Source organism: Hesperophylax consimilis, chromosome 11 (genome assembly GCF_061612785.1).
Source record: "Hesperophylax consimilis isolate HC1 chromosome 11, BYU_Hcon_1.0, whole genome shotgun sequence".
In the NCBI taxonomy this organism is placed as follows: domain Eukaryota; kingdom Metazoa; phylum Arthropoda; class Insecta; order Trichoptera; family Limnephilidae; genus Hesperophylax; species Hesperophylax consimilis.
The window spans coordinates 6742300-6814388 of record NC_142846.1 but is presented as its reverse complement, the minus strand read 5'-3'; the positions used below and the strand labels follow the sequence as shown (position 1 = coordinate 6814388).

The 72089-nt window shown below is 34.6% G+C and overlaps 1 protein-coding gene across 1 annotated transcript; it reads right to left on the bottom strand.

The window, feature by feature from the left end:
* Positions 1-31889: 31889 nt before the first annotated feature.
* On the bottom strand, positions 31890-67305 carry LOC149419718 (cathepsin L-like peptidase). Its single transcript, XM_089637531.1, has 6 exons — positions 67225-67305; positions 65041-65246; positions 62900-63038; positions 62114-62319; positions 37731-37932; positions 31890-32054 (listed from the first exon to the last, which is right to left on the bottom strand). Exons 1-6 carry the CDS (start codon positions 67303-67305, stop codon positions 31890-31892), a joined length of 999 nt encoding a protein of 332 aa, XP_089493657.1.
* Between the last annotated feature and the right edge of the window lie 4784 nt (positions 67306-72089).

Below are 72089 nucleotides of genomic sequence, written 5' to 3'. Positions count from 1 at the left end.
TGCCATTCCGAAGGTCGCGGGTTCGAACCCGGCGTGCGCAAATAAGTTTTATTTGATTAATTTGTGTTATTTCACAATTAATTAATTAAAATAATATATAGTATATTTGCGGCACGTTCCAGAGTGGAAGATACTACCAGTATCGCCCTGGTGTAAGACCACCATTCAGAATTGAAACGTTGCTCCAAATGGCTTTAGCCGTGTTTAGTGACTAGATCTGAATAGCCAGGTACTTCCCCACCTTCCTCTTTCCTTTCCCCACTTACCTTCAGCCTCACAACATCCCCCAATTGGGGATGCCATAGTCTCACTGGCTCCAGACGGGAGCAGTTGGGACTCTTGTGAGGTATTCACTATAAAAATAAAAAAAAATAACAAGACAAAGTCTCCAGCAACGGCTCTCTGCTCAATCAATGGATGAACATGGAGTCTTCGTCGTCGCCGGTTTTTATTTTTTTGGGATAGGTAGTACAAAGCAGCAATAACTAATACACTCCGCATGTTGGTCTTCGACTGTACAGTAAGGCGGTCAGTACGATACTGAAACGAGCCACGCTGAGCCTCAGCGCTGACGAACTACGCGCTGATCTATGAGCGCTGACGGTGAGCGTGACACTAAAATCAGCCTAACTGAATGTATAAAGGGGATATATTGATCCCGTAACAGAAAATACAAGGTGGGGCAAAAGTAATGTCATAATGTTTATTGGCTGTCATTTTGTTAGAAATGAAAAAAATAAGCTCTGTTAAGATGAAAAATGATATCGATCGTATGACCACCTCCTGAGCTGATTAACATTTGTGCTGGCTTAACGGCGTTTTGAATTGGTGCTAGCAAAACATCTGGCTCAAATTGGTGATTGCTTCTTCAATGTTAGCTTTAAAGACTTGCAAGGTTTGTGGTTTGTTGTGGTAATGCGAGATTTCAAGAAGCCCCTAAGGAATAAGTCTGGACCCAGGTTGGAAGCTCAAACGCTTAATTGTTGGCGCACATGGTACAGGACGACGAGGAAAACGACAACAAAATTCATGCTGCATTAAAACACCAGACCGGAAATTGGTCAAATAAGCAGTTACAATAAATAATTCTGCGTTCTTCAGGCTTGCTTTTTTCAAGTAATTTTCTATCTATCAAAGCACAAATTATCTATATTGGACATGTAGATGATTTAATAAAAATTACCTAAAAGTTTAAAATTAGGGCTCCCAAACAAAATTGTTCTTTCTAGTTAAAATGATTACTGCACTTAATATTGATACAGAAACACTAAACAACACAGAGCACATTTTTGACAAAGCGACTGAATGCAAAGTTCTCTTCTCAGAAAAACACAATTTAAACATAATATCCCAAAATTTTAGAAGTATTCAAAAGAACTTTGATAATTTCTTTGTCCTATTAAACGAAATAGACATAAGTTTCGATATTATTATCTTGAACGAATGCTGGTTAGATGATTCCTACACAAACTTCAACTTAAAAAACTAAACAACATTCCATACCACAAGACATCTTAATCAAAATGACGGTATAGTGATCTTTGCCAAAGATTCACTAAACTCCTCCATAACAGAAATCTACATAACAGAAGCAAACTGTATCCAAATCTCCATTGGACCAGACCTCTCCATTTTTGCCATTTACAGACCTCCATGTTATTACAATCTCTCCCCTTTCTTTACCTCCTTAAATAAACTTCTTGAAAAAAATAAAAAAACACAACAACTAATTATTGCAGGTGATATGAATATAAACACACTAAACCTACAACCAAAAACCACGGAATACTTAAATCTATTTACTCACTACGGACTTAAATCGACAATTAACTCACCAACAAGAATTACGTCATACACTGAATCCTGCATAGATCATATATTTGTTAAAACAAAAAAAAAAAAAAACTTCATCCATTATTCGCTCAACAGTCACAGATCATTTCTCAACTACACTAAGCATACATCACAACAAGAAACAAAAAGAAGAAAAAAACAACACCGTGCAAGACAAAACAAATTTTAAGTCTCTAATAGCGGACATACAAAATGAATCTTGGTCAAATGTTATAAATGAACTAGACCCAAACAATGCCTTGAACACATTTATGAATACGCTTGAAAACCTTCATAACTAAACACACAACAAAAATCCCCCCAAAAACTACACACACAAAGAAATAAAGATAACCCCATGGATCACGAAAGGATTAGTCAACAGTATTCATAAAAGAGACACGATGCACATACAAGTGCGCAAATACCCAAATGATAACAAACTAAAAAATGACTACCTATTATATAGAAACCTATGTAATACTTTAATTAAACAAGCCAAATACAAATATTACAAAAAAGAAATAAAATCCGCCAAAAATGATCCCAAAAAATCTGGAAAATCGTAAAAGATATTACTTACTCCAATCCGAAAAAAGACTCAAACATCAAAGAACTGTCAATAAATGGGAAAAAAAACCCTAGCAAAGAATGAACCTAGTAAAATAGCAAATTTCATTAACTCACAATTTGCAAAAGTTGGTTCCACCCTGGCTGAAAAAATTCTTCTAAAAAACGGCACAACAGAAGACTCTCTAGTCAAACTATGCTCTACCATGCAACCAAATCATACGTTTAATGTCCATAAAGTAAGTACTAAGGAAATCTCGGATTTCATTATTTCTCTCAAACCAAATTGCGCGGTGGGACCAGATAACCTTTACAATCATATACTGATTAATCTGCGAGAATACATACTTATACCTCTTCAACATATTTTCAAACAAAGTTTTAGCCTCGGTATTTTCCCCGATCACCTAAAAATAGGTTGTATTACTCCAATACATAAATCGGGAGACAAAACTATGATTTTAAATTACAGACCTATCACTTTGCTAAATTCACTATCCAAACTAATAGAAAAAACTATGAAAAAAAGATTGCTCGCATACCTTGATAAACACAAACTGATCTCAAACAGCCAATTCGGGTTTCGAGCGAAAATGGGAACAGAAGACGCCTTATCGGAACTAACTACTTACATAGTCAAAAACTTAGATGGCGGGTCAAAGGTGGTAGGGGCCTTTTTAGACCTAGCAAAAGCTTTCGACACCATCTCACATAAATTACTACAACAAAAACTCAAAAATATCGGCATAACCGGTCCACCACTAAAATGGTTCATCAACTACATTGAAAATAGACAACAAATAGTAAAAATCAATAAACACGAAAGTGACAAGGTAGGTAACAGGTATGGAGTACCGCAAGGCAGCGTCTTGGGTCCCATACTTTTTCTCATCTACATAAATAGTCTAAATGAGATAAACCTTGGAAAAATAGAGTACAAAGTAATCAGTTACGCAGATGACACTGTAATTTTATTCAAAGCACAATCATGGGAAAAGGTCTACAAAAACACAGAAGCAGGGATGACTGAAATAAATAAATGGCTAATGAATAATCTTCTTACACTCAACATTTCTAAAACAAAATACTTGACTTTTAGTAAAACAAAAGCTGGTCTACCAGATAGTCGCCCACAATTACATCTTCACCCCTGCACCAATACTACCACAAACAACACACGCTGTACTTGTGACAAAATAGATTATGCGGATAATATCAAATATCTCGGCTTAACTGTTGACCATAATCTAAAATGGGATCTCCAAATTATGATAATAACAAAAAAATCCGGAAACTATCGTACATCTTCAAAACAATACGAAATATTATGTCATTAAATCAGCAAAAAAATATATACTTTGCACTTTGTCAAAGTATTCTAATGTATGGTATTTCAGTATGGGGAGTAGCAGCAGACACTCATCTCAAATCCCTTAAAATTAATCATAAATCAATCATTCGAATTATGTTTAGAAAGCCTTATCAACATCCGACAGAACAGCTAATGATTGAAAATAACTTATTAGACATAAATAAACTGTTCATAAAGAAGATCATCTACAAAAACTGCATAAAAAAATTACCACATCCCATAACTCACTCGCAAAACACGAGAGCAATCACACACAAACAATTACAAGTACCGTATATCATTTATTTATTGTTATTAAGTTTAATTTGTACAACTCCATTTTAATTTTTATTTTGTATATATTCAATAATATTGTTATTGGGTTTATAAAAACAGTTTATTTTTAAACAAGTTCTGCTGTGTAATTATTATTACGCGTGACAGCTGTTTCGCCCTCTGAAGGCATTATCAGTTTGATAGTTTGATAATGCCTTCAGAGGGCGAAACAGCTGTCACGCGTAATAATAATTACACAGCAGAACTTGTTTAAAAATAAACTGTTTTTATATACCGTATATCAAATCAAATTTCGCTAAAAGACATGAATCTTACCTGGCTCCTCACATATTCAACATGTTCCTAACCCAAACTAAAACTTACGTCTTACCAAATAATTTGAATTGGGTGTTCAAAAGATTTGTAAACTGGTTGATTGTAAAAGAAAGAACAGATATTAAAAATATTCTAAACATCTAATGCATTTTACAAACCATACTGCACACAAATTCTAACAACATTACAAAATTTTACAATTAATTATAATACGAAATACTCATTTCATATTTTTATACATAATTTTTATTACACTTATTTTTATATTACTCATTTTTTTACTACTATTTTTCTTATTATTTTATTTTCCTATTTTTTACTAAACATTTGGTTTATATATAAATTGTTAATTACCAGCCTCAGAACAGACTTTGTCTAGTGAGGAGGGTAATGAAAAAAAATATCTGTACAGAACCAACCTTAAATAAACGCCCGGGTTGCCGGCACTGAAACTGAAACTGACAATGACATTTAACATTATTTGCAAAAAAGATAAGACTTTACTTTTACCCCATCTTGTACAAACTAGAATTAAATAAAATGATGATCGGATGAATTTTTGAATCTGAAATTTAAGCAAAGAATGATCAGATTTGTAGATCGCAAAACACATCCACATATAATTTTTTGTGTTCGTCTTCTAAAGATCCTGGAGTTTTTTTTATGTATGAGAGATTGGATTTTTAAGTACGAGAGATGGGAAATTTTTAGTAAATTCCGAATATATTAAGACGATGTCGGAACATGTGTTCACGAAAATCCCAATAATTTCGCATTTCGACATGATATTTTATCAAGCCAAATGCACGTGATAATATATTCGTAATTTAAAAAAAGTTTACCAAGCAACCTGTTATTTCATTCCTAAGGCCTGCAATCATGTTTAGACGGATTTACTAAACTATAATTTAGGAGATATTTTTAATGGATTAGCAATACTCATTTTTATCAGTTGAGGTACGTGATTTAAAAAGTCAAAAATACATCATTATTTTTTTTTCAGTTCATTCAATAAATTAATCTGCCGTTCTTACAATATTTGGTGGTGTGAGGTCGGCATATTTAATTTATTTTTTTGTTTTTCTGTTTAATTCGTATAACTCCATTTTCTTAAATTTATTAAAATCATATTTAATAATATAATTATTGAGATCTGCAAGTATTTTTTGGTTTTTGTTATTGTTACACCTGTTTCGGCTTTCAAGGCCATTTAAAACTGTGGTTTTAACCACGTTTAGACCACTTATTTATATGATTCTATTTTACTCCCTCCCAAATTAAAATGATTTATTACCGGTTAAACTGATTTACTAATAAAATAATTGTGACAATAGATTTCATATTCTGTGGGGGTATTTTGAAGTCTGTTTTCCCCACATTAACATTATCTTAATTGTTTAATAATGATTTGGCTCCTTTTAATTTATTTAAATGTGTTATATTGTTTAAGTTTTGTGAACCTACTTAGAAACGGGGAAATATAATTTTCCTTTAATTAATGTAATATAAGGGTTCATTTTAATATAATGGTTCTTTTATCGATTACTTATTGTGCAAGTAAATTTAATCTAAGGCCCTTTCTTTCTATATGTTAGGGTTTAAGTTTATTGTTGTCAAGCAGGACGTGAATATTCACTAAGAGATATCCAGCAAATTTTGAAAAAGTGGTTTTATTATTATAACATCTTATTTATGTTCTTTGAATCTAATTGTGAAAACCCTTCCCGTCTGTCCCATATAAGTAGCGTTGCAGTCAGCGTGGTCACATTTTAATTCATATATCCCGTTATAAGTTTAGGATTTCTGCTTTTAGAGTTTTTAAGGTTTGTTCTTATGTTATTATTGGTTTTGAAAGCTGTATTTAGACCACATTTTTTAATTTCTTTTGCTATTTTTTATAGATATTGGACCGATGAATTCGAGACATGAACATTTTTCTAATTTTTCATTATTTGCAGGATATATTAAATTAATTTTATTTTTATATTTTTTGAATTTTATAATTTTTTCAATGTTATTTATGTTGGAGCCATTATTAACCGCGATGGTTTATATAGTATTTACAAAAAAATAACTTTAAAGCAATTGATTGCGGTTCGACTCTCAGCCGTGGTATTTTATTTTTATTTTGTACATATAGGGTTTTCCAATAAGAGGTGTTATTTTGAATAGCCCGTTATTTCGGTAGATATTACTTTTAAAGCTCTCATTTTTAGACATTTGACAAGTAAAAACTACGTTATTAATAAAAATGGAACGATACACGCTTCAACAACGCATTAAAATTATAAAAGTTCACTTGAGTGAATCAAATGCAAATCATCTTGAGTGAAGAGGCCCATTTCCACCTCGGTGGCTTCGTCAACAAGCAAAATTGTTGCATCTGGGTCTCGGAAAACCCAAGAGTTATTGTTGAAAAGCCTCTTTATTCTAAACGTGTGACTGTTTAGTGTGGTTTATGGTCCGGCGGAGTCATTGGACTTTACTTTTTCTAAAATGAAGCTGGAGCAACAGTTATGGTGAATGGATTGCGCTATCGAGAGATGATTAATGAATTTTTATGGCCGAAATTGGATGGTATTGATCTAGACAACGTTTGCTTTCAATAAAACGGCGCTTTGTGCCACACAAGCAACGAAACCATTGTTGTTTTACGATTGAATATCAAAAAAACAGCTCTTATTGGAAAACCCTGTATGTTTATTTAAAAAAATAAGTTTCTTGACTTTTCATGGGTCTGCGCTAGTATTACTTTCACGTTGTCCGAAGAAAAGTGCAGTAACTTTGGGAGGTGATTGGATCTGAAAATCTTTAAGATAAGGTCTAACTTTTTTTCTAAATTTTGTAGCTTTCACCCTTCAATGATTTTCTAGGCCATTATTTCAAATTAACGAGGGAAGGTAAATTTATATATTTAATAGTTTTTTTTAAATTGGCAAATTACAAAATTAAAATTGAAAATTGAAAATTGGAGTCGAGTTCTGACTTTCTGAGAGATGAGATTCTGAAAGTAGGGAAGGCAGTTTGATATAAGAGAGGATATTTATATTTGTTTAAAGAGGGACATTAAAAAATATGAACTTTACCCGAAAAACATGCCGAGAGTGAAAAGTGGCAACGCCGCACACTACGTCGGATCTGTATCCATGGATACCGTATATACAAAGGTAACTTAAGAGCCGTAAGAAAGTAAAGTTCATTCGCATTATATCAGTCACGTGCCGGATCCGAGCTTAAGTATCAGTGAAATTAAATATGCTTCTTTGTGGAAATAGATCCGTCTGTCTGACAATTTAATAACTAGAAATAGAATTTTTTAACACTAGAAATGCCTTCCATACAAATTTCTCACCTACACTCGCCTGAAATCGTACACTGAAAATACACTTTTGTGCAGAGGTATATTTATATATAACAAGCCCATAAAGTACTTCTTGTGTTATTATTTATTGAAAATATCTAGAAAATTAAATATATTATATGACAGTTGGGTATCATTGCTACCAACACCTCTGCCATTGGTCACCCGAAGTGGTTCGCTGCGTTTGGTGACTTAGCAGTGGTGCACGGATTCATGGGGTGAGGATTGTTTTGGTCTTTGAGGTGAATGCGACTGGGTCGAATTTCGAGAGAACGGTTGAGGGAGATGTTTTTTACGTCTGTAACAGGACTCTCTCGACCCATCGCCATTTCTTCATTTCCATCCTCTTCTTCTTTTCTTTAATAAACCCCTCAACACATCATCCCCAAAGATGACCTTGACGAAAAGTATTTTCCTCAAGGCCTCCTTTGTGGATCTCGCGTAAAAAAGCTTTCTTAAACACTCGCGATTCAAAATTCTCAGAAAAGTAAATAGCAACATACGTATATGAAAATTCTATTTAATATCCTCCAAATTGGATGAAATAATTCCGTCATGTATTATAAATACTCCAGGCCCAGGGCGCTCGACCCTCTAACCCAGCCGCCCGCCGCCCGGGCCGTCCGGGATTCTGTAGCGCCACTGGAAATAGGATTTGCGATCTCGCAAACTAAATATTTTCCCGGGAAATTCGCAAGTCTCGCGGGATTCATACAATATTAAAATTTCCCTATGAAATCTCGGAAAGCCGCGAGAGTCTTACAGCTTTAGTTCTGAGCAGGCAGATGCTTAAAACTAGAAGTCCGCGATCGATTCTATATTTTTTATTTAGTAGATTGAGTTCCAACTATGTCTATCTGCTTAGATTAATAAAAATCAGGAAAATTTCATATCTGGGTCATGTACTTCGAGGGGAGAAGTATCACTTGCTCCAGTTAATATTGAAAGGCAAGATAGAGGGTTGCAGAGGGCCTGGTGGGAGACAAATGTCTTGGCTGCGAAATATACGAGAGCGGACCGGCATTAGAAGTGTGGAGGAGCTATTCCGGGCAGCGCAAGACAAAGAGGCATTTTCTAGAGTGATCGCCAACGTCGGGGGGACCTGATACGGCACATAAAGAAGAAGTCCCAACTGTTCGCCAATGTCCGGTTCTAACTGGACTGCGGCATGATTTTACTAGCTGAAGTCCCCGGCGTTGTTCGGGCTTTCTTATGCAGAAATTTAAAAAATACGAAAAAAAATACGAAAGAAGTACGAAATTTCATCAAGAAGTATCATAGATAAATGAGATAAGACCATTAAACACGTATTTTTAAAGAGACCTTGAGGTTATTTTTCACCAAAACAGCTCTACACAAAACGTCCATGTATTACTGATTATCAAAAAATGCACCCCAACGTGTAACATTTGGAATTAGGCTTCTAACAATAACAATTCCTATGTAGATGGCGATAGTGTTTAAATTCCCGCTGAATGCACCGTAGTGAGCGTTCAAAGATGGCTTGGAAGGGAGTAAATACGAATGTTAGAGGGAGCGCGCTAATATAAAAAAACGATAAAAATTAGCAAAAATGGTGAAAATATTTAATAAAACACGACTAGTTTGAAAGAGACACTAAATCTCTCGAAAAATGCTTTTGTTCAATTTAAAGATACGCTGTGATTTTTTTCATGCCTATGACATATTATATTACAGAACAAAACGTGTTTTTAATAACTTTTTCTATCGAGGAAATTTCACATAATTTACGTTTTGGCACCATAACTGAAAATGAGTTCATATATAGGAGATTTTATTTGATCTTTAAAGCAGTTTTTAGGTGTCTGAACTATAATGTTATGTCCTTATAAAAAGACGCATTTGAAAATCTCTAGATTATTGTTTCAACACTCGAAGTGTTTTAAATTAAAGCATCTTAAATGTTTCACAGGGATCAAATTTGCAAGCCAACTACACATGATTTTTTGTTAGTCCTCGTACAAGCCAAAAATGTGTATATTCTTGGTATGCCTTATATCGTCGCGAATATAGGTAATAGCCATTAAAATCGCAAAGAAAACGGAGTCTAGAAATGCTCGATTTCAGGCAAAAAAGTGTTTTTTATTTATTTTATAAGAAAGAAAAAAAGTTAATCAAGGGAAACTGTCACAGATAATCAAAGCTATAATATTGTATTTTTTAGTTGTTTTTTTATGTTTTCATACATAATCTATTAAAATTTTTATTTTTGTAATTTACATTTAATTTTTTTATTTTTTTTTATTTATTTTTTTTTTTTTTTTTTCCATTATTTCTGGCTTTCACCCTTCAAGGGTGTTCTTGGCCATCATTTAAAATTATTGAGAAAGGTGTATTGAAAGTTGAATTTAAATATTAATTTTATTTAAATAGGCAAATTTCAAAATTATAATGAAAATTGGAGTCGAGTTCAGACTTAAAAGAGATGAAATGTTGAATGGAGGGGAGGCAATTTTAGTTAAGGCTTGATAGAAGAGAGGATATTTGTTTAGAGAGGGACAACCAAAAAATATGTGATCTAAAGTTCCCACTTCTAGACCACAGAATGTACAATCTGGGGAGTCAAGGACGTGAATTTTAAAAAGATGGGAAGGAACGGAACAATGACCGATCCTCATTCGAATGAGTGAAGAAATTTCTTTTTTGGAAAAATGAGGGAATTGCTGAAACCACGGTTTTGATGGAATAGTCCTTTGTATTGAGGCATAGCAGGCTCCCTTGGATTGACTAGCAATGTGCCAATACTCTGACCAAACATTGCGGGATCTTTCTTTGATGATGGAAAAAATGTCAGATAAGGGAATGTGGTTTACGAGGGTAACAACAGGGTTGGACGCTCCTTGTTTTGCCAAGGCATCCGCAATATCATTACCCATGATACCAACATGTCCAGGAATCCAAATCAGAGTTACAGATTTACCAGAGCTTTGAATGGATGCTATCATCTCTCGAATAAGGCATACAAAATGATCATCAGGATGAAGAAGAGGACTGGATTTAAGTTTTTGGAGGGAACTGAGAGAGTCAGAGAGAACGAGGGAATGTTCAAAATTATTTTTGATTATATATTTGAGAGATTCTATTATTGCAATGCACTCAGCTGAAAATATTGAAAATTGATTTGAAATTGAATGAAATATTCTATCATTAGAATTATTGTGGTAAACGTTAATACCTAACCACAGTTAGGAGAGTCGGGAGATTTGGATCCATCAGTAAATAAAAGAGAAAAGTTGGGCCATTTAGATAAAATAATGTCATTGAACATATTATTGACAGTTCGGGCCGGGAGATTGGAATGACTTTTAAAGATTCCGATCCCTTCTAATATTGTTGGGGATAGGGTGACGTGACTATATTTTAGTTTGTATAAGGGAAGTAGATCATTTTGGATGATGTGGAGCTCTGAGAGAGACTTAAAATTTTTACAGATGTCAGGAATAGGTTTAGTTGAAGCTCTGATTGTAGATGAATGGTTTGAGTCAATGAACAACGAGACGCTGGGGATAACCTGATGACATTTAGAATTTAAACATTTAAGAACAAATTTGTCAGCAAATAGTTGACGCCTTAAATAAAGAGGAGGATCAGAACATTCTACTTGAAGGGAATTGATGGGTGACGATTGCATCGCTCCAGTTATTATTCGCAAAGATTTAGATTGAATTTTGTCTAATTTATTAAGTACATTTTTTGAGGCGGTACTAAAAAGTGGGCAGGCATAGTCGAGATGGCTTCGAATAAGTGCATTGTAAAGCAACTTAATGCAAGTAGGATGAGCTCCCCACCAAACGCCAGATAATGATCTGATGATATTTAATTTTTTTTCGCATTTAGTAACTAAATTATTAATATGGGAAGACCATTTAAGTTTTCTATCAAATGTTACTCCCAAAAATTTTACTTCAGAAGCGTTGGAGATTGGAGAATTTTTAAATAAAATTTGAACGGGGGGGTTTTTATGGCGGTTTGAGAAGGTGACACACTGAGTCTTTTGGATTGAAAGTTCAAGACCATGTAACGTGAGCCATGTGCAAAGGGCATTCATGGCTTCGTTAAGATATTTGACGGCGAGAGGGATGATTTTGGATGATAAGAAGAAAGCTATGTCATCTGCGAACTCGATAATTTTTATTTGTGGGGGAATAGTGACATGCATATCATATGTGTATATATTATACAGTAAGGGGGACAATACATCGCCTTGTGGTAAACCCTTCCAAATAGACCTACTTTGAGGAGAAATATCTGGAAGTTCAATAAAAATTTTTCTATCTAGAAATAGATTAATAATTGATTGGACAAACATGGGGGGAAGGCCAAGGCCTAGAATTTTTTTTTTCAGGATTGGGATGGAAACATTGTCAAAGGCGCCTTCTATATCTATAAAGACGGCAAGACAAACTTCCTGTTTAGAAATTGATAAATTAATATCAGTGCTGATGATGGCAAGGTTATCCTGAGTGGATTTTTTTTTCCTAAATCCAAATTGAGATGGAGAGAGAAGCTGTTTACTCTCGACAAAAAATTCTAATCGGTTTTTAATTAATTTTTCATAAAGTTTACTGAGGGTGGATGAAAGAGCGATTGGCCTGTAGTTGGATCCAAAATTTGGAGATTTGTTTGTTTTTAAAATAGGGATAATTATTTGAGAACTCCAGTCATCAGGCATTATACCAGTCTGGAAGATTTTATTTAAGATGCTTAAGAAGTGGTTTAGAACATTATCATTACTATTTTTGATTATGCTGTAAGGTATACCATCTCTGCCTGGAGATGAGTCCATGACTGTTGATAAACAATTTTTTAGCTCAATTAAGGTGAATGGAGAGTCTAGCCAATGATTAGACATGGGAGTATTATAGATGGGCGTTATTTCATCTAAGTTAGGAACAGAAGGGGGGGCAATTTTGTCCAAGAATTCATCTATCCATTTAGAATGGGACGCTCGAGGAGATGGTGAACTGAAGGAGGATCGAAATCTTCGGATCATAGACCAAACTTCCGAAATTGGAGTGTTCGGAGATACTGAACTGCAAAAGTTGTACCACCCGGATCTTTTTTTTGACCTCAATACCCTTTTGGCATTGGATTCAGCGTTTTTGTATATAAGATAGTTCTCCATAGTCATATTGTAACGATAGGAAAGAGATTTAGCTTTCCGAATTCTTACTACTTTGGAACATTCCTCATCCCACCAGGGAGTTGGAGGGAGTTTTTTGAGAGATTTAGTTTTAGGGGGAGGATTTGATTTATTTATTGCAGTTATGAGCATTGATTTGAAGTTATTATAATCATCTTTGACGGAAAATATATCGGTGGCGGGTGAATTTAGTAGGAACTTGTCCATATGAGAGTTAAATTCATCCCATTTGGTGTGTTTCGTTTTAATCTTTGTCGAAATATGAGACTTGTCCGATTGGAAAGAAGTTTGATAAGTAATGATGATCGGGAAATGATCACTGGAGCAAGGGTCGGGAGACACCACCCACGAGGAGAGAGAAGCCAGACTAGTAGAACATATCGAGAGATCCACTGCACTGGGGTTTGTGCTGGGGCGTGAGATCCTAGTAGGAGATCCGTCATTCAAAAGGAAAAGGTTGGATTGATCTAGGAAATCCATCACACTTCGACCATCTCGGTCGGAGAAAGCAGAACCCCAGACGGGGGAATGGGCATTAAAATCTCCTAATATAAAGAAAGGAGGGCTTAGTTGACTTACAATTTGCAACCAAGTTTGTTTATTGAAGTGGGCTGTTGGGGGAAGATAGACTGAAATAAAGGATGTGTCCTTTATTTTAGCTGCAACCATTTGGAAGTCAGCATTGGGGGGTTTGATATTATTTATTGGGGAAAATGATATGGATTTTTTAATAAAAAGGGCAGCACCGCCGCCCGAACCTTCCGGGCGATCGTCGCGGAGACAGGAATACCCTCCCACATTAAAGTGGGTGGATGGAGTAAACCAAGTCTCCGAGATAGCAGCCAAAGAAATAAAGTTGGAATTTAATAGGTTAAGGAGATCAGATTTGTTAGAAATAGCACTTCGGCTATTCCACTGAAGTATTCTGACATCCTGAAGAGCCATTTTGAATAAATGATTTTAATGTGGAAATAATAGTAGCAGCGTTGGACGGTAGATTAGTTTGAGAAGAAATAAGGTCAATTAGAAGCATAATAAGAGTTTGGATAAATGAAGAATTGTCTTGGGAGAGTTTTTCAGAAAGTTTAAGAGAGTTCATTGAGGACGGATTATAATTATTTGCACACCCATTTGTGGCATTTGAAAGAGGTGAACCATTGGGATTTAAGAGCAGTGAGTTGTGTTGTTGCTGATCGTATCCAGGAGCCGGTTTAGAGATAGCGTTTTTGTATGTGAATTTAGTTGAACGAGAAGAAGTTGTTGTAGTGGAGGGAAGAGGGTTGGATGAGGAGTTGCTGGATAAAGCCTCAGCAAATGATTTTTTGACAGGCGGGAATAATTTAGAAGCCTGCAGAAAAGACAAGTTCTGAGAGGCCATTGAAATTTTAATATTTTTTTGGCGAGATTGTTCTGGGCAAGATGTGTTGATAGCTGTATGTGAGCCTGAGCAGTTAAAACATTTAGGTGAGGAGGAAGAAGGACATTGGTCAGCTGCGTGGTTTTCTCCACATTTAAAACATCTGGGTTGAGATCTGCATGCAGCTTTGGTATGACCAAAACGGCAGCAATTGAAACATTGAGTGGTGGGATATGTATACATTTCAACTGGTAATGAGTTGAAGAATAAATATATATGGGAGGGAAGAGATTGACCTTCAAAGGTGATAACAACAGATTGGGAGGGCTTCCAGGTAATTATACCCTCAGAGGAGTCCTTGTAATTTAGCTTCCTGGCTTTTATGGGATTGCCAATATGTTGGGGGGTTGAAAGTGAAGACAGAATTTCTTCGATGGACAGATCGGTCGAGATACCTCTGACCAGGCCCATGCGAGTGACATTAAAAGTAGGGATATATGCCTTGAACTTTGAATTAGATGAAATGAAGATATTTTTGATGAAACTGTTGGCAGCTGGCCCTGAGAGGAATTCGACGGAGATTCGGAAGCGACCCTCGGCTTTTACACCTCCAGGTTTGATTGAAAGATTCTTGCTATTTGATAGGAATTTGCCAAATTCAAGAGGGTGGATGGTTTTTCCTTGCTCAGTTTTTTGGGCGTATGCTATGAATGGGCCACGGGAATGAGGAGAATAAAAGTTTGTTGGAGGAAGTTGAGAAAGTGCTGGTGGGGACAGTGAAGTCGAAGGCAAGTCAAGTTTTATTGGGGAAGAAGGAGTAAATTTCCTTTTTTTGGTAGAAGTCAAGATGACAGAATCACTGTCAGAAATTTCTACATTTTCCCCGTCTGGGGGGTCTGGAGAGGGATCTGGGGGCTTTGTAGGGGCTCCAGGGGGGAAATCTTCCTCCATTATTCACAACAGTAAACAACTACAATAATAGTATGAAAAATGACAGAAGTAAAAAAGTTTATAAATATCTGGAAATCAGCAGTGAAAAGTGACTCCTGGAAGATCAGGAGGGAGAAGAAACCTCAAGGCACAACACACTACACTTTTTTTTTGCCAGAAAACAAAAAAGAATGGTAAAAAATTAATTTTAGATAGAACAAAACAAAACAACTGATGACAGCCAAATGTTATTGTTGCAATCAATTTTTTTATTAAGTAACGAAAATTTTATTTGAATTCTACTCAAGGGAAACGATAGTAAAAACTTCAATTTATCCATAGCATATTTTTGCTATTCATAATTTAAACCAATTGGTTATTAAGATTAATCTAAAATAGTAATTTAGCATTAAGCTTCGCCTTAAGGTGTGAAAAGGTTTTAAAAATCTCCGACAAACAGTGAAGTTATTGAAGTTGAAAAAACCTCTTGTTTCGAAAGTCAAGTGTGTAACATTTCATCAATATCGGAATAAAAGTATAGATTTGTAACAAAAACGGATCCACGGTCAATTTCACTATATAAACATATTTTATTATGTTTTAATTTTTTTAATTTTTTTATTTTTTATTACAAGATAATACATTACAAAATGATAACAAAGTAATAATGTATTATTCCCAGTGAGTTTATAAAACTCATTTCGAGAAAGATAACAATAGATTAAGGACAAGACAAATAAATAAAATACATTAAAATAAATAAACGCAGATGTTATTATGGAGTTCCAGAGAAAGATTGTGTTAGTCATTAATGAAACTGCTGAGGAAATAGCTTTTAAGAGCTTTTGCCAATGTTTTTTTGTTCGTTGCCGGAAGTTTTAAATTACTAGGTAATGCGTTATATTGTTTATGTGCAATGTATTGTAAGGAGTTAATTCCAAATTTGGTCGTGTAAGTAGATGACGATAAATGTATTTGATTTTGTGATCGTGTTTTGTGCTGGTGTGTGTCAGAATTAAAGACTGGTTTAGTGTTGGTGTGTGAGGAGTGTTGAATTATTTGTAGAATGGCAATTGTGATGTTATACTTTGGCAGGACCGTAAAAAGAAGTATTTGTGTCTGTGGGTATAATATATCTTTGACATGTGTATCCCATGGCAGATTATATATATTACGTACGGCTCTATTTTGAATTACTTGTATTTCCGAACTTTTTTTTGGTAATGGTGCCCCAGATACTAACTAGATAACTCAGGTGGGAATGGATCATAACATAATATTTTTATGTAAACGCAAGAACCTTGTCTCTTTATGGCGGTGAACAGTTATAATGACGGTTTGCTATTTTATTACACTGTTTAAAACATTTTAAATTAATGATTTGCGAATAAAACGTAATATTTAAGTATGTAAAATAAAAGAGTGGGAAAGTGAAGAAGATCGCGAAGTCAAAAGTTTTAAAGTACCTGGCTGCTTAGATCCCGTCATCAAACACCGCTGAAGCCACTTGAAGATCTTTCACCAGGGTGATACTGAGAGTATCTTTCACTCTGGAACGAGCCTCAAGTATATTACATATTATTGTTTATTATTTAAATGAGAATAACACAGTTTAATTCACATTATTATATCTACTTTTTTTTTAAATACTTGCGCCTATCGCGACGTGACCTCTGTATTCGTAGTCGAGTACCTTACCTCTCGACCATGGAGAAATTATTTTTGGGGTGAGCATAGATTGTTTTAATTCAACTGTTTGGAATTTTGTCTGTCTGTAAATGTGTTGTACGTTCTGTTTCCTGTTAAACGTGGTGTTCGTTTTAATGCTTCAGTAAAGACTTTTTTAAATGTAAAATCGTTGCGTTTATTTTTAAATACTAGTCTTTTTTTCAATATTATGGTACCTACTTGCATTAAAAAAGTTTAAAAAAAGAATTTTCATTGGGATGGTGAGGTTTCTTTTGACAAATTGTGTTATTCCTTATTTGAATTTTTTTTAAATGCTACATGAATTACATATATAATGGTTTATATATAGATAGTTTCTGCGGCAAAATCCGCACCCGATAACGACAACAACAGTGAAAGGAATATTCTTAGATTGTATGCTAAAGGTTGAATTTGTATTTTATAAGTAAGTTCCTATTTACAAGTCGAATGATTTCAAAGGAAATTTTGGTTTTGATTTATCCTAAGAGAAAATTAGATACATACGTTTATGGACGCGAGGTCTGCTGCTCGTAAAAATACAAGTTTAATAATTACAGACCATTGTTTAATTGTTTTTGTTCAACTGGAGGATAGGATGGATAACTCGAATGAGACACTTTACTTTTTTGGAACAAGTATTCAATTTTATTGACACCGTACAACAATGTAATCCCAATAAGTAATTTCCCCCCAACGGATTGAGATGTTCCTTTCAAAGTTAAATGCAGAAGAGATCGACAATGGCGTTACAATGCGTTTTATTAATCTCAGTCTGTTGGAGGGAAAAAAAATGATAACCTGCCATCTGACCCAAAAATCCCAAACCATCTGAATCACCACCAGTTCAACCCAAGATATAATACTATGGTTTAGATCTTTGCTTAATTTCATTTGACAGAACCGAAAAGCAAACCTACCATAAAACCACAAATTCTTCCAAAACATGCTGGTTTGAATGATATAGTTGTATACCCCTGACTTAGAGCCATATAACCAAGCGTTAAAAAAATAAAAGCGTAGCTATGAATTATTTACGAGTTCCCATGGCATATTTTTTGCCGGTATATTGAAAGCCTTTCTGTGCAGCTTTTTACACAGAGCGCCGCGACGCCACTGACAATTTAGCGACGCAAATTTTCGCTTAGTCGAATCCATGGCAGCCGTCGTATCGCTTTGTCCCTTCGCTTTGCAGTCAGATTTAAGGTTAAGTTATTTATTAGGTCTCTGCGGCGAAATCCGCACCCGATAACGAAAATAACAGTGTAAGGAATCTTCTAACATTATATGGTAAACGTTGAACTTGTATTTTATAACATTTTTTTACGTATTTGCTTTATTCGCAGATATGTATTGAGAGTTTTCAAAAGTAAGAATATGGGAATATTTTAAAACGATAATGGATTGGAGAACGCTTTTTATTATGATTAAAGAGTGGAAAAATACAAGAAAAAAATCATAAAATGATTTGAAAAAAAAATAAAACATACAAATTATAAAATTCAAATGCACCAAATTTTGACATTTTATTATTCATTATTTTGTATTTTAGATACAAAATATGCAAAATTTTGGATAAGATTATGTTATTTTTGATTTGATGTTATGAATACTATTATCACGAAATTGTAATTTATTTAACCTAGCTATTATTATAAACCTCTCATTTAATTATCTACAATTATTCTTGCATAATATATAAATAAAACAAACAAATAATCTACTTTTTTACAACAATAAATTCAAAAATCACTAATCTACAATAAAGAAATCTATTTATTTTTAATTTCTTCCTAAATTAACCTTAAGACAAGAACAATAGTGATTGAATTATGAAAACAATTCCGAAAATAACAGAAATTAGTGGGAAAATTCTTAAAGGACTAAAGAAATAAATAAAATAATATAAAAAATAAATAATATAAAATGTGCAGAGGAAATACAGCGATGAACTGGTATATCCCCAGAAAACAAACGAAATTAAACACAGTTAGAAAAAAACACATTTTACCTCACGACGAACTCTAAGAAAATTCAATTAGAGATCGGTGTTAAGGGACGGGTTCTCTTCAACATCAAGGCATTTACGCTGCCTAGATTCGTCTAGATAAGTCATCGTGGCATCAGTTGAGGGACTTACCTCTTGCCGATCCTCACTGTCACAAACCGGGACCGATTGATTTTCTTCTGGGTGCTGAGGTTTTCTCTTCTCTTCTGAGACCTGGTAATTTGAATGGTGGTCCACGTCAGCTATCAGCTTTCAATTCTGCATTTGGTTGGCTTCTTCTAGATTCAGTTGGTTTGGACACTGTTCACGAAACGAAATCTTTCATCGTTACTAACGAGGACCGGCTCCACAAAGAGGTTCACCCACTGTGGGAGTTAGACACCATTCCCCAGTCTTTACACCTAACTCCAGAGGAACAACTTTGTGAACAAATGTACTGCACTGACCACTCACGGTACACTTCGGGAAGATACATCGTATCCTTGCCTTTCCGAGAAAAGGGAGGGGATATCTCTTTTCCAGGGTCGCGTGAGATCGCTTTACGTAGATTCCATTCATTCGAGCGCAAACTCATAGCAAATCCAACCTTACGTGAACAATATTCTGCTTTCATGACTGATTATTTACACAGTAGTCACATGACTCGTGTTCTTGGAAAAGATTTGCACAAGGGAAAGTATCACATACCTCATCATTGAATTCGCAGCGCTAGCACTGAGTTAACTCTTTGAAGTACTGTGGTTTCAAAATTCGGCCACCTTGAAAATAAATAATTATGCTAAAACGGCCATCTATTGACAAGTTTTTTAAATGCCATGTGAGACATAGATTATCTACTATTTAGTTTCCAATAGCGATAATAGGTGGCTTTGCACGGTTTGGTTATGTGTTTGACAATTGCCAGCGAATTGTGGTTTTTTGTGATCTCCGACTTTAAAGTGAAATATAACGGTATGTATTTCGAATTTTTGTCCATTTCTTATGAATTCTAGTGCCCTTGTATTTCATTTGTTGAATTATCAATAAGAAATGTCTATAAATATAGTATTTTTTTGTAAAATCGAAATTTTTTGGTGGTTTTGCTTTTCGACCACCGTACTTGAGGTAATTTTTTTAGTCTTACAACATGGTTATTCTGATTTTATAATTTTACAGATACACCATGCCGAAGAAAGGTATTCGCCAAGAAGAAATCGCAGGAATACTTTTAGAAGAGATACCTTCTGATGATGACAGTTGTTATGGGTGCTCAGACAATGAGGAAGAGGATCTACAGGAGGAGCATCTAGCAAATGTCACAGTTAGCGCCTCTTCGGACGATGATGATGATGAACTGCCACTATCTTGTGTGAGGAATCAAATCCCGGCGTCTTCTTCATCTACCACACTCGATCAACCTATAGCAGGCACATCCAGCCCTTCTGGTTCACAATCACCATCTACTTTTGATGTTCATCTTTCGCGTACGCGTAACCGACCAGTATCGTCTTCTCCATCTGCCCAGTATAGTCCTAATATCTCAATGTCCGTTTTGTCATCCACCGCTGCTGTTCCAGGCACAACTGCATCTACACCTGTCATACCTGCGATTATAGTCGTGCCTAAATGGAGCCGTACGTTCAATACCGCCCTCCCTGGTGAATTCCGTGAAGACACAGGACTACATAATGACTTTCTTACGATGGAAAATCCCACACCTTTGGAAATTTTTCTGAAATTTTGGACTCCTAGTTTGATTGAAAATATCTGCTTCCAGACCAATCTATACGCACAACAAGTCGGGAAAAATCACCAACCCACAACCGTTGAGGAAATTAAAAAAATTCATTGCACTAAATTTAGTAATGGGAATTAAAAAATCCCCCAGTTATAGAGACTATTGGTCATCGTCCCCTGATTTACACGACCCTTATATTTCAAGATTTATGACAGTCCATAGGTTTGGCTGGCTGTTGTCAAACCTTCATCTCAACGACAATTCATTGATGCCTGCTAGAGGTCAACTTAATTTCGATAAATTATATAAAATAAGGCCTTTGTTGAACTGCTTGTCAGACACCTTTGATCGAAATTACAAGCTATCACCTACTTTGACAATTGACGAGAGCATGGTCAAATTCAAAGGCCGCAGCACATTGAAGCAATACATGCCCAAAAAACCCATTAAAAGAGGCTATAAGATCTGGATGATGTGTGCAGAAAATGAATACAACTTAAAATTTGAAATATACACAGGCAAAATTGGTGACTACGCTGAGTCTAACTTAGGGCCAAGAGTTGTCTTAAATTTTTGTCAATCTATTCAAGGTCGTAACTACACAGTTTACTTTGATAATTATTTTAATTGCTACCCCCTACAAAAACAGCTGAAAGATATGAATATTCGCTCATGTGGAACTGTCCAATCAACCAGAAAATATTTGCCTAAGATGAAGGATGATAAAAACCTAAAAAGAGGTGAATATGACTGGTACGTGAGTGATACAGGAATTTCCATGATAAAATGGAGAGATAGAAGAGCTGTACACCTCCTTTCAAACTTTCACAACCCAAAGGATGCCATACATGTCAACCGTAAAGAGAAAACTGGTGAGATCACAAGAGTGCCATGTCCGTTGGCTCTAAATAATTATAACAACTGCATGAATTATGTGGACAAGTTTGATCAAAAGAAGGCGGTTTACTCGATAAACAGAAAGTCTAAAAAATGGTGGCATCGTTTATTTTTCCACTTTTTAGATGCAACAATTGTAAATTCTTACATTGTTTACACAGAGCTCTGCAAGTTGGGTAAGACTGACAAAGACAATCCATTGAGGCTCAAAGATTTCAGGAGGCAAGTTTACAGAGGACTTTTGGCTGAAGAGGAGCTGAAATGCACCAAAAAGCGTGGGTCCACATCGGAGGTGGTGGAAATTAAGAGACATAAGCCTTACGTGGACCCTGAAATACGTCTGAAAAATAGCGCCCACCGGCCAGAACATACTACTTCACGTCGTTGTGCGAATTGTAGTACAAAAGACAGGCCCATACGTTCCAACTGGATATATTGTGTTTGCAAAGTACCCCTTTGTGTAAAATAAGATAAAAACTGTTTTGAAAATTTCCACAATTAGTCATATAAAATGGCCTTTTTTTATTTCTAATAAACTTTTGATTTAAACCTAATATTTTTTTCCCATGTGTACTGTGGTATAAAATTTTGACCACCTCATTCCTGAAAAGCCTTCAGTCCAATTTTTTTAAAAATATTTTTTCCTCGTTATTATAAGTTACATCAATTGATTAAAAAAAAAAAAAGGTAAAAAATAAGAAAAAAAAGTTCGTACCTCAAGGAGTTAAGAGTGGTTTTCGACGCCTTGGCGACGGATGTGAACGGATCCTCGTTAAATGATACCTTGTATATCGGTCCAAAGCTTCAAAAGAACCTGCTGGAGCTTTTGCTAAAATTCCGTACACCAACATGTACATTTTCATATTGATATCACGCGCTTGAAGGAGGGCAACCTTTTGTCGAAACAAATGCGGAAGCTTAATCTCTTCATTGACGACCAGGGTGTGCTCAGGGTGAGTGGCAGGTTATCTTGATCTGGGCTCGAATTCGAGCATAAACATCCTGCCCTATGCTTACTTTTCTTGTGATAGACGCTCCATATCGAGAACATTGTCACCCAGGCATTAACACAATGCAATATTTCTTGACACAGCAGTTCTGGATTCTGTCCCCCAAGCGCGCCATCCGACATTGTCTGTCAAAGTGTATCCAATGTTATCTCATAAATCCAGCACCTCTAGAACCTTTCATGAGTGACCTACCCGCCGCTTGTTTAATCAGGTTAAACCATTCTCGATTGTGGGCATTGATTATGGTGGTCCGTTTCGTACAGGCCGGCAACTATCGCGGCGCTAAGATAAACAAGGCTTATCTTTGCTTATTCGTCTGTTTTACCACCAAGGCTCTACATCTTGAAGTAGCTTCTGACTTGTCTACCGAAGCTTTTATTGCAGCGCTACGTCGATTTGTAGGTCGACGAGGTCGTGTAAACATCATACACTCAGATTGCGGCATGAATTTTGTTGGAGCTAAGACTCAGCTCAATTCATTTATGCAGACTGCTTTACAGTCAGAACAAATTGAGATCTGTTTCAATCTACCATCGAGTCTCCATTTCGGTGGCGTATGGGAGATTCAGGTTAAATCGGTTAAAACTCATCTCTATCGCTTAATCGGTAACCAAACGTTAACATTCGAGGAGCTGACGACACTATTCGTGCAGATTGAGGCCATGCTAAGCTCCCGGCCTCTCTACCCGTTGAGTTCTGACCCAAACAATTTGCGCGTGTTGACTCCAGCTCATTTTTTTACTTTGGAACCCTTGATTTCCGTGCTGGACGAGGATTATACTGAACTAAAAATCAACCGTCTGAGTCGCTGGCAACAACATTCAACGTTTCCAACGGGTTTTTTGGAAACGTTGGACGTTTGAATATCTCCAATAGCTAACTCAGCGCGCCAAGTGGACCAAAAATTGGACCAACTCACTCTCTGTGAATGATGTAGTGATAATCCGAATCGAAAATACTTTCCCTTTGCACTGGCCTCTCGCGCGAGTCGACAAATTGCACCCAGGTACCGACGGCGTTGTGCGTATCGCTACGGTTCGTACCTCGAATGGTTCTCTTCTCACGAGACCATTAACCAAATTATGTCCATTGCCTAGTCAATGTGACTAATCATCTTTGCTTTCGCGGCGCATTCTCTCTTATCGATTTTCGTTATTCTTATTTTTATTGTTTTGTTTTCCTATTATTATCATTATTATTATTAATATTTTTTTCTTTCTTCTTTTCTTCTCTCTTTTTACTGTTTCTTCGTTCACGCAACGTTTCACAGTATTGACTGTTTTGGTTTCAAAATTTTCTTTAAAATACACGTTGTTGTATTTTGGTGGGCGGAATATTCCGTCACGCCGATTTGATTTGACAGGCTGTGTGCTAACCAATAGTATGGTCAGAATTTAAACTGTACAGTTTGAATTCACACACATCAGCCATAATCCCGGAGTGCCGTGAGCTGTACAATTGCATCAAAACTTTCGTCCTGTCAAAACCAATGTGTGTACTATCGTCGGTTATTTATCGGAATAATCCCTTAAACGTATTTTATCGCAATCCAATTCAACATAACGAGTGCTACCGTATAACGATCACCGTTCCAGTGCTGACAGATGATTCTCGACATGCAGATTACGATCGCCACCAGGTAAGCTGACTGTGAATTAACCTTACAAATTGTGTTATCGCATTCGCCTGTCATAAGCCACAGGATTTATCCAAGCTTTATCTGTGTAGAATAGCCCTTCAAAATACGGCTATCCCAACCCTTGTTCGTTCCTCGAACAGCTAGTATATGTTTTTTTTAAATATATGTATCTCTTTGTGATCATTACTGTTTCAGTTAAAATAATTACGGAAGAATTCAGCGAATACTTTAACAAATAAAAATTATACAAATAAATATTTTCTCTTTATTTAAAAGCAATAGTATAAATTTAAAATTAATGTTTAATTAACTTTGTCTTAAAATAATGACTCAGAAAAATAAAAATAATCACTCTCCTTTGTTTCAAAATAAATAGGGAGTAATAATAAAACGACTAGTATCTATTTTGCCTAAATAAAATAGTAAATACCTTATCTTTTTTGAAGTATTTAAAAAAATGAAAATAAATATTGTCTCCTTGTTTGAAATAATGTCTCGGATTGATAATAATCAATAGTCATTCTCCTTTGTTTCAAAATAAAAGAGTTATAGTAAAACAACTAGCAACTATTTTGTCTAAGTAGAGTAGTAAATACTTTATCTTCATTTGCGATATTTTCCGGAAAAAAAATTTCAGTTCTTACGTCAGCTGGAATAATTACAAAAGATTAAATCAATGCCTTATAGCCGCGGCACAATTGAAAAAAAAGGCAGTCGCGAATAAATTTAGTTCGACCACAATATAAACGGCGGTCGGGTTAAACGTTTGTTTAATAGTCCAGTCAAGATGTACATCCGTGCTTGCAAAAGTTCCAGTCATTCTGAAATTTTTTATATGTTGTTAGGACTTAAACCAGTATTAAAAAATAAATAAATTTGCAACTTCGAAAGTGCTGTGCGAGCGGCGGTGGACCTAAAAAACCAGGAAATTTTCGGATTTTTTCAGTTTTTGCTCAATATCTCAGTAAAGGAAGGGTTTGACCGGTGTAATTTTCTAATACTTTTAAAGTAAACTAAATTTTCTATAATTTGAGACCAAATCAAGCTATATAAAGCCATTGGTTTTCAAGTTACAGTTCTTCAAATATAGGCAATTTTTTCCAAAAAGTGAAATTTTTTCGAAATGTTCACTTATTTTGTAAAATAATTTCTAAAATACGCATCCCACGTCAAATATTGTATTATATAAAGCTGTTATAAATTTAATAAGCTTTTATTTGAAACTAGATTGACATCTGTAGACTAAACAGTTCTATCAAAAATGGCAGATAATCAAAAACAGTCATAAGTGGGTTTTGGGTGAAATGCAAATAAACTGTTCTCGCGTCTTTTTAAGGTTTTATTGTGCTGTGAAATAAATCCATTAATCATCGTGGGTTTGTTCTAGGGTTATAATATAATTACGACTATTTCAAGTACTCATTAGTACCTATACCCATGAGTCATCATGGGTTTTTTTATGGCATAATTATCGACCAGTATAACGACCTTCAGTCAAATTTAAACAATACAATAATTGGGAAACTTACTTAACCCAAATTTAAAAGCACCACTAATATTTTAGCCAAATATTTTTACTGTCCCCCCCCCCCCCCTTGACCTCCTTACCCGCACCCGGCCCTTCCAGGGAAGCTCTCAGTGTGTTGCGGAATGTCTATCCGTCCGGGCGTGTGTTTCGTGTGTCGTGAGGACCTCGACACAGGTCCTGTTGTGATCATCAAGGAACTAGGAATTCGAGCACTAATTGAAGTGAGTCAAAAACGTGGCCTCGCAGAAAATAAAAATTTCCTCCAAAATTGCAACCAAGTCAGCGTTCATGATGCATGCAGGAAGAGGTATACAGCTGTGCATAACGTTGAAGCCTCAGTTCGTCGAGGAGGAGACTCTGCTTCCCAACCGAAGACTACATCGACAAGATTATCAAGCAAACTGGCTCCTACCTTGAAAGGGATTTGCTTTTTGTGTGGTGAAGCTATCACTGAAGAATTTCTCCAGCAACAAAGCAAACTAAAATTGGCAAGAAGGAATATGATCCATACAGTTGAGAAGTTGGGCATAAGGCAAACTGTTTTAGATGCAGCTAAACACCGAGGTGACGATTGGGGAAGGGCCATTGAGGATCGCCTCCTCGCCACTGACGACCTGGTTGCTGCAGACGGGACGTACCACAGAGTTATTATTATTCTAAGTTTGGTCATCACTGTGTATAAACAGTGTATTTAGTGCTATAATATTAGATCTGTATTAGGTAAGGCACACTGTAAGAATAATTTTAAGAACCACTAATACTGAATTACCATTTTTAAGTTTGTCATAGTTAAGCGCACTTCAAGTGAAATGAAACTAAACTGCACTATTTAAATACCATGTTATTATTATTAAGTCTGTTTCTGTACGCCTGGATTGAAGTATTGTAGTTTTTAATTTTTAATTTTTGGTATTTAGAGTTTTGATTTTCCTGGTACATAAAACATTATCTTAATGAAGGCTTTTTGAATGCCAAATAACTATTTTCTATTTTCAGGATCTACATGCAGGAGGTTAGGGATACTACAAACTTAGGGAGAGATAAAAGTTATACTATGCCATATCTAAGCAAACATTCGTTGGTCTCTTCAAGACTAATGTTCATTCCTGCCTCTTCTTGAAAAGAACCTCCATACAGCATCCCCGAAGATCATTTACGCCCCGAGGGAAATTATTTGCAACAACGTTACAACATTTGCACTGTAAATGAGTCTGTACACATTTCATTAATGTTTGCATTAAAGGAACAAAGCGAAATCCTGTTTTAACTCGACCGTTTGAAATTTCATCTGTCTATAAATTTTCGTTTCGGGTTCAATGGCCGTGTTTGATACTCACTTTTTAATCCACCAGAGTTCGTGAGAGCATGGATGACTACGAGCTGTCAAATCGGAATGAACAATATTTTCTACCTACCTGCCTGAATAAAGCCTCAAAATATTGTCGTTGATTCATTCTTGTGACGTTTCTTTTAAAAATATGTACAATTCCTTTTTGAAATAAAAAGGTAACATGAAATATTTGTTGTTCATATTTATACTTCATTTTTCCAAGCGTCAATACTACACTGGGTCCATTCGGACCCGTGATTTTAAATGGTAATTTGAGTACCTACGTGAAAATGGTTTTGTTATCACTTACCGGGCTAAACGAAAATTGAAAAATAAACTTTTGAATATCGGCAAACATTAGGATTTTTTTTAAAAGCGCTTCAAGTATTCCCTTAAATCGTTTATTTTCTTAGAAACCATTAATTTACAAACATAAATCAATAGAACTTGACTCATTTTAGCTAAACAACTATTATTTATTTTTTATTGTAAATTAAACACGAGTTTTGAGGAGACAGAACGAACTGGAACGTTTATTTTAATAACTTTTTAAAACGATAGACAAGATAATCATAGACAACAGATCATTTTGATATAAGAAATTAACACCCCCACTTATCAAAATAATGTAGGTACACAATACACATATTACAAAAGGAATATGAACATTGTTAATTCTTTACATCCTGTATACCCAATAACTGCATAAAATAATAATGCTTAGTACTAGCTTAACCCTTTGTAAATATGTCTGCTGGCATTTCAGCTGTTTCCAAATATTTCAATGCTACAATTTTATCATTAACACATTCTTTACAAAAATGGTATCGTACATCAATATGCTTAGTTCTTTTGTTAAAGCTATTATTTGAAGACAGCTTAATCGCACCCTGATTATCATTAAACAAAGATATGATGTATGACTCATCGGTTATTTCTTTTGACAAATTACTCAAATAAATAGCTTCCCTACAAGCTTCAGCCACACCCATATATTCGGCTTCAGTGCTCGAAAGAGCGACGGTTTTTTGCTTTTTAGCTTCCCAAGAAATAACACATCCAGCTAAACTATAACATAAACCTGTATAAGACCTCCGATCTATGATATTGTTTCCCCAATCTGCATCAACAAATCCTTCTAATTTTGAATTACCTTATCTAGTATGTTTCAATCCAAAATGTTTAGTTTTCTTAAGATATCTTAAAATTCGTTTAGCGTCTAACCAAGTTTCCTGGTTATAGCAATTATTAAATTAACTCAGAAAACTTACTGCAAAAGCTATATCAGGTCTTGTTAACACCGCCAAATACATAAGTCCGCCAATAAGCTACTGATAAGGTATTTGACTTTCACAATTTTTAGTTTCTTTGTTAATATTCAATTTAGCCTCTAAAGGTGTATCTGCTAATTTACAATCTGCCATGTTAAATCTATTTAACAACTGATTAACATAATTCTCCTGGCTTAAGGTAACTGTACCATTAACTCTATCAATATTAACACTCATCCCTAAACAATTTTTGACTTGACCCAAATCTTTTATTTTAAATTTTGAAGCCAATACATTTTTCAAATATTTACATTCAACATTATCATCTGAAAACACAAAAAAATCATCTACATACAAAGTAACTATTGTCTTTTTATAATCCTTAATTTTTGTGTATAAACATGGTTCTAACATGGAGCCTTTATAGCCTATACCAACAAGACATTCATCGACCTTCTTGTACCAGGCCCTTGAGGATTGCTTAAGACCGTAAATAGCTCGATTCAATTTAAGTACTTTATTATTATCATTTTGAGAATCTAATAAACATTCTGGTAATTGCATGTAAATTGTTTCCTCAAGGTCCCCGTTCAAGAACGCTGTAGTAACATCTAGATGTGTAACATCTTATCCAAGTTTGACAGATAATGCGAACAACAATCTCAAAGTTGAATGTCTAACAACAGGCGAGAAAGTGTCTGAATAATCCACATTTTGCTTCTGCATGTAGCCCTTGGCTACTAAACGTGCACGGTATCGAACATTATTACTATTGTCAATCTTTTTCCGTAACACCCACTTGCACTTTACTACAGTTTTACCATTCTTTGGCACATCCACCAGCTCCCATGCATTATTTTCTTTAAAAGAATTAAGTTCTTCTTTCACTGCAATTAACCACTGTTCTTTTTCATTTTCCTGTAATGCTTCTTCCAAATATATTCCACTAGCATCATCAAACACCCCCTCAGGAATACACGTATCTAGCATCCTATACAGTTCTGGCTTCCTAATGATTCTGCTGGATCTAATACGCTGCTCAGGTGAATCAGAAGCATCTTCATAATCGCTAGGAGTGTAAGTATCGTCTGATGTATCTTCGACTAGTATATCCTCTTCTAAGGTTGTATCTTCTGAACTTGATGTATCTTTGCAACTAGTTTCTCCCACTGGACATGATTTTTCTCCACTCTCGGTAATTGATATATTGACCTCTGTGTTCTTTTCATCTTCCATGATAATGACCTCTCTACTTGTAAGAATACATCTTTTAATGGGATAGTTAATTCAGTATCCTCTAATATTGTCGGCATAACCTACCAAAAAATTTTTTTTAGCCTTAGTATCCCTCTTAAGTCTTTTTTCTTTTGGTGTGTGAACCATCACCTCACTGCCAAATAAACGCACATGACTTAAATCTGGTTTTTTGTTTGTCCAAAGTTCATACGGTGTTTTGTCATTCAAGCCTGATGCGATAGATCTGTTTCTAAGATAAACAGCAGTATGTGTTGCTTCTGCCCAAAACTTCTTAGGAAGTCCTGCATTGAATAACAAACAACGATCTCTTTCTACAATGGTGCGGTTAATGCGTTCACTCATCCCATTTTGTTCAGGAGTGTACGTATTGGTTTTTTGATGTAAAATACCGGCCTCCTTTAGGTATTTTTCAAACTCATTGCTACAAAACTCTAAGCCATTATCTGTCCGGAACGTTTTAATCCTTTGACTATGCTGATTTTCAACTAAAGCCTTAAATTCTTTAAAAAATTTGAACGACTCACTATTTGCTTTCAGAAAGTAAACAAAGGCCATGCGGCTATAGTCATCAATAAAAATTAGGAAGTACCTCCAATAGAGTTCTCTTCCATAGGTCAACATACGTCTGCATGAATAGTGTCTAATATGCTGGTGTTCCTTGTTCTTGTATGAGTAAATGGAAGGCGTAATTGTTTACCTTCAGAACATACAATGCATGTACTTTTGCCAAAAACTGCTTTATCATTATATGACACACCAGTCACTGCACCTTTGTTGATCTTATCCATGTCTTTACAATTTGAGTGACCCAATCTCCTGTGCCACACTTCACTAGTGCTAACACCAGTTGATGATGTAAACAAACATTTCTTCTTTTCTGTTCTCAGTTTATATACACCATCTGTCAAATCTGCTATAGCAACCAATTCATTGTTTTTATTATAAATATAGCAGCATTTTTCTTTGAAGTTCACTTTATTGCCATTTTTGATTGACTGACTCACTGACAATAGGTTAGTTGTCAATCCTGGAATACAAAGTAAATTCTTGACAAGAACTTTAAATTCACTTTTGTGGTTTTTTGTTGAAATAATTACATCACCTGAACACGACACTTTCAGTTTTTCATTATTGACAATAACAATTTTTTCATCTATTTTGTGATCCGCAACATTCTCAATCCATTCTTCACTTGTGGTCAGGTGCATGCTTGCACCTGAGTCAACATACCAATCATTTTTGTTAAATTGTCCACTTAAAAACACCGCACTGAATGCATTAGTTTGTTGACGTTGAAAAACTTTCGCATTCGTGTTTTCATTACTTGGGCATTGATTTTTATAATGTCCTGGTTGTTTACACCGGTAACATTTCACATGACATTTACATTGACATGTTGATTAGTTTGACTTTTGTGAGCGGGTTTATTTTTCTTATATTGGTACTTCTGCGAACCGCTTACGAATGTACTGCTAGCTTTACTGTAATTGTGAAGGTCTGTCACTTCCGTTTCCATGTTGATGAGTTTCGTTCTAATGGCGTCCGTTGTAATTTTGATTCCTGAATGCTTGATTACCATTATCATTGGCATAAATTTTTCTGATAACAATACATATGATTGCATTGAAGCACAGTTTTCCAAGCGAATAGAGATCAAATTACGTAACTTATACGTAGCTATTCTTCTTATAAATCCAGAATCATCAAATAATGACTTAAACTTGTTCCATAGTTCCAACGTAGTTTTCACGTCTTTTATATGTGCGTTGTATCACTTTCTATAGTCATAATTAGTTTGGATTTTGTTTTTGCATCATCTGCGGCTTCTTATGTCTTCCCGGTAACTGGCTTGATGCTATGCTGCAAATCCTCCAGAATTAGAAAATTCCCCGCGGCAAAGGTCCATTCGTTGTAGTTCTCCCGGCCTTTAAGTTTTGGAACATTTACTAGATAGTTCGACGCCATTCTTGCAAACTATTATTGCATTCACTGAATAACACTTCCCTAACTTTGTTTCAACACGTTATTGAGAAAAAACAACTGTAACTTTAACTTTTAAAACGAAAGACGCTGGGCTCATAACCTGTAAATTAAACACGAGTTTTGAGGAGACAGAACGAACTGGAACGTTTATTTTAATAACTTTTCAAAACGATAGACAAGATAATCATAGATAACAGATCATTTTGATATAAAAAATTGACATTTATGAATTTAATTAAAAAACGCTTTACATTTGAACAATTCTGTAAAATGTCTAGAATAATAAATCGAATTGAATTAAATGGATAAGGGTCTCGCCAAAATGAATACAATATCTTAAAGAAGTATTTGTCGTACAATAATATTACCCAATAAGGGGATAGTATGCGTTGCTTGCGACTCCGCGGTGGTTCTGTTTGTTCCTGGCCAACTTTACGTAACCATCGTTGCCCCAACCCTCTCCCCAGGAGTTTTTAGCGATGTAATAATCACCGTGAGACTTATCAGTTCCATAGCCTACGACAAGCATCTGTAAATAAATTAAATTTTGTACTAGTGAGCATTCCAAGTAATGTATGGTTCCAAACTGGCACCGTGTCAATAGAGATTGAAGTTGCTTTAATTATTTTTAAATCTCTTTTTTCGCCATCGTTACCAATACCGGATCCGGGAACGAAATCGGACATTCTTCCAAAACTGGTATTGGTATCGTTGCATCCCTAATTATATCGTTAGTTCTAAATATTGAAGCTCTGGCCTAGAGTAATATGAAAAATAAGTGCCTACTCTCTTCACGGACGTATATAAGGGGGGGGTCTTGGGGGTCCGGACCCCCCCCATTGCACCGCGCCGATTGTAGAATACGATAGTTTCTTAAGTCCGCCACAGTGCGGGGAGCGGGGGAATGGGCAGTGCCCCCGCCGCGGCGTGCCGCCGCCGCCCGCGTTTCGGCCGCGCGCACCATACCAAGCTAGAATCTAGTTTAGTCTATTTTGTCTCTTCGCGTTGCGCAGTTGTCAGTTGTTTTAATACAGAAAGAAGTGTCGCATTTAAAAAGTATGAAACGATCAAATCAGGTATCTCTTTTGAGTTTTTTTTCTAAGAAAGAGAGACCAAATCCCAATGAACTTTTATCAAAAGACAATGTGGAATCCTGTCATATTGAAGAAGTAGGAATAAATAGAGCGGGGCCATCCACAGATACTGATGACGATGAAGTGAAGAAAGGTAAGTCTCTTGTTTATTTTATTAGGAAGGAACCCAGTTACTAGAATTTTAAAAACTTTTATCCTGCTCTTATTTTTATTCCCAGAGAATTTCTGTAAACAAATGTTTTGCAGTGAGCATAAAATATTTGACAAATGGTAATTTCAGTGTATATGCGACGTGTACCTAAGTGTTATAAAATCATTTCGCCTTTTAACAGAAAGAAATACAATTATATTTAACTAACAACTAACTGGTGCCCGCGACATTGTTCGCGTAGACTTAATTTTTAGTTGAAAATTCTTATTCTTAACATAACTTTTTAGTTTATGAACCGATTGGAATGAAACATAGACTAAAATGTTAAACAAAACCGCATACAAATCGATTAAGCCGTTTCTGAGATTAGCGTGGTCAAACGCACAGACAAACAGACAAAAAATTTAATAACTATTTTATTGACCTCAGTAACATAATTATAGTGCGTATGAATTGTTTTTTTTTTGTAAATATTTATGTACTTACAGAAACGGAACGCTTACGATTTAATTATAGTATGGATTAGAGTATTAGAGTCACAAATTATTATTATTATTCTTACAATTAAATATGACCAAAAAGCTGTTTGAAGATGTTTTAGTCAAATATGTCTTTGTTACAGCCAGGATGGATTTGTGTTCGGCTACGTCCGCAGCCGCAGCCAGGACGGGTTATGATATTGCGCTCTACGTATGTCATCCTCCAAGCAATGACGAGGAAAAGCTGAGAGCATTAAAAGAGCTTTGGACCCCTCCGGATACATTTAAATTTCCAGTCACTATCACTGGTAAAAAGAAACTTTCTTTTCAACGCCATTGGACTACCAGGTACTCATGGCTTGTATATTCAAACGTCATGCAGGGAGCACTTTGCAAAGTATGTGTTTTATTTGGAAAAAAGCATGGCGGTCGTGGTCAGCAAGAACTTGGAGCCTTGATTAGTAAGCCATTTACTTACTGGAAGAAAGCTTTAGAGAGCTTTGATCACCATGCAGATACTAAGTATCATAAATTTGCTGTTGAGCAGGCAGCAAATTTTGCAAGGATCATGGAAGGAAAAACGTTTGATGTTATAGAGTGCATGAATGCAGAAAACAGTAAAATTGCCGAAGAGAACAGAAAAAGATTGAAAGCCATTGTTGAAACAATTATTCTTTGTGGAAGGCAAGAAATAGCACTAAGAGGAAGTCGTGATTTTGGAGAAATTGGGATAAATGAACCCGAACATAATGATGGTAGTTTTAGAGCACTTCTTCGTTTTCGTGCGCGATCTGGCGATGAAGCACTTAAAAATCATTTACTAACACAAAACATTCACAGTAGAGCCATGTATACGTCACCAGGAATTCAAAATCAAGTGATTGAACTATGTGGTAGTGCTATTCAAGCGCAAGTACTTAATAGGGTCAAAGAGGCTGGTTTTTTTACTGTAATTGCTGATGAAACACAAGACATATCACGGCGAGAACAATTAGCGTTATGTTTACGATACGTACACTGCTCATCTGGGAAATCGGTTATACGGGAAGATTTTTTAGAATTCATCCACGTAGAAGATGTTTCAGCTCAAGCTTTGGCAACGACTATTATATCACATCTCTTATCATATAATTTGGATATGGATAAATGGATTGGTCAAGGCTATGATGGCGCTGCAGTGATGAGCGGCCGGTTACGGGGCGTAAGAACAATAATCGCAGAGCAATACCCGAGAGCGCAATTCGTACACTGTGTTGCTCATGTTCTCAACTTAGTTTTAGCGCATTCATGTGAGATACCAATAATACGTAACTGTATCGGAACCATTAAGAGCGTAATAAACTTTTTTCGCCTATCACCGCTTCGTGACGGACTTTTGAAGAAAATTGCGGATCAAATTAATTCATCTCATTCAACGCTTATCTCTCTTTGTGAGACACGATGGACCGAGAAACACGTGGCTGTCGAAAGATTTGCAGAAATGGTTCCCGTTATATGCGAAACACTTGTGGCACTTCAAGATGCTGCTAGTAGCGACGTCGCTACTCAAGCATACCATCTTCAAATCGCTATGGATAACAGCCAGTTTATTGTTTCTTTAGTTATACTGAGAAAAGTTTTTTCATATACAGCAAACCTTAACAAAGCAATGCAGAAAGTCAATGTCGATTTGACCAACATTTGCGAATATACAAAAAATGTAAAAACGACTTTACTAAATGTTCGGAACGAAAGTCAGTTCGCAATTCTTTTTGAGCAAGCACAGCAGATGAGTTCAAGCGATATAGTAATGCCAAGAATAACTGGAAGGCAAACCCTGCGCAATAATATTGCAGCAGAAACTGCCGAAATATACTTCCGACGAAATGTGTTTTACCCTTTCATTGATCATGTTATTACAGAACTCGACGCTCGTTTTAAACCACATGAATCGACGATCGAAGGAATTCAAATGCTGCTACCTGAAAAAACCAGTAATGACTCCAGGATAAAAGAAAATCTTAACAAGATTACACAAACATTTCTGGGTGGGAAAAATAAAGGCACAATATTTCTGAGTGAATATAAGATATGGCACAATCACTGGAAATCTGTAGCACAAAAACCTGCAACTGTGATCGACACCATCGATAACTGCGATGATCAGTTTTTCCCTTTAATAAAAAAGCTTCTAATTATTTTAGCCACACTCCCAGTGTCCACTGCAACCCCTGAAAGATCTTTCTCTACATTAAAGAGGTTAAAAACTTACCTAAGAAATAAAATGGGCGACGAAAGACTTACTGGTCTGGCTTTAATGAGCGTACACCGAGATCTGGCGGTGCAACTTGATTCCGAAGAAATTATTAATCAGTTAGCAATTAAACGTAAAAGACTAAATGTATTACTTTAAAGTAGTGTCCGACCGAACTTTCGGTTTCGGTTTCGGCCTAGTTTCGGCCAAAAAACGAGTTTCGGCTTAGTTTCGGTTTCGGCCGCCATCCAGCCGAAACTACGGTCGAAACCGAAACTGAATTCGGGAGATTTCGTCCTGCGGTCGGACATGTTCGGTGCACTGAACTGCGAGCCACGAAAACACTTTTTATTTTCATTATATTCAAATAAGTATTATTGCATTAAAAATATTTTGTCATTGTAGGTAGGATGGTACTTTTTAATTTTAATTATATTGTAGTTCATTAAAAAGAGTGCCATACAAAATGACCAGAGTTTAGAGGAAATTATTTTGTTCTTAAAATGAAAGAGTATTTTTTGTTTAGTGTAGGTAGGTACCTAAAGAAATTAGTGCACCTAAAAAAGTAATTTTGTTTTCTACCTTTTATTTTATGTTATTCGTTAATAATGTTCACACAGGTAATACCTAGATACTGTTTATTTTTTTATATTATTTACGAAGAAGTTATAACTTATTTAAAAAAGCACAACCATTTATTTGAAATAAGGAATGATAATTTTTAATTAATAGTAGTTGTAAAACAATGAATCTCGTGTCAGTTTTTTTTGTTTGAGAGAAAACTACATTTATTTTCATGTATAACTTGAATTTACAATATTTTGTTAGTGTTACTGTAGGTAGGTAGGTAATTTTTAATTTTAATTATATTGTAGTTCATTAAAAAGAGTGTCATAATAATACGACCAAAGTTTAAAAGAAATTATTTTGTTCTTAAGATGAAAGCTCTTCATTTAGCTTGAGAGAAAACGCTTATTTTTTTCATACATTAAGTATTATTTGCATTAAAAATATTTTGTTATTTTAGGTAGGATGATACTTTTTGATTTTAATTTTATAATTGTAGTTCATTAAAAAGAGTGCCTTACAATATGACCAAAGTTTAGAATAAATTATTTGGTTATGTGATTAAATAAAAGGTGTTTCAATTTTAAAACAAATTATTTGTTCTTAAGATGAAAGAGTATTTTTGTTTAGTGTACCTTAACAAATTAGGTATAAAAAAAAGTTATTTTGTTTTCCACCTTTTATTTTATGTTATTTCTTTTTTTATGTTATGAACGAAGCGATTTTATTTAAATAAGGAGCGATAATTATGTTATGTTTATTTTTAGTTCAAATATCAGAGACTGAATGATTTATATATAAATAATATTTAAAAATAAAGGCTGATTGATTAAGACTGACTATTTTTTTCACGAAAACATGACCTTATATATTTTTTTTTAATTTGCGGACCCCCCCCTTATCAAAGCTATATATACGTCCGTGACTCTCTTCCACCTATCTATAGTACCTACCTATAGTACCTACTTGTAATTCCTACCTGTAGTACCTACCGGTAGTACCTACCTACAGTACCTACCTACAGTACCTACATATGGTACCTATCTATATCACCTACCTGTATGTATGTCTCTCCTGAGTAGAAACAATTAAGTTTGCATTTCACCATCACTGTGAAAATCAAAAGAGATGGCGAATTACGATATCAGGCGAGTGTATGAAAAAAAATTGAACCACTGGAAACAAGCTGTTGGTGTTTTTCGTGCACATAATCTCGTTCAAACCAAATGAAGGAAATTGATTAACTTGAAAGCGCTTAATACCGGTTCAGTACCCCTTCGTTTTATTGTGGCGATAATTACCCCGATGTATCGCGGTGGAACTTACTATATTGTGATTGTGTTGTGTGTTTCTTCTCAGAGATACAGTGGTAAGTGAACCTTGTTCATACCTACACATACTATCACACAATTTTAGCAAACACAATTTTTTTTCGTCCGTGTTTAAATTATTCACAATCCTTATTTGTAAGCGAATTCAGATTTAACAGTTTTTTTTATTTGATTTGATGCAACACAGAACGCGTGCTTAATCGGCTAGAACCAAAAAATACCAAGTCAGCGGCGACATCGCTTGCCATTCAAATGAATATGAAAACTATAGACTTTTATTCGATGTTTCACAAAGTTCAGGTTAATAAATCACGGTGCTTTCAAATATCAGCATAAATATTTGTACTCACTGCATGATTTGGGTCTTGAATTGAAGTGTCCTCTGGCTTGAAATAAATCCCGTCCTTGTATTTAGAAAAGGATATGTATCCGAAGTACATGCCCACCCCCACCGGCCCCTTGAGGGCCACGGCTTCCGTCAACTTATCATCATCGCTCGTTGATATGGTCACGTAGCCGGTGACGTTTGCTCCTGAGTTTATAGGGTCGTATCTGAAAATAAATTCTGATAACGAAATGTTTTCTTTTCTTTTCGTGAGCTGACTGAAAATTCACGGATCGTCACTGGTTGATTTATATATTACAAACATCTATAATATTATTACGCTAGCGTCTGGACGGTCTAGTCCCTCTGATTGGTCGAATTCAAATTGTATGTTTCGGGTAAATTCCGCTAACTTGAAAATTAATACCCGATTTAATACTAAAATAGGATCGCCTTATGTAATACGAGATTTCTTCAAAAGCATCGTTTCTGATCATATATTTTTTGGATAATATCGAAGAAAACATGTTTTAGAAAGTTAAATCCATTGAATTAATTACATTACAATAAAAACCATAAAAAACCAGTAACCAAAGTCCCTGCTGAGCTCAAAACCGTTAGGGAGAAGGAGCCTGGGAAGGCCAAGGTTAAGATGGAGCGACAATGTCCTCAAAGATTTGTCTGCCTTAGAGCTTCGAAACTGGAGAGAGCTGGCGCAGGACCGAGATGAGTGGAGGAAGACTCTTGAGGAGGCCAAGACCCACCAGGGGTTGTAGAGCCAAAAGTGATGATGACAGTAAAAATTATCCACAATTATGTTTTATATATTTAAGGTCTGTCAAGAATCAAACATTCCAAGGTCCCTTAAAAATGTCAATCCGTCCTTTACCGGCCCTGGAGTAGTTTTCCTATTGGCCGACAGAGCGCATAAGAGCGATATACAAATATTTCATTTTCATTTATTCAAGCAACGGTAATTATTTACGTAAAACAATTTTTTTAATACGCATTTACAAATAAAACAAACATTTGATTTAACTTAATGACAACAGACAAAACTTTTTGCATGGACGATTTTGAAAAATATTGATATTTAATATTATTTACGTAAATTATAATTTCGCACTATTTTGACAGAACACCGATATGAAGTTAACGCATAATACACGTGTGTTTGTAAGAAATATGGGCACTGACAACCCAATAAAATAACATGAATTACAATCGGAAGACAGAAACGCTTCGTTGGTTGTAAAATTAGCAAACAAATCTCTAATCTGACGGCCGGCATAGTCCAGTGGTAACGCATTGGACTGCCATTCCGAAGGTCGCGGGTTCGAACCCGGCGTGCGCAAATAAATTTTATTTGATTAGTTTGTGTTATTTCACAATTAATTAATTAAAATAATATATAGTATATTTGCGGCACGTTCCAGAGTGGAAAATACTACCAGTATCGCCCTGGTGTAAGACCACCATTCAGAATTGAAACGTTGCTCCAAATGGCTTTAGCCGTGTTTAGTGACTAGATCTGAATAGCCAGGTACTTCCCCACCTTCCTCTTTCCATTCCCCACTTACCTTCAGCCTCACAACATCCCCCAATTGGGGATGCCATAGTCTCACTGGCTCCAGACGGGAGCAGTTGGGACTCTTGTGAGGTATTCACTATAAAAAAAAAAAAAAAAAATGTACTTATATGTAAAGTAAAACAATCATTTTGCCATATATATATTTTTATATAATATACACAATTATTATATAAATATATATATAATATATTTATACAATATATATTTAGGTAATTATTCGGAATCGCTGGACAAGGATAATACGAAATATTTTTTAAATAAAACCTTCTGACTTACCTTAAATAATATAAAAGGAATCCAACACCATTTGGGCAATTTTTAATTTTAGCATTTTAATTTTTAATTAAGTAAAATGAAAATTTGCTTTCGTTGTATTGGATGACAGCCGGAATTATTTCTATTGATGACATTTTCTTTTGTTGGTATTCCTGATATGAGTGGCTAGAATTTTTACCATTTACTCTATGCAAATACTAGGTAGGCACTATTTTAGCCGAGCAAAAAAATAAAAAAAAGGTATTTAGATTTGTTTTATAAATAAAGAAATATTCAAGAAAGGTTATTATAGGTTAGGTTGGGTTAGGATAGGTTAGGTTGGGTTATGCTAGGTTAGGTTAGGTTGGGTTGGTATAGGTTAAGTTAGTATATAGGTTAGGTTGAGTAATTTTAGGTTAGGTTAGGTTGGGTTATTATAGGTTAGGTTAGGATCAGTGGCGGCCGCTGCCCTAAAAAGGTGGTGGTTCACTGACAATCCAAAATAAAAACAATATGGCAAAAAGATTATGGGTAAAAATAATTATTCCACCTACCTTATTTGTAGATTAGGTCTATTATACGTTGTTTGTGAAGAACAAAAACTTCTATCACTTTTGAAGTGAAATTTGGGATTGTTTGCAAAATTTTTTTTTCAATATTAAGTACAGATAAAGCATTCAAACGGTCTTGACTCATCGTGTTTCGCAAGAATGATTTAATTCGTTTTAAGGTAGAAAAATACCTTTCGCTTTCCACAGATGTCATAGGTATTGTACATATTATTTTAAAAAGCTTCACACACTCCGAAAACGACTCGACTAAATTATTTATATTAAAGAGTTGCAAGATTGCCACTGCACCATCGGCGTTAGAGAAATCATCTCTCCCGTATATAGCACATAGTTCATTTTTCAATTTAAATTTATCTAAAAAGATGTACGTGTTCACTGTTTCATTGAAATCACTTTGAGGAAAGTTTTCTTTATATTGAGTAAAGTATTCACAATAAAATAATTTTGATGCTAATAAATAAAAACATATAGTAATACTCAGTTTCTTTGTTTTTTTTCGGGGGGCGTTTATGCGAAAAGCGACCGCTCTCCCCCTCAATTCGATACGACTCGAGGTTCGTTTTGGCGTGCGAGAAAAAAAGTCGCCTTTCATTTGTTTCGGGCTTAAGGCGAAAGTCGACCGAGACGCCTTCCCGTCCGTATAGAAGCCAAGGTTCAATTCGGTCTGTAAAAACCGAAAAAATGAGTCAGTAAGAGTTTCTATGGAAATAATTCCCCGACCAACTCGACCGGATTCGTTCGGGGCTAGATGTCGACAAAAATTTTAGGAACCTCTGGCGGCGGAAACTGGAAGCGCTCGCGGCGCGCCATACTAAAGTACCGCAGTACTCTCTTCGGCCGCCGAGATGGCCTCTCAGGCAAAATTGAATTTGTCGAGGTTTAATTGGCACAGCTTCAAATTAACGTTTCCCGCGAGTGTTGCCACACGCACGGTTTCGAAACGGCCAAATTTTGATGCATTTTCTCAATGTTTCGTTTTCATTGATTACCATCGATCTGTAAAACTTTTTTTTCTTCACCGTTTATATTTTTATTCAATTCCGAACGCACCCCGAACGCAAAATGATTAAATAAATTTCGTGCGCCTCTTTTGCTCGAAAATGTTTCGTTTTTCGCATTACTCTAACGTAAATTACAAAGACAATTGATTTTGATCGAGCGTCGGGTCTGATTTAAACAAGTATCGTTGATTTGTTTTTTAATTTCACCCAAAATTTTACGAATTTCCTCACTTGTAGGCTAATTGATTTAATTAAAGTGAAAATGTTTTTCTTTCGGTATAAAATTAAGTTTGGTAAAAATAATTTGGCACGGGTACCGTCGCCCCGTAGTGAAGAACTACATCGATAACGTCACGCAAATTCATAATTTGTACCAGGAGTGCAGAAGTTGGGTAAGGTTAGCCTGGGAGCCATTCATTTTTAAAGTTTTCATCTCTTTATTTTTAACATGTAGGTACCTTATTGCGTTATGTATATATTTTTTCGGTAAATTTTTAAAAGTAGGTGCAGGTACCTACACAGATGGTACCGGGTAGAGGTCCTAGGTGGGCAGGTACTGAGAGCGTGTTTAAGCCAGTTTTCTAGGTTAGGTCCGGAGTGTTTTTATATAACGTATGGATTTAAAATTTAAAAAAAACGATCAAATCTGTTCAGGTACTTACTTTGGCGGTTTATCTTTTTAAAATCGATAATGCTTTTGAACGAAATAAAGTAAATTTCGATAAAAATAATTTGTCACGGGTACCGTCGCCCCGTAGTGAAAAACTACATCAATAGCGTCACGCAAATTTACAATTTGTACCAGGAGCGCAGAAGTTAATAGGGTGAAGCGATGTTAATTGTTTTGTAAAATAAATATTCTTTTAATCAAAAGTTTTTCCAGTTTGAGTATTTTTAATATAATCATTAAATTTGGGAGGCGGACATGGGTACCGTCGCCCCGGGAGCCGTATATATTTAAAGTTTTAATCTCTTTATTTTTTAACGAGTAGGTACCTAATTCCGTTATGAAAATATGTTTTCAGTAATTTTTTTTTTAAATAAATTAATTTTGAAATTACAACTTTTTTCCTCCATAATGATAATTCTTATAAAGCCATTTCTGCCAAAAATTACCTCGAGGACGCTTTAATCTACCAGGAGCACAGAAGTTTGGGAGAGTTATTAACTATTAAAAACGGATTATTTAATTGTTTTTTTTTAATATAATTTTTTCCAATAAAAGTTTTTACATTTTGCGTGTTTATAGAGCAATGTTTTTTCCAAAATAAAACTCGCTGGGATTTTTGAAGAATGTCGGTGACAAAAACCGTACATATGATATGGGTATCAAATTACGCGTCTCGACCTACACAACCCTAACAATAATGGCTAACGGCTCGGTGAAAAAATGATCAGTAAGCTCCTTGGCAAATTTTCTTCTCAAAATATTCATTTCTTTCGTCAAAAAATATATATTTTAATACATTTGTGGACACACACTCATTGTTTTATTCATATGCAAACATACATATTACATTTAGAAACATTTTTTATTTAAAAGTTTTAAATTTTGCGTGTTAATTGAGCAATGCTTTTTCCAAAATAAAACTCCATGGGATTTTTCAAGAGTGTCGCTGACCAAAACCGTGCATACGATATAGGTAACAAATTACGCGTCTCGACCTACACAACCCGAACGGATCGGTGAAAAAATGATCAGTTAGCTCCTTGGCTCTTTTTTTTCTCCAAATATACATTTTTTTCTTTAATTTTGTAGTCCCACACCCTCGCCTCATCTACATTCAATTACTACACCACGCACCACATTTTTACCCATTAGTTGCCTGCAACGGGAAAAAGCTAGTACATATAGTAATACTCAGTTTCATTGTTTTTTTTTTCGGGGGGCATTTATGCGAAAAGCGACCGCCCTCCCCCTCAATTCGATACGCCTCGAGGTTCGTTTTGGCGTGCGAGAAAAAAAGTTGCCTTTCATTTGTTTCGGGCTTCAGGCGAAAGTCAACCGAGACGCCTTCCCGTCCGTATAGAAGCCGAGGTTCAATTCGGTCTGTAAAAACCGAAAAAACGAGTCAGTAAGAGTTTTAATGTAAATGTTTACTGTTAGATTCGTTCGGGGCAAGATGTTGACAAAAATTTGAGGAACCTCTGGTGGCGGAAACTGGAAGCGCTCAAGGCGCGCCATACAAAAGTAACGCAGTACACTCTTCGGCCGCCGGGATGGCCTAACACACAAAAAGTTGATTTGCGGCCGTTTAATCAGCAGAGCTTCCCGGCGACAAATCAACGTTTTTCCCCGCGAGTGTTGCCACATGCGAGGTTTCGAAACGGCCAAATTTTGGTGCATTTTCTCAATGTTTCGTTTTCATCGATCGCCATCGATCTGTAAAATTTTTTCTCCTTCACCGTTTATATTTTGATTCAATTTCGAACGCACCCTGAACGCGAAATGATTTAAAAAAAATTTCGTGCGCCTCTTTTGCTCGAAAATGTTTCGTTTTTCGCATTACTCTAACGTAAATGAAAAAGACGATTGATTTTGATCGAGCGTCGGGTCTGATTAAATCAGTGTTCGTTGTTTTTTTTTTTAATTTCACCCAAAATTTTACGAATTTCCTCACTTTTAGGCTAATTGATTTAATTTAAGTGGAAATGTTTTTCTTTGCATAGTGGTATCATTGGAAAAAAAATAGTCACGTGGTCACGCAAAACCACGTGGTACGACTTTTTTTATCAAATCTGCATGGTCATCCTGATGATTGAATTCCGTCAAAAAGGCGCAGTCTACGGTTAAAATTATCAAAAAAATCATCGTCCGAAGGTTTAGGAACGTTTATCAGCCGTCTTACATATGGCGCTCGGTTCAAAATGTCTCACAATAACCGGCTAAAGTTTGACATTAGCTATTTTAACAAAAAAATGCCATTTTTAATCAGTCGGGCTTTTGGCCAATCAGAAATAATAGCCAATCATAGACAATCAGCGAAGTGACGTGCTTTTATTTTAGGGTTGTGAATTCAAAGAAACGATAAAATCTGTGTAGGTACTTACTTTGGCAGTTTATTTTTTTAAATCGATAATGCTTTTGAACGGTATAAAATTAAGTTTGGTAAAAATAATTTGGCACGGGTGCCGTCGCCCCGTAGTGAAAAACTACATCGATAACGTAACGCAAATTTATAATTTGTACCAGGAGCGCAGAAGTTGGGTAAGGTTTGCCTGGGAGCCATTCATATTTAAGGTTTTCATCTCTTTACTTTTTAACGTGTAGGTTACCTAATTGCGTTATGTAAATATTTTTTCGGTAAATTTTTAATAGTAGGTGCAGGTACCTACACAGATGGTACCGGGTAGAGGTCCTAGGTAGGCAGGTACTGAGAACGTGTTTTAGCCCGTTTTCTAGGTAAGGTCCGTCGTGTTGTTATATAACGTATGGATTTAAAATTAAAAAAAAACTATCATATCTGTTCAGGTACTTACTTTGGCAGTTTATCTTTTTAAAATCGATAATGCTTTTGAACGGTATAAAATTAAGTTTATTAAAAATAATTTGGCACGGGTACCGTCGCCCCGTAGTGAAATACTACATAAATAGCGTCACGCAAATTTATAATTTGTACCAGGAGCGCAGAAGTTAATAGGGTGAAGCGATGTTAATTGTTTTGTAAAATTTACATTTTTTTAATCAAAAGTTTTTCCAGTTTGAGTATTTGTAATATAATCATTACATTTGGGAGGCGGGCATGGGTACCGTCGCCCCGGGAGCCATATATATTTAAAGTTTTTATCTCTTTATTTTTTAACGAGTAGGTACCTAATTGCGTTATGAAAATATTTTTTCGGTAATTTTTTTTTTTTTTTAAATAAATTGAGTTTGAAATGACAACTTTTTTCCTCCATAATGATAATTCTTTTAAAGCCATTTCTGCCAAAAATTACCTCAAGGACGCTGATTGAAGAATGTCGCTAACAAAAACCGTACACACGATATGGGTATCAAATTACGCGACTCGACTTACAAAATTCGAATGGCTCGGTGAAAAAATGATCAGTAAGCTCCTTGGCACTTTTTTTTCTCAAAATATCCATTTCTTTCTAACCATACATATATTTTAATACATTTGTGGTCACACACTCATTGTTTCATTTATATGCAAACACACATACTACATTTTTAAAAGTTTTTAAATATTGGGTGTTAATTGAGCAATTCTTTTTCCAAAATAAAACTCGCTGGAACTTTTGAAGAATGTCGGTCACGAAAACCGAACATAGAATATGGCTATCAAATTACGCGTCTCGACTTAAAGAATCCGAACTGCTCGGTGAAAAAATAAATCAGTAAGCTCCTTAACACTTTTTTTTCTCAAAATATCCATTTCTTTCTAAACATACATATATTTTAATACATTTGTGGTCACACACTCATTGTTTCATTTATATGCCAAAACACATATTACATTTTTAAAAGTTTTTAAATTTTGCGTGTTAATTGAGCAATTCTTTTTCCAAAATAACAACTTTTGAAGAATGTCGGTGACAAAAACCGTACATACGATATGGGTATCAAATTACGCGTCTCGACCTACACAACCCAAACGGCTCGGTGAAAAAATGATCAGTAAGCTCCTTGGCACTTTTTTTTCTCAAAATATCCATTTCTTTCTAAACATACATATATTTTAATACATTTGTGGTCACACACTCATTGTTTCATTTATATGCAAACATACATATTACATTTTTAAAAGTTTTTAAATTTTTCGTGTTAATTGAGCAATTCTTTTTCCAAAATAAAACTCCCTGGGACTTTTCAAGAGTGTCGCTGACAAAAACCGTACATACGATATGGGTATCAAATTACGCGTCTCGACCTGCACAACCCGAACGGCTCGGTGAAAAAATGATCAGTCAGCTCCTTGGTGCCATTTTTTCTCCAAATATACATTTGTTTTTTAAATTTTGTAGTCCCACACTCATGGCTTTATTCACACTCAAACATTAAACCAAATATTTACCCATTAGTTTCGGGCAAAATGCAAAAGTGTCGAAACACACTCTTTGCTTCATCCACATTCAACAGCAAAATACATGTAATTTTTTTTTTTTTTACATCCCCTTACTCGAATAATTTTTACCCATTAGTTGCCTGCAACGGGCAAAAAGCTAGTGGTTAGTAAACTTGAATCTGTCTTTGATCTGTTGTAAGATAATATCACATACTTTGATGCAAGTTGCATAGTTCACCGTTTTATTTCTTTTTGCTTTGGGTTCACCTGTTTGGTCTATGGAATCACGAACTGTCTGAATGCATTTTTCAAATTGATATATATTTTTCTTAATCATGATGGTATCCAAAGAGTGAAGTAATTGGTGAAACAAAATGTCACAATGGAGTAAAATCTTCTTGAAGAAATCTAACCAATATATAAACTGTTCATCCTTAAGATAATGCAATAACATACTGGCCTGGTTTATAGTATTCGAATTATTATTATTTTGTTCTAAAATAGTTTCCATACATTGTATCGACAATTCTGAGTATGCCAAAACAGTTCTCACAGTTTTTATGTTGAAATTCCATCTTGTTGATGGGGCAAAAGGGATTTTCTTTTTCATTACATCGTTTAACACGTTTGTTCGTTTAGGAGACCTCGAAAAAAAAAATTGGAAATGCGTGAAGATGTGCGAAGAACGTTTTTATTACATTGCTTTGTGAAACACTTTTTTCGACTATCAAATTCAGCTGATGAGCATAGCAATGAACATAATTAGCAAATGGAAAATAAGCCTTAATTTTTGCTTGAACCCCTCCAACCCTTCCACTCATAACTGAGGCTCCATCATAGCAGTGAGCTATCAATTTATTTGAACTGATGTTCAAACCTTGAAGTTCTTCAGAGATGGCTTAATACAAACCGTCAGCGCAATGCGAGGTTGGAATTAAGTATTTCCAAAAGCGTTCATAAATATTGCCCTTCCATTCATATCTGATGATCAAAACCATTTGCGTCGTCGTAGAGACATCTGTAGTTTCATCTGCTTGAATCGCAATAAATTCACATTCCGTAATTTTTCGTTTCACTTCTGTGCTGTATACTTCCATTATAGAATCCAATATGTCATTTTGAATAGTCTTTGATGTCCCTTTAAAAACAGTGGCACTATTTTTTTTTTTTTTAATACATACATATTTTGCAAGATATAATATTAAGGTTCATAATATTGGTCATGTATACCTTATCAGAAAAGAGGAGCTCTTGTGCCTGATAAGGGAGCCACGATTCTTACTTAGATTCATAATTCATAATGAGATATAATAATAATATATATTATAATAATAATATATATTAGTTCTACCGAGCCGAACCCTCTGATATGAAAATATCTGGAGACGGTGAATTTTTTTCCCATTTGATATCTGGTGATTTGACGTGTTGTTGTTCTTGTATTGTTTTGTATTTATTTTACTTATATAATGCACTTACATAATGTTGATTGACTAGATGATCATTTGTGGAAAAGTGAGTGGAAGGGTTAAGTTTTTCCTTTGGGGAAGATTTAACCCGGACAACTAAATCGGAAGTAGAAAAATATATATATATTTTTATTTTTGTTTAATATAAGTTTTTTTGGAAAAAAGTTTGATTTTATTTATTTGTTCTTGTTGGTTCATAATACAGCGCAATTCGGAAGGGAGATTATTGTAGTTTTTTATGGCTTGGTAAATATAATGGTTTTGCATTTGAGTTGTTTTAAAGATTGGCGTAATAAATTGATTTCCATTTCTCATGAGTTTGTAAAATTCTTGATATTCTGTGTTATTTTTTTCTTTACACATTTTTATAATGGAAGTTTGCTTAAATATATCATCAATATTTGGTACTGGAAACAATTTAAAAAGCAATTTTGTTGGGAAAGTAGTGTTTTTTTTAAGTATTACTTTTATAATAATTTTTTGCGAGACTTTTACTGAGTTTAGGTTGTTTTTATAAGATCCTCCCCAACCTATGATTCCGTAAATAAGCAGGGAGTGGACAAGAGCATAATATACATTTTTTAGTATTTTCACATTTAAAATATTTCTTAACCTAACAAATATATATATACATTTCCTTATTCTCTTTACTAACTCCCTAATATGGCTTTTCCATTTCAGATTTTCATCGATGATCACACCAAGATATTTGATTTCAGAAGAAGAGTTGATTACAGTACACATAGGATTAAGTAGTTTACAGTTGACATTGTCACAATTTTCATCATGGATTATGATATTTACTTTGTGTTTAGGTATTTTTTGTAGTGAAAATAATACATATGTTGTTTTTTTAGCATTAAGTGTGAGTAGGTTATTATCAAACCATGATTTTAAGATATTAATACATTCATTTGCAAGTTTGTTAACTAGTTCCCATGTTTGACCTTTTATTAATAAAACAGTATCATCAGCATAAGAGATTAATTCACCTTTGATTTTCTGTTGGAAAATGTCATTTACATACATTAAAAATAGTAATGGTCCGAGGACCGTGCCTTGAGGAATGCCAAATGTACTTGTTAGTGGTGTACTAAAAGTTTGGTTTAATTTTACAATCTGAGGTCTTTCTGTTAAGTAGCTTTCTATCCATTTAAGGGCTAAGTGGTCAATGCCATTTTCTTTTAATTTTAATATAAGTTTTTCATGGGAAATGCTGTCAAATGCTTTCTTTAAGTCAATAAAAATTCCTATACATTTATTTGATTTGTCCAGGGTACTCTGAATACTAGATGAAATTTTTGCAATGGCATCTTGGGTACTTTTTCCCTCTGTGAAACCGAATTGATTTTCATTTATAATTTTGTTTTTATTTTAGAATGCAGTTAGTCTTTTTTTAGCAATTTTTTCAAAAATTTTCGATATATTAGATAAGAGTGAAATGGGTCTATAATTAGAAATGTCCTCCGGGCTACCGGACTTAAATATTGGAGAGATTATGGTTTTCTTATACGTGCTCGGGAAAACTCCTGTCTTAAAGCTATTGTTTATAATATGAGAGATTGGTGTAGAAACATAATTTTTAATGATTTTTAGTGTTTTTACGGTGAGACCGTCAAATCCCGGAGCAGAACCACCTCGCATTTTTGATATAATTTGTACAATTTCAGACGGATTGGTTGGTTCGAAGAGTTCAAGTTTAGTTTCTATATTCGGAATATTTTCAATATACATATTATTTATTTTTTTCACGGTAATTTTATCTGCTAGACTCTTTCCTATATTTGCAAAGAAATCATTAAAAGCGTTTGCTCCTTTTTTAGGTTCTTCAATACAGTTAATTATGTTATTGTTTTGTATTACACTCTTAATAGTATTACTTTTGGTTTTTTGTTTATTTTCCATGATTTCATTGATTATATTCCAAACTTTCTTACTGTCATTTTCAGAATCATCAAGTTTGTTTATATAATAAATTTCTTTCGTTTTTTTTATGAGCGTGGTTAATTTATTTTTGTATTCTCTAAAATGAACATTTAATTTAATGTCTAGTGGTTTTTTTTTGTTTCTTTATAAAGCCATTCTTTGTGTCTTATGGACACAACAAGCCCATGTGTTATCCACCGTTTGATTTTACGAAATTTTGCTGTATTTCCTTTTGGAATAATTTTTTTTGAATCATTTATAACGTTTGTTAATCTATTTTCAAATATTTTACAGCACTCGTTGACGTTTTCACTTCGGAGAATATCTAACCATAATTCCGATGACAATTTATTTTTCAAAGATTCGATATTAACAATAGATATTTCTTTCTTATTATTAGCAGTTTGTCCGCAATGTTGGTTTATCGCCTGAGGTATTATTGAATTGTAATGTAGCAAAGTCATGTAATGGTCGGTAATTGAGGTTTTTATAATTCCCGAGTTTAAATTATTTATATCCTTGATATTTGTGAAAATGTGATCAATGCATGATGGACGTTGCCCATTGACGTTTCTGGTGTAAGAGTTAATACACGACACATAATTCAATTCCGCCATCATATTTAAGTAATTATCTTTATCGTTCAATGTATAATCGTGCGATATATTTAAATTAATGTCACCTAAAACTATTGTATTCGCGTTTCTGTAGTTTAATAACACATGTCTTAATTCTTCTATAAACAAGACGAGTGCGTTCTGTATAGAGAGATAATATCAATTTTTTTGTTATAACACTTCATTTGTACATGTAAGCAGTTTGTTCCATTCACATTAATTTCTTCCTCGCACAATATGTCACAATTATTTTGTAGGAACATATAACGATTCCACTGTTTTTGTTAATTCGGTTTGTAGTAGATACACAGGTATATCCCGGTATATAGTAAGCCACTTCGCCACTTGAATGTGTTTCCGTTAACACAATGCAAGCGGGCTTCCTGAGATCATTATTTACTGTTGTCAAAAATTCATCCATGTTTCGTTCCAAACTTCTTTTATTCATGTGTAGAATTAAAGGACTGAGATTGAGGTCGTTTTGGTGGGTACGATATTCTTGATAGCTGCTATATGTTTTTTCGTCAATATTATTTTTTTCGTCTAGTGCGTTATATAAAAATTCTGTCATTTTTCTTCGAAGTCTATTCTGTCTCTTGCTACTTTCAGCATTTTATTTTTGTAGGGACATAAGTTGCTGAAAGCTGTGTGGTCTGTTTTATTTTTCTCGCCATATTTCTTATTTTGCGATGTGCAATTTGCACAAACCGGTGTTTTTTCTCTTTCAGGGCATTTAGCAAAAGTATGATCACCCGTGCAATGCGGGCACACCGATGGATTCATTCGATTTAGGCATCTGGCGGCTGTGTGCATGAATTTGCAGCAGTGGTAGCACTGGGTTAAAGGATCACAATCCACTATGTTAACCCTTTGGTACTGGATATTTATCTTTTCTAAGGATAGCAAATTTTTTCGTGTTGTACCGCTGGTTTCCACGATATAGTTCGAGAATTTGTTTTGTTCTTCATCTTCTTGATCCCGAGTACCACGTTGGTATTTCTTAGAATATTTGTATTTTATTTCAGTAATCAAATTTATTTTATTTTCTTCGTTTTTCGTTACAATGTCTTGAATCCCTTCGTTTTGTGTGAGTATCCCATTTACTATTTCCTCTTCCGTCAAGTTCGATTTGAGTCCTTTCAAAATTAATTTGGGTTTTTTCTTTTTTATTTCATTTATTTCTAAGTTATAATTGAGTTTTTTAATTTCCTCCGTAAGAGTGTTGGTATATTCTTTTTTTGGGCAGGATATGATTACTTGCTCTTTATTTGTTTTTCTTAATCCATTTATTCGAATTTTAAGTTGGTCTAGTTTGATGTCTTTCTGTATCTTATCACATATTTCTGCAGCTTTTGTTGTTTTTTTAGTTGATGATATTATTATAGAGAACCTCTCTTCTTTTGAAATTTCTTTTTTATTTGCTGTTAGAACTTGCGCGTAAGATGGTATTTTATTGTTTTTTTCTACGACTTTTTCAATTTTCTTCGTAAGTTCTTCGTAATTTTCGATAATTTTTTTTTGTAGTTTGATTATTTCTTTTTGGTGTTTAATTTTTTCAGTTTTCCAAAGCTCTTCTAATATATAAACATTTTGTTCTAGGTTCGTTTTTGCTTTCGAATCTTTCACTGTTGTAATTTTTTGTATTTCAGTTTTTATATTATCAATGGCCGTGTCCATAATGTGTTAAATCGCTGCGCTCGGCGCAAATCGCTCGGCGCTCGGCAGCGCTTGCAATTTTTGCGACAATACTTTACTTCGCTGCGTGCGACCGTTCACGTTGATTATAGAACTAATACTATCTAAATGTTGTTTTAATACTGCATCTAATTCTGCTACGAAATCTATTAAGCCGCGAAATACACCAGGGTTTATCGAATCAGGGGTTTTGTCGTGACCACGCAATGCCAATTCGAATGCTCCACAAAATATGACACAATCTTTTAATTTAGACAATATATATATATATATATATATTTTTTTTTTTTTTTTGTCAACCATTGCATTATGTTGTTTAGTTTGCTCACGGTATCCAGAATCCAACTGTTGACGAATGTCAACTGTACCTAAAACGGTTAAACTCATAACATTTTGTAAATGTAAAGTAGATGAATTGTGCTTTTTCAACTTTTCTGATAGATGCGTTAAATCATTAATCCCATTCAACGTCCAAGTTTCATCTCCACCAAACACAAGACACGGAAAACAAAAAACGATTAACTATGTCACAACCACACAACCAAAAAGCTTTATCATAAAGTTTTTTGTCAAGCACTCGAGTAAAATCTTTTGATTTAGATTTACACTCTTGCTTAATCACGAGAACTGGGCGAGGTGGACCGGAATTTTTAATTAATAATTTATTTTCAAACAAACTGTTATTATTTCTTATATATTCGACACTGATTACACTCATTTTTATTTATTATAAAGTTACAAATTAAAAGGATTAAGTTCAGTATTTAGCTTGATCAAATTACTCGATAAATCAATACCAAAACAATGACAATAATTACGTCACGGCTCGCGATAACGACTCTAGCTGATATGTGATCTATTGTCCACTATCGATGAAGTTCGACGAACTTCGGATGTATTCGTGTAACCTCGGGTCAAGGTTCATCGATCGGTAATCTTCGGCAATGATCGGGTTATGTCGGCGGCGTGTGTCACACGAGAATAAGTTAATTCCTGGTACAAATGGATAGATTGACGCGCTTGCAGTGTTTTAAAAAGTACATACATTACAAAAACTTATTTTCATCCGTTTGCAAATCTGTGCACACGGCGGATTCGAGCGCCGCGCAGCAGCCATATTTTATACTTGGAGAGATTAAAATCGCTCTCCCTGATAATATTAATTGCATTGTATTGGTAAGTAATATTTTTAAATGATTATTAAAGATTTTATAGTCTTCAGTAAGATATTATAAATTAATTTTAGCCATTACAATTTAGATAGTGCTGCACACGAACGCACTATGCGACCAGGCGCCACTGGTTAGGATACATTCGGTTAGGTTAGGTTTGGTTAGGTTAGGTTGGATTATTATAGGTTGGGATAGAATATAGGTTAGGTTTGATTATTATAGGTTAGGTTGGAATATAGGTTAGGTTAGGTAAGGTTGAATTATATTGTAGCTGTTATATTGAAGCTGTTATTATTGCGTGCGGTCGCTAACTTCGCTAGCTCCAGTTTTTGAAGAATCATAACATGAAATTGTGTCTAAATCGAATCAAATTCGCTACTGAAGTGCTGTGTTTTTCTCGGGCTATCACCCGGTGTGATTATCTCCCGGTATTCTACCGAGATATGCTTAAAAAGTGACTTTTTTCAAAAATATTGACACACAATCTACCTATGAATTCATCTAGAAATGTTTTGAGAACTCGTACTAAAAGCGTCTAAGAAACTGAAATTTTGTGTGTAAAATAAAACTGGCTGCACAATCTATATCTTCGTGTGTCTATTCTACCGATACTCGAACGGGGAGTGCTTCAAAAGTGATATTAAAACTGAAAGTCTAAAATTTAACTGTGCATAAGTGAACCAAAATAAAGTCTTAACCTAAATAAGCGAACTAAAACAAAACAAAATATAATAATAAAATAAAAATCTATCAATAAGTGAATTCTTAACAAATTTGAATTGTGAATTAAAAAATAAACTGTAACTAAAATATACTCTAGCACATTTCGTTGACAGTTGTTTAATATCGAGTAAAATCTCGATGAGACTCAACAGTGAATTGGCATAAGTGTAAAGTGTTTGACTCCAGTATCCACGGAGAAGGGTTCAATCCTCGAACAAACCAAATCTTTTTATTTTATTATCATATTTACAAAGTACCTGTTCATAGATGGCGGTAAATACGTACACACACTAAACCAAAACGAGATAACCCTAACAGTCAATAAATGGCAGTAAAAGCGCAATCTGAAAATTAAAATATAAATAAATAATAATAAATAAAATTAAAACTAATTTAATTAAAATTTAAACTCATTCCGTTACTAGAAATGTGATGGAAGCGCTAGATGAGAAGATGAAAACAATTATTGAGGAAAACAATATCCTTAAAAATAAAGTTTTAGAACTACAACAAAAACTTAAAGCAGTAGATAGAGAAAAACGTAAAAATAACCTGGTGTTCTTCGGAATGGAAGAGAAGGGAAAATCTGAAGGAGACCTAGTAGACTATATTAAAGATCTCATAGTAAACACGGGAGTACATTTGGACAGCCAAGAAATTAGCAACGTGTACAGAATAGGGAAACAAAGCGAAAACACGAATCGTCCGGTCATAGCCTCTATCACGACCCAATGGAAAAAACACCTTATACTCAAGAACAAGACAAACCTTCCGCCAGGTATTAATGTGAAAGAAGACTACTCGAAAGAAATCCTGGAAAAACGAAAACAGCTACAACCTCAACTAGAAGAAGAGAAAAAGAAAGGAAAAATTGCTTACATAAAATATGACAAACTGATAGTGTTAAAACCGAAGGACAACATTAGTGAAAAGCGAAAAAGAGGAACTTCGGATTCTCCTAAGTCATCAGCACAGAAGAAAGTAAATACAAACAAAATATCAAGCAATCCTTCACAACCTCTACCCAAAACTAGCATGAAAGAGACCAACAGACCTAACATACTGAACTATGTCTACCGGGCAAGTTCTGACCCACAACTAAGTGCTCCAAAAAACTAATTACTGTCTCGGAAGATAGGAAACAAGGAATATTAACAACAACCAAAATTAACAACCAAAACCAACCAACAAAAAGTCTCCCAATTCGGCTGGTCCCCGCGGGAGTTATAGACCACAACCCTCTAACAACAAGAAGAAACAAAATACTCAATATTGCAATTTTAAATACGAGAACCCTTAGAACGGAAGAAAGCCTACACGAGCTAGAAATAGCTCTCGAAGAAATAAAATGGGATATCCTGGGCATTAGTGAGATGCGAAGACTAGGAGAAAAGATTGAGGAACGCATTGACTACATACTATTCCACAAAGGCGAAACAGCCGGCCAAAAAGGTGTAGGATTCATAATCAAACGGTCAATGAAACAATACATACAAGACCTAATTGGAATCTCTGATCGAATAGCCATTCTTAACATTGACATACCGGGATACCAAAAAGTATGGTCAATTATACAAATTTATGCTCCAACAGAACAAGCAACGAAAACAGAATTCAAACTTTTCTATAAAGAACTAACACAGACAATAACAAGGTATAAAAACAACCATATTATTCTAATGGGCGACTTTAATGCTCAAGTCGGGGAGAAGCAATGCAAGGAAGAATATGTCTTGGGAAAGTTCGGTCAAGGTAGAAGAAGTCCACAAGGTGAGTTTCTGGTTGAATTCTTATTACAACACAACCTAACGCTCTTGAACAGTTTATATATGAAAAACCAAAAGAATAAGTGGACATGGATCTCCCCCGACGGCAACACCAAAAACGAAATTGACTACATAACATCAAACTATCCAAAAGCCTTCACGGATACGTCGGTTCTAACTAAATTCAACTTCAATACAGATCATCGAATGGTCAGAAGCAACATAAGAATAGAATTACCAAAGAAATCTAGAAAAAATTTCGTTTCACTCACTACAAAACACCACAGCGATGAAAACTTAAAGGTAATAACACAATCTCTAATTAGATCAGCCGCAGAATTAACTACGAGTAACATTGATACTCATACGAGATATGGAAAGCTAGAAAATCTACTAACTAAAGTAAAAGCTGAGACTAGCAATAGAAACAAGTACAAGCTAAGTGATACAACGCTGCAACTTATAAAAGAAAGAAAAAATCTACTTACAAAACATCCTAAAAAAGAGAACATAAAAATTATAACGAAACTAAGTAAGGAAATCAGAGAGAACATCAGGAAAGATAGGAAGACCAAGAGGCTGCAAACATTAGAAAAGCATATTATAGTGAAAACAGGAGGAGTGAAAAAAGCGCTTAAAGAATTGAAGGAATCAAATAAGGAATGGATACCAAAACTAAACAAAAAGGGGACTACTTTTTCAAATAGAAATAACATCAACGAAATAGCCACAAAATTTTACCAGGACCTCTATTCAAGCCCAGACGACAAACAAAAATACGATCAGAAGACAAACGTCATTAAAGAGCAGAAAAACGTTATAACCGAACCAAAGATACTTTCCAGAGAAGTAGAAAAAGCCATATTCAGTCAGAAGATGGAAAAAGCTCCAGGCCCAGACAAAGTGACAAACGAACTTCTTAAAGGCACCCTAAAAGAACTACTTCCAATACTCACTTCAATATTCAACGAAATACTAACAACTGGTCTAATCCCTCCACAGTGGAAAACATCAAACATTATTCTCATATTTAAAAAAGGACAAAAGGAAGATATAGGGAACTACAGACCTATAAGTTTGATGTCAAATATCTACAAAGTATTTTCCAAGGTTATCCTGGAAAGAATAAGTAAAAAGTTAGACGAAAACCAACCACGGGAGCAAGCCGGCTTCAGACAAAAATACTCTACCCTGGACCACATACACACAGTGAAACAAATAGTAGAAAAATATAATGAGTATAACAAGAAAATATACATGGCATTCATCGATTACTCCAAAGCTTTCGACAGCATAAAACACACAGCTTTATGGGATAGTCTTAAACAGCAGGGGATACCTTTAATATACATCAATATTATAAAAAACATATACCTGAATTTCGAAGCGAGGATCCAACTAGAAACCTTCGGGAAAAAGTTCAAGATCAAGAGAGGAGTAAGACAGGGAGACCCTCTATCACCAAAATTGTTCTCGGCTGCTCTAGAAAGTATCTTCCGCAAACTAGATTGGGAAAAATATGGTATCAACGTGCAAGGTGCAAAACTGAACCACCTAAGATTTGCAGACGATATAGTCCTATTCGAGGAAAACCCAACGCACCTAAATAAAATGATAGAATCACTTAACGAGGAAAGTGTGAAAGTCGGCCTATGCATGAACAAAGACAAAACAAAATTGCTTACAAACTCTGATCCAGTAACTATAAAAATTGACAACCAACCACTCGAATATGTGTCAGAGTACATCTATCTTGGACAAATAATATCACACAAAGATCAAACCACTAAAGAAATCGAGCGAAGAGTAGCAAATGGATGGAAGAAATACTGGTCTTTGAAAGAAGTCTTGAAATCCAAGGAACTAAGTATGCAAATAAAAAGGAAAGTCTTCAACACGTGTATAATTCCAGTCATCACCTATGGATGCGAAACTTGGGCACTCACCAAACGCCACAGAGAAAAGTTGGAACGCTGCCAGAGAGCCATGGAGAGAAGTTTGACAGGAATAAAAAAACAGGACAGAGTGAGATGTAGTAAAATAAGGGAGATAACTAATGTTGCCGATATAGTTACCCGAATAGACCAACAAAAATGGAGATGGACAGGTCATATGATCCGAGACCCTCAAGAGAAATGGTGTAAAAATGTCACTGACTGGTATCCCAGAGATGGCAAGAGAAGTAGAGGATGTCAACACATGAGATGGGAAGACGACCTAAAACTCACGGCTGGACATCAATGGAGAAGAGTAGCGCGTGACAGGTCCCAATGGAAATTGTTAGAGGAGGCCTATGCCAAGAGGCAAACTGAGCTTCGGGATATATTATAATAAACAAAACATTTCTAATATTAATGTACCTAACAGAAGTTCAGAATAAAAGGCTTATTATTATTATTATTATTATATTTTGCCGGAATATTGTATTAAATTATATTGTTTTAATTTACTTTGTTCAATTGTCTCTAGCCGCTCACATCAGGAATTCCGACAAAAGAAAATGTCATCAACAGAAATTATTCCAACTGTCATCACAACGAAAACGAATTTTCATTTTACGTTATTAAAAATTAAAATGATAAAATTAAAAGTTTCCCAAATGGTGTTGGATTTCTTTTATATTATTTAAGGTACGTAGTAGTTAAAAAACGATAAACCAATTTGTAAAATGTAATAAATTAATTAATGAAAATCAGTTCGGTTTTATGGAAGGTAGAAGCACTCAGGATGCAATTGCAAAATTAACTAGTCTTGTTCATAATTCATTGGATAAATCATTAAAATGCATTGGAATTTTCATAGATCTAAAAAAAGCTTTTGATAGCATATCACACGACAAACTTATAAGTAAATTAAGAAACATTGGATTAAGTGGTACAGCTATAGAATGGATAAAAAGCTACCTTTTCAAACGCCCTCAAGTCGTAAAAATCAACGATGTACTTAGTCAACAAAAAACAAGTCACTTCGGCATACCTCAAGGTACAGTCCTGGGACCGTTACTGTTTATCATTTATGTAAATGACATATTCAATCAAAGATTAAATGGAAAAATAATATCTTATGCTGATGACACTGTCATAATAATTGAAGGTACTGATTGGAATAATGTTAATAACTTAGCAAATACTGATATTAATTTACTGAAAAATTGGTTCGATAAAAACCTCCTCTCATTAACCTTTCCCTTACTGTGCTAAAAAAATCCACGCGTTCCGGTGCTGTGTAGTCAATACACATCTCAAAATAAGCGATTTAATATCGGAAAAATATGAATATTCATAGCTAATCGATTATGTTTATTATATTTTATATCAAAAGTGATAATAATTGTAAATTGCTGAAAACATGAAAAAACCATAGGCAGATGCTAAAGAAACGTGCGAGGGGTCCACATCTAACGATGGTTCGCGGGCGACTGGCTAGCGGCTGGCGGCTGGCACAAACACAGCTATGAAGTCGTAGGTATCGATGGTCTAAACCAAAATACAACTGCAAACGTGTGGATGTCTTATGTTTCCGCATAGCGAATTAAAGCGGGACATCAATAACGTGTCATTTCCGCGCACACTCTTCGCGTATTAGTATCACACGGTTGATTGTATTGGTGTATTTGTTCCCGATTTATAACAAAAATCTCTGATTTTTAATTGAATTTGAAAACTATGTAAAATATTATTTTTTAATTCAGTGCGTAAATGTATAAAGAAGGAATACCTAAAATCTGAATCCTGAATTTATTATATTTATAGAGTTATTAAAGTTTTTAGAAGCAATGTGTAGTAAATACACACCACAGATAAGGAAAGGTTAAATACTGAAAAAACAAAATGTATCCCATTCTCTATCAACAAATTAAAATTAATACCAGAATTAAAAATTATAATACATCAACTTAAATGTAACAGAACTAATTGAGATCAAGAATGTTCTATACTTAGTCTAACTTCTGAAATTAAATATCTTGGTATATATACAGATCAACATTTTAAATGGAAAAAACGAATTTGTGAACTTGTCAAAAGAATTAGAAAATGTATTTATATATTTATAAGACTTAGAAATATTCTTAGACTAGAAAACCTAAAGAGAGTGTACTATACAATTGTACAATCTATATTACAATATGGTATTATTGGCTGGGGAGGAACTTATAACAATATATTAAATCCACTTAAAATAGTTCAAAGATTGATAATTAAAGTAATATTGAAAAAACCATCCAAATTTTCTACTGAGATTCTCTTTTCAATATTCAATGTACCCACAATAGACAATATATATAAAAAATATTCAATTCTACAAATTTATAAAGAAATACAGTTAAATAACTTACAATTCAATTCATCAGCAAGATATCAAAAAACTATCAAAATCCCAAAACTTAATACAAAGCACACACAAAATACCTATCTCTATCTAGCTATAATATATTTTAACATCCTTCCATTATATCTAAAAAATATTGAAGATATTCAGGAATTTAAAATAAAATTAAAAAATTACCTAAAACTACTATAAAAGTCCATATCTTACTCTTATTATTATTTCCTTCAAATCTTGAAACTGTATTACTGATAAATCTTGCCTATTTCTTACTGATCCCCTTGGTTTTGCAAATATATTATTTACTTACTTACATGATTCCATATAATTGAGATAGGATTCACTCACCAAACACAAGAGCCTCGTCTCTTTATGGTGAGGAAAAGCTATTATTATTTACCTTTATAACACTGTATAATATGTATAAATTGTATATTTATTGTAAAAAACATACAAATATTAAATAAATTTAAAAAAAACAAAAAAAAAAAAATCAAAGGTTTTATTTAAAAAAAAATCGTATTTTCCGTGTCCAGAGATTCCGAATATTTACCTATATTAATTTACCTTTACCCATTTAGGCAGTTATTCGTGAAAGGTAAAGTTTTACCCGAACAACTGTCATTCTTATTACCTCCTTCCTGTTCCGTGTTTTAACCATATATACTCACCCTTTCTTTGTGAATAACCTGATATCTACCAATTAAATGTAATTGTTGTTAGTATCAATTTAAGTGCATGATATCTAAAAACGGCAAGTTTTTAGTTTAGACCTGATTTCTGTTGGACTTGTTATGCATCTTAGTTCCGGGGGGGTGTTTATTCCAAGCCTTCGGCCCAGATGCTCCGAAATCGCGATCACCAAACTAGTATGAACATATTTTGGACCGAAATTTTTGCCAATAACACTGGATATTTTAATCCTATGTCTAGAATGTCTCGATCATACAATGATCTTGCTAAAACACACACTGTCATAGATATTTTTGCAAATAATATAATTTGTTTCAAGAAATATCTCCACGATTTCTATACTTAGATAAAAAAATAAAAATAAAAAATAAAAACTGTTTAGTGGTTTAGAATTTTTTAAATATATACTCTTTAAATTTTTCTACCTATTATGTGTTTCAATCTTTGTAATTAAGTTTTAAGTTTTGTATATAAATACTGTCATTGTTTTACATGTTTGATTATGTGAATGTGCAAATGTGATTGCTGCACACACATTAGTCTAGGGATATTTATAATTTTATTTTTTTTATTTTGTAATCCATAATTAATGTTTTTATAAATATCCTGTTTGTGTCTCGTGTAAATAAATAAATAAAAATAGTATTTGACTTGCGCTTATGATGATGTTACTGATCTAAGAATTGACTGCCTCACACCAGTGTTTTACGGGACGCATAGTTCAGAGATGTGGGGTGGGGCCATTTTATTTATGGATTTAAACACCATCCAGCATAATTTGTACTGGATTCTTTCAAGGCACTTGAGCCAGTGAAGGTTACGAAGGTGTTCTGAAATTTGCAAATATTTTAGTAAATAGTTACGAGCCGTGCTGCTGTATTAAACACTCATTTAAGTTTGTCAGTTTGATATTTTGGAAGGCTAGCACAAATACCGTTGCAATAATTGGACGTGAGACTGCGCAAGAGTTGATAAGTAGTTTTGTTGCTTCTGTGGGAAGGAAGTTTGACTTTTGTTTGTGAGATGGTAAATCTGCCGGAAATAGAAAAAGGTGAATCGTCGAAAGGTGAAAAGTTGACGTTTGTTTGTAGCGGCCCAGAGAAACTCAGTCTTCAATGGATTCACCTTTTAGAAATGCAATGTTTTCAATTTCAAGATTTTTTTAAAAAAATAATATTATTATTATTTATACAAATCAAATTTATTTATAAGCAAGTTCTGCTGTGTGATTATTATTACACTTTACAGTAGTTTAACGCCACGCAGAATCACACCGGAGATGAGAACCTCTTTGTAAATAAACTGGTTTTTTTTAGAATTCAATAATAATATTATTCAATATTTTTAAGATAAAGTGAAAATTACGATAGAGTTCTACAAATTAAATTTAATAAAAATAAAGAGCAACGTCTTTCTTTTGTTAAAAATCCGATCGCTTGCCTCCTACTAAAACAAATGGAAGCACAATATCCAGCCATATTTTAAAGTTAATTGTAATATGATCCGGCGATATGTGTAAGTAAATCACAATGTATGTGAGATAAATTGAATATTTGGAAAACATCTTTCTAAACGGTGTTGAAGTAATACTACCTGCACTCTCCATTTTCAGCCTCATAGGGGTAGGACTCATCAGTATCAATTCCTCCGTTTTTCTTGATGTACTCGAAGGCTCCTGTCATTGATCCTCCCGAACAGCCGTTGTTTCCTCGTTCACGGGAACAGTCTATCAGGTTTTGCTCCGAGAGGGAGACTAGTTCACGGGTCTTCATGAAATGCTGACTTTCAGTAACTGCAATCTGCCAAATAAATTAAACATATTTATGTAACATTTTTGTCAGGGTACAAATATTTAATATTTCTTAATATAGAAAAAGGCCTTAAAAATATGCGTTTAATGAGGGTTTCGTTTTTTAAACCAACTAACCATCACGCAGTTTTCCGCAGGGGCCGGCAAACAAACGAGGTCTTGTCACAAACTCCTTGCCTCATTCATATTACAGCGTCGCTTGTCATAGCCCCACTCACGTATTTGGTTCTCTTGATACCGTGACTTCCTCGTGCGCTCCGACTTATTCTACCATTCTCATTTACATCTTATATTCTCCTTACACTCCCCTCCTCGTCCATCCTCTCTACGTCGTCAAACCGTCTAAGTTGTTCTAAGTTAACCGTCTGTTCTTCTCTTAATCTAACTTATCGAGTATACGACATCATTAAAGTGACCTGAGATAACGAATATGTTTAATATCTTATTTATCATAGGGCTTTATCGATTGTCCTTGCTACACCTCCAGGACTCTCCTAGTATACCAATACATACATATACAGCTCAGATGAAAATTATATATGCATTTAAAAATATTTTTCTTTACTCACAGCACCGAATGCCCAGCATGATGCGCAGCCTTTCTGGTTTTTAACTCTCGTCACGGCGCCTTCAGTCCTCCAGTCAATACTGTCGGGGATCTGCCTATTGGCCCGTGAAATGTAGACGTTCCCCTCAAACATATGGGGCCTAGACAAAGAATAACAACGTTTTGTATATGTATTTTTTTATTGACAGAAGTCGGTCGAAGGGTGTCCGGCATGTGTCGAAGGGTGTATTCTAGTATTATGATAGTATTATTATGTGCCTTCTTTTAATGTCTGTTAAACACGCTTGCCAGTCAGAACAAATACGAGAGAGATTGTTCAATTCAATCAGAGAGGAAATCATTTAGGATGTATACTGTGTCCCCATTTGTGTTATACAATGTACCTGTTGCCTGTAAATACAGCCATTTATCATTCCCATAGAAGTTTCATTTGAAGTGGAGTCTAGATTGTTGAAAGTCCCCCGTGTTTCTACCTCTGATCCCATGATTCTATCTCTGAGCTCCAAACCTAACATTGGCGCCCCACGCCAATACACAATACTGGCGCCCTACATGATTCACAACACTGGCTTATAACGTGGGGCGTCCCATGTCAATTCACAACACCACCATAAAGAATTAAAACGTTGTTTGAAATGATTTTAGCCGTGTTTGGTGATCAGATCTGATTAGCCAGGTACCTCCCCACTTTTTTCTTCCTAATCTCCTTCCCCTCCTCCCTACCCCAATCCTCCCTGAATGGGGACGCCATAGTCTCACTGGATCCAGGCGGTTGGGAGCAGTTGAGACTCTTGTGCGTTATTCACATAAAAAGGGTATCAGGTTAAAGGTGCAACTTCACGAAAGGCATAATATACCTTTGATAAAGTTAACTAATTAACAACTCATGCGTAATCGCAACACCAGTGAAGAACAAATTGTGAGGCGTTATTTAAAAATTAAAAACTTAATTTTGTATATAAAAAATACACAAAATGAGTTTGAGCTTCTCGCTTTAGAAAAATGTCTACCACCCCTAACTTTTTTTACTTAATTATTTATTTATTAAAGAACAAATAACATATTAGGAAGCTTTGCCTGTCCGACTAGGAAAGTTTCTCGTTCCAGGACAGACAGATTGACAGGTGTAGTTCATATTATTCTTTAAGAAATTTACATAATTTGATAAAAAAAAATCATTTTTCTCTGCAACTAAGTTGTGAAAGGAAGAAATATATATACATTTTTTTGCAGAAGTAATGGCTTTGTAAAGATTAACATCTAACATCTGTGCAATAACGAAACTATTTCATGTTATCGGATTTATTTAAGGCCGGAAAGATTAAAAAAATACCAGTGACAACTACTGTATTAGAGTTAGGCGTACTATAGGGGACGAGAGTAGGTTAAGCGCACGGTTTTATAAGAAAAGTTTTAAAATTTCAATAGTGAAGAGATCACTCACTCTAATTTAAACGAAACTGGATTACCACAAACAAATGCATTAATAGCTCGTTCGTATAGGGGAAGTCCCCTTCATATGATTTTCCAAACCAAAAAAGATAACACAACGCTGAAAAAGAGCATTATTGCGAAAATAACTCTTAAGATCTTGTTACTGTATACTCCATACAGGGATCGAAAGGCTTAGATAGGGTTTCCTTTTTAAGGTATGCCTACTAAAGGGCGCCACCACTAGCTTAGAAAAACCGAAGAACAATGACCAGGATGCTACAACATTTTACAAATTAGATAGGAGAAATCATAATTTATTTTAACGTAGGTAGAAGAATTAGGATCATCACATGATTAGGTTAGTTAAAACTTAACTGAACAGTTGCACAGAACAATTAGTACGGTTCATTTATTGAAATACGTTTAAAACGTGATTACAATCCATTTCTATATAAAATATAAGTGCATTCACCATATAGGTGTCCTTTTCCTGATAAATACGATAACGAAATGCCAAAATGTCAGACATTTTACGAACACGCATTCCGTTGTCCTCAAAACACATTCGCGTTTTAGTGATACTTACGAATGATTTAACCAGATTTTTAATACATTAGCAATATTTTATATCCGTTAGTTTTTTCAGTGTGCCCTTATCATCATTACGGTGTCATGATGGTTAGAAAGTTATAGAAAGTGAGTACGTACTTGAACTTGCCTAAGCCTTCGCTTTCCTCTAAAGCGATGAGCTCACTGTCGGACATGTCTGCGAACTGGTTAATGGCCTGGCTGTAGGTTTTCAGGCCCTTATCGTATTTCTGGTTGTGTTCCTCAATATGGAGCTTGTTCTGTATGTAGACCTTCATCCTCAGTTCATCCTCCATATCGTTGTCATACTTCTTGTTGTACTCGGTCTGCAAATCGTACATTTTAATAATTATTTGAACTTAAAATTAAATACCAAAATCCTGATCACACCAAAAGGAAAGACAACAATAAGATTAGCAAATTAATTACGCGTGCAAAGTTAGATGGAAAGTTTAATGGAGGGAATTAATTTTCAGTATCGGTAATAATAATAAATAGGTTTTGGTAGATATATTAAAATATTTGGACTGGGTGAATTCTGGGTGTACCTCATGGTTCTCATTTACAAACAATGTTATTTATATACGATTTTCAAAGTGTTTTTTCAATATGATTTTCTACATGCAAAATACAAATGCAGCAGACAATATATGTACTCAGGTTATCAAATCAAGCAATGTCTCTATGGCATTTCATTAGGGCCTGAACCGAATTATCAAATATTGCTACACAAACTAGATATAAATAAGTCAAAATGAGAGAGCAATTTTTTTCATAAATGCTACCCGTGTCAGTAAAGTTAAACATATCAAGACTTTCGGTTTATAAGAGACGGTAAACTGAATTTCAAACAAACCTAGTAAAATACTGAGGTTTATAAATCGCATATCAAAATCATTAAAAGTTTTAAGTTAACTCCCCAGGCAAATTTGTTGCAAACTTTTGGGAAAAGCTCAATGAAACCAAAGGTTGCAACCACAATTTGAAAAAAAATAATGAAACGTATTATTAAACGATATTACAAAAAAGCGACTTGACTGTAATATTTAGAATAAATAAGTTTGTCTAACAAAATGTACTTGTGTTTTTTCTTCTTTATCAGTTCGGTAAAAACGTAAAGTGAGCATTTAAAAAACTTTTTTAAAACATCCTTTTCACCTGTAAAAAAACATTTTTTAGTTTTCGAATGCGTTCAGAAATATTCAATTTACTTGGGTTTTTTTGCAAAGCCGATATACTCGGACCCTCGGACAGAATATGCCAGAGACTTGAGGGGTTAAGAATAGTTTAAGTGTCTCACTTGGAACACTCCACACCTATCTGCAAAACACAATAATATATAACTGAATTTACTGAATGAGCACAATATAATATTTTAATCGTACGCTTCCTTTTGGAGCAGATTATATACTTTTTGTATTAACTATGTACTGAGTAAAAATCATTCGGGCTTGTGTTATTTTTGGGGATGTTATGTATTTGGGTTTTTGGGGAAGAAAGGAGAAGAGCTTTAAGGAAGCAAAAGCAGGGGTGGGAAGTAGTGGCTGTCGGCAACGTTTTGTTTTTGTATGTTGGACAGTAAGTATAATCCTACTATCAATTAATAATATTCAAATCTATGGACAAACACATTAAGAAGACGCATTTACTGATAAAAATGTTATGTCAAATTACATCTGTAGATTCTTAATTGAAAAAATGGGCAGGTAATCTTTAATTTATTATTATTATTTACGTTAGAATCCAGGGGTTGGGCGGCATCCAAAGTATGTATTAAGGATCTGTTACCGCGCCTGGTGGTTGGACAATGTGTTGACGTAAGATACCATCGCCCCAACCGCGGTACAAGGCGTTTGATCAAAAGAGTTCAGATAGAAGGGTCAACGGATCTCCATCAACCGGCCTGTTCCGTACCAGACCACCACGCAGTTGGTAGAGAGACGCTTCCTCAGCCAATACTTGGATAAATATTTCCCATCCCCTGCCAAGTAACCAAACGTAGTGAAATACTTGAGGAATACTGCCACATACTTATTTCTATTAGTTCTCCGCAAAACAAACATTAAAAGTCTTCTCTCTCTCTCACTGGTAATACAATTCATTTTTCCGATGCTTTGTTAGTAGCTCAATATTAGATTTTAATTCTTGTGACATGTCACAGCAGTGACCAAGAAAAAGCCTTTAAAATGTTAATGGTATCCAAAAAAATGCAAAAAAAAATCCTTGGTTATTCCCAAATTCAACATGCATTCTGTACTATCTCCCAGAATGCTGACCTATATGATTGCATTATAACGTACGTACCTTGTAAGCGTCCCACTCTTCCTGAATCGGATCAGAACACGCCGACGCAAACAGTCCAAATAACAGCAATAAGAATTTCATATTTTATCTGAAAAAAACGAGGCTAAAATTAGGACAGGTGCTTCAAGCAGAAACTTTTGATTTCTCCCTTAAAATGTATCATTCTGAAAAGTATTAATACAATAAAATTAATTATCAAGTATAAAAATAATATAATTTTAACAAGATTGTGTGATGTGTCTAATGCACGTGACAGATATTTATTAATATTTTAAAAGAGATGGAATACCAGAGAGGTCGCAACGAATAGAAAATTTTATAAAACTGTTGTCCTGGTCGGGTATATATACAGTACGATGAAATAAGCATCAAACATATTATCAATAAAAGTTTAAAATTACAGTGCAATAAAAAAGCAATCAAATTATAATTTGTAAAAAGAGAAACAAAAAACAATTTTTCGATAACGATTATCGTAAACATCGGTGTTGAAGAAGTTGGAGATTCCCGAGGAAGACTTGGTACAGGTTTTTTTTTTCAATTATTGACAAACTTATTATTTCTACCTCGAAACAACACCCCATTTACCAGAATAAAAAACATGCATAACCTAGAGCAGGGGCTCCCGACGACGTGCCCGCGGGCACTATGGCGCCCGCGGAACGTTCGTTTGTGCCCGCCACTATTCGACAGTTAAATTTTTTTTTCATAAACATTAATTAAAAATGTGAATTGTTTTTATTTATTTGTAAGAGTTTTAATTTTTTAAGTGCCTAGATTTATTAAATACATTCGTATGTTTGCGATACATATACGCAAATAACCCGAAGTGAACGAACGCCACAAACTGAGCCGATGAACGCCGAAGGCGCCAAAACACATGACTCTGACAGCTCTGTCTGTCAGTGAAAGAAATAAGCATGGCCCCGAAAGCCAATCTGACAGTAGTCACGTGCTCGTACCGTCCCGATTGCTTCGGCGATCATCGACTCACTTTAGGTTTTCGGTGTGTACAAGGAGTGATGTGCAAATAGCATTCCCCGCCTGGAACCGCTTGGTTGTCATTGTGATTGCGATTGCAACAGTTTGATATTCCTCTGAAAATTTTCAACGGCCTAAAAGTGAGGTGCGTAATCTATTATGATTATTATATTAATAAGCGATAATTTATTATGATTATGGAAATAGTTATAGTCCTTATTATAGTATATTTATGCATATAATGTAGAACAGACGTGCGCTTTAACATTGATATTATATTGTAGTTCAACTACTATTAATTTTTAATTTTTTTCGTCCTAAAATGAGTGGACCGAGTAAAAGACAACGAACTTATAATTATAACACTGACTGAGAGGAATCATATTGTTTCGTTAATTTGATAAACAAATGCGTTTGTTTGTTGTGTGGTAGTAGTATTGCAGTGCCGAAAAAACATAATGTTGAACGACACTTTCAGACAATTCATGCCACTTTTGATGTGAATTATCCACTTAAATCTGAAGTAAGAAAGAAAAAATATGTCAACTAAAATCAAGTCTAACTGCATAACAGACTGTTTTCACTAGACACGTGGAAAATTCTAAAAAGGCCACCGGTGCTTCTTTAAAAATTTCTCACATGCTCGCAAAAAAGAAGAAACCTTTCATTCATGGTGAGTTGTTAAAAGAACTATTTTCGACTGGTGCCGATTGTTTTTTGATGGATTTTCTAACAAACGTGAGATTGTTTCAGCAATACAAGACTTACAGTTGTCAAATAACACCATCACAAGAAGAATATATGCAATTTCAACAGATATACAAACTCAGTTAAAGACTGACTTGGGAATATGTGACTGGTTCTCGCTACAATTTGATGAGTATATCAGACACCGCACAGTTAGCAATTATGGTCAAAATGGTATTTAGTAACTTCACAGTAATAAAGGATATGTTGCAAATATTACCTATTAAAGGATAGCAAGGGGTGACGATATTTATAATACATTCAGAACATACGCCAATAAAGCATTATTGGCCTTGTGCAAAGGCATAGTCAATAAATATGCCTTTGCACAAGCTGTCTACGATAACCACCGATGGCACCACCAATGTTAGGTAAAAACAAAGGATTTATTGCCCTCTGCAAGAAGGTAGAATCATCTTCAAACTTTATGTCCTACCACTGTATTATCCACCAGGAAGCTCTGTGTTGTAAAATATTTCCATTTGGACACGTTATGAAAATAGTTACAAAAATAATCAATTCTTTCGAGCAGTTCCTTTGAAACTTCGACTTTTCAAGGCCCTGTTAGAAGATACTGAAGATAAAGAACATGATCTTATTCTGCATACTGAAGTATGTTGGCTCAGTAAAGGAAAGGTTCTTACAATATTTGTGAGTTTAATTAAAGAAATAAAAACATTTATAAACGATAAAAAAAGAAAAATTTGATGAACTAGCTGACTCTCGCTGGCTGATTGATTTGGGATTTATCACAGACATCATGAAAAAATTGAATTCTTTAAATTTGAAGTTGCAGGAGAAAGACAAAAACAAAACTGAAATGATAAGCTCTGTAAAATCATTTAAAGCTAAATTGGATTTCTTGATATTACATCTGCAGATCAATTCTCTCGTGCATTTCCCACATATGAAGAAAATGCTAGGTAATAATGGATTAAAAGAGTCATTATTTATTAAGCATGTTCAAGTGTTTTGAGAAAATGGTTTGAAGAAAGATTTTTGCAGTTTATACATATCGAGCCAATTGTTTCCTTCTGTATCAATCCTTTTACTTGCCAAATAAATGTAATGGAAATGGTCGCATGTATTGCAGATTTTGTTCAAGGTAAGACAGAAGAACTAGAGTTAGAAATTTTGGACCTTAAAATGATATTTTGCTAAAATCCTTAATATCAGAGGACTTTTTGAATACAGTGGACAGAGAAAAGTTCCCGTTTTTTAAATAAGCGGCATATGAAAATGAATAATTTTTCGGTTCGACATATTTATGCGAATCATTGTTTTTAAATATGAACTTAATAAAAGCAAGATATAGATCTCGACTCACCGATGAGTATCTTTATGATTGTTTGCTAACAGGATTATCGTAATACTCTCCTAATTATGAGGCACTGGCCAATGATATGCAATGCCAAAGATCACGTTGAAATATTTATATTATATTTTTTTTATAAAATGTTTTCTTTGTATTTGTGTTTTTTGTTTACGTTTTGTAAATACATTTCTCTGTGCGTATGCAATTTGAATAGTAATTTTATTATTTTGAAACATTTTGGTTTATTATTTATTAATAACTTATTAATATATTAATAAATAATAAACCAAAAAGTATATTTTTGTCTTGCTTTCTTTAAATAAAATAAAATAAAACCTGCATAACACCTGTTGACTCCTAGGCTCCAGACAAGCCAATGAATTGACTATCTTCACAAAAAATTATTTCAAAACATCGATCAATTTTACCCGAAGTAAGGGAGTATCGATCCTACTTCGGGCGCGCACACACGCCCACAACACACTACTAATGGTTTAAATCTTCATTGTTAACAATAATTATTAACACACATTCAATATGAGACTTCAAACGGCAATAATTTATCATTCGTCACGATATAGTCACTTTTCTGATAACGTAAATACTTCACACAGTATTTTAAGGCTGAATCAGTCTATAATAAATATATCGACAGTAGATGACTGAATACAATACAATATTTATTATACATTAAAAATAGCAATAATGTTTAATGTTAACAGATTTAACAATGGAAGAATATACTCGTATATTATTTATAATGAATAATTTCTCAGGTCCATTTTATTTTTCAAATAAATCTATTAGAATTTCACTTTTGTTTTCGTGCATCAATGAAAGAATTAATGCAATTTTGAAGAGGAAATTAACCCACTTCTTGACATCCGAACGAACTGAAACTCGGCAGATGGTCCCGTTGTCTCTAACAATGTATTCTATCAACTTTTGGTGGCAGTCACGTGCATACACGCTAACATACACGCATTTCTCTAAAACGAAATAAATGTCAGTCCTATGCGATCGGCATTTAGCGAGATAGAGTTTTTTATTTATTTAATATCTACATATATTTTATTTTTTTAGTTTTAAAAAACGTTTGTAAAAATATGAATTATAATTACAAAAAAAAAATATATATATATGAAAATAAATTATGGTTAAATGAGAAGTTATGGAAGGAGTTTGTCGATTAAAAAAAGGTGGTGCCCGCCACCCTTCCGATATTTTAGAATGTGCTCTAGAGTACAAAAAGGTTGGGATCCCCTGACCTAGAGCAACGCCAGGTTCACTTCAAAGCTAGGATCTATTCATATAAAAAGCGTCTGCGATCGGCGGGTTAGCGGCCTCGTACCGGACAACGGGAGCTGTACTGGATGGTAGAAAAATTTGAGAAGAGATAAAAATGATCTGTGGAAATATGAGGCTTATGTGATGAACGAAAAAAGGTGTGTAAACAGAATATATGACCAGTGAATGGTAGAAGAAGTGGAGATCTCCCGAGCACGAGATGAAACAAATACTTACCTGAGATAAATTGAGGAATATGTTGTCACGTAATAAATCAAACACTTTCAAAAGACCCGCGAACCTAAATTAGAAGCAGTCAGTTGTTACCACTGATAGTTACGCATTACCACTGGACGGCCGGCATAGTCCAGTGGTAACGCATTGGACTGCCATTCCGAAGGTCGCGGGTTCGAACCCGGCGTGCGCAAATAAATTTTATTTGATTAATTTGTGTTATTTCACAATTAATTAATTAAAATAATATATAGTATATTTGCGGCACGTTCCAGAGTGGAAGATACTACCAGTATCGCCC

Coding starts and splice junctions, on each gene's coding strand:
- LOC149419718 (XM_089637531.1), bottom strand. CDS start 67,305: ATGAAATTCTTATTGCTGTTATTTGGACTGTTTGCGTCGGCGTGTTCT. Junction 37,933..62,113: donor GCTGAAAATGGAGAGTGCAG/GTAGTATTACTT, acceptor ATTTATTTTCAG/ATACGACCCTATAAACTCAG. Junction 32,055..37,730: donor TTCAAGACCCAAATCATGCA/GTGAGTACAAAT, acceptor ATTTATTTACAG/ATGCTTGTCGTAGGCTATGG.